This window comes from Monodon monoceros, unplaced genomic scaffold (genome assembly GCF_005190385.1).
Source record: "Monodon monoceros isolate NGI ecotype Baffin Bay Population unplaced genomic scaffold, NGI_Narwhal_1 Super_Scaffold_13, whole genome shotgun sequence".
NCBI classification, from domain to species: Eukaryota; Metazoa; Chordata; class Mammalia; order Artiodactyla; family Monodontidae; genus Monodon; species Monodon monoceros.
In genome coordinates this window covers 533643-601713 of record NW_021703769.1, presented here as the reverse complement: position 1 = coordinate 601713, position 68071 = coordinate 533643, and the positions used below count along the sequence as shown (strand labels likewise).

The following is a 68071-nucleotide window of genomic DNA, read 5'->3' as shown; positions in this document are numbered from 1 at the left end:
TATTCCATTTCCAGTTTTGAGCTACTGAAAACCCCAGCTTCGGCCTCCGAGCTTGCGGGGACCACCGTGCTCTGCTTGGAGCCCTGCTTCAGGGCTGTGGTCAGACTGTCCCCGGGGAGCCAGGAGGGTGGGCCCTTGAGAGCTCACAGCCCTGAGGGTCCAGTGTCCACTGACTGGAGCAGCTGCTGCCGGACTTCGTCCAGTTTCACAGTCATTTCTGGACACAGGCTGGCCTTCCCGCCACTTCTCTGCGGTTGGAAGCAGGAGTTGAGTCCACACATGTCAACTTCTTTTCTGAAACAATTTCGAACTTACAAAAGAGTTGCAAGAAGGGGACCAAGAACGCTGCCTTATGCCCTGCGTCCACATCACTAATTCTTCATACCTGCCCTGTCTGCTGTATTGTTCTCTGTCTCTCTCTGTGTCCGCTTATATTAATGTCTCTGAAACATTTGAGAAAAGGTTGCATAAATCATTGCCTCGACCCCTTAATACTTCAGTGTACGTTTCCAGTTGATACAATCCCTCAGTCTGCAGTCCAGCTTCTAATTGTGTCACTTGTCCCAGTGATATCGTTCGTAGCTGTATTTTTCCCAATCCAGGATCACACGTTGGCTTTGGTGGTCAAGGCTCTTAGTTTCCTTAATCTGAAACAGATCCTCGGCCATTTGTGTCTTTCATGACACAGACGTTTTTAAAGAGTGGAGACAAGCTGTTTTGCAGGATGTCCCTCTGCTGGGGGTTTTTCTCATGTTTCTGCATGAAAAGATTCACATTTTATTTTTCCGGCAGGAATTCCACAGGAGCAATGCATGTCAGACAGGCAGGTGCCTGATGTCAGCTTACCCATCAGTGGTGGCATTATCCTCGACCAACTGGTGGAGGTGGCGTCCACCAGCTTTCCCTGCCGTGAAGTTACTCTTTTTCCCTTTGTAATGATTAAATACTTAATGAGGATGTACTTTGGATTCGATAAGTATCCTTTTCCTCATTAAAATCCCTCTCAACTTAGCACTCATGGAGAATTCTTAACTGAATCAATTTTACTGTGATGATTGTGTTTTTAAGTTATTCATATATTTTTATTTTTGAGTTATACAGAAAATTGACTTTTTGAAAGATGTACAGTTCTGTGAATGTTAGCACAGGTACAGACTCCTGTAGCCACATCAATTGGGACACAGAATCCCCCAAGACCCTAAAAATCTCCCCTGTGCTCACCCTTTATACTCACCTCTTCCTCCTACTCAGAGTCACGGATCTCTTCCCCATCACCATAGCTTTGTCTTCTTGAGAATGTCATGTAAATGGAAGCTACAGTGTGTTATCTTTTGGGTCCGGCTTTTCTTTTTTTAAAGTGTTTTTTTTTTTTTTTTAATTTATTTTTGGCCGCGTTGGGTCTTTGTTGCTGCGCACGGGCTTTCTCTAGTTGCAGCAAGCGGGGGCTACTCTTCGTTGTGGTGCGCAGGCTTCTCATCGCAGTGGCTTCTCTTTGTTGCAGAGCACGGGCTCTAGGCACGCAGGCTTCAGTAGTTGTGGCACACGGGCTCAGTAGTTGTGGCTCACAGGCTCTAGAGCAAAGGCTCAGTAGTTGCGGCGCACGGGCTTGGTTGCTCCGTGGCATGTGGGATCTTCTCGGACCAGGGCTCAAACCCATGTCCCCTGCCCTGGCAGGCAGATGCTTTTTTTTTTTTTTTTTAACATATTTATTGGAGTATAATTGCCTTACAATGGTGTGTTAGTTGCTGCTGTATAACAAAGTGAATCAGCTATACATACACATATATCCCCATATCTCCTCCTTCTTGTGGCAGGCGGATTCTTAACCACTGCGCCACCAGGGAGGTCCCAGGTCCGGCTTCTTTCATTCAGCATAATGCTTTGAGAGTCACCCAGGTGATTACGTGTTTCAATGGTTCGTTCCTTTTTAACAATGAATGGTATTCCATGTGTGGATGGACCGCAATTTGCTTATCCTTCACCCACTAGGTGATGTTTGGGTTGTTTCCAGTCTTGGCAGTTATGAATAAAGCCACCAGACATTTGTGTACAGGTTTTTGTGAACGTAAGTTTGAATTTCTCTTGGACAAATGCCCAGAAGTGGGATTGCTTGATCATTTGTCAGGCGTGTGACTCACTTTTTAAGAAACGGCCACACTGGTCTCCAGAGTACTGGTACCATTTCGCGGCCACACTGGTCTCCGGAGTACTGGTACCATTTCGCGGCCACACTGGTCTCCGGAGTACTGGTACCATTTCGCGGCCACACTGGTCTCCGGAGTACTGGTACCATTTCGCTGCCACAGCAGCTTGTGAGAGTTCCAGTTGCTCCACGCCCTCAACAGCACTTGTTCTTGTCAGTCTCTTGTTGGAAATTTTGTTTTAGCTCTTCTAATGGGCGTGCGATGCTATCCCATCCTGGTTTTAATTCCATTTCTCTTATAACTGATGACGTTGAAGAACTTTCCCTGTGCTGAATGGTGCATTCTCTTTAGTGAAGTTCCATTCAGGTCTCTTATCCTTTGAAAAACAAACAGCTTTATTGAGGTGTCATTTACATGCCATAAAGTCCCTCCGTGTAAAGTACATAGAAAGCACAATGCAGTGGCTTCTAGTGGATTTGGAGTTGTGCAACCACCATCGTAATCTAATTTCTGAACATTTTTATCACCCCAGAAAGAAACCCCGCGCTATTAGGTAGTCGCGCCCCTACCCCAAAGCAAGCCTCTGGCAACCACGAATCTACTTCCTGTCTCTGTGGGCTTGCCTGTTCTGGGCATTTCATATAAATGGAATCCTACAGGATGTGGTCATTTGTGACTGGACACTTTCACTTAGAGTGTTTTCAGGCTCCTCCACATTGTAGCATGTGTCAATAGTACCCCATTCCTTAGTTACACCATATTCGGCCGTCATTCGTCAGTTGATGGGCATCTGGGTCGTTCCCACTTTTTACCTAATAGGAATGATGCTTCCATGAACATTCCTGTCTAAGCTCTCTGTGTGCATATATGTTTTCACTTATCCTGAGTGGATATCTAGGCATAGAATTGCTGGGTCATATGGTGACTGTATTTCCCACAGCACCGTTTTACATCCCCACCAGCAATGCAGGCGCGTTCCAGCATCTCCACGTCCTCACCAGCATTTGTTACGGGTCTGTCTTTTTGATTACAGTTATTCTATGGGTCTGAAGTGGTGTCTCATTGCGGTTTTGACCTGCAGTTCCCGAAAGACTAACGATGTTGAGCATCTTTTCATGTGCTTATCAGCCATATGTATATCTTCTTTGGAAAAATGTCTATTCAGAGCCTTGGCCCAATCTTTCAGTGGGTTGTTTATTTTCTTAGTGTGGAGTTTTGAGAGCTCTTTATGTATTCTGAATACAAGGCCTTCATCAGATATTTGACTTGCAAATATTTTCTCCCTGTCTGCAGCTTGTCTTTTTATTCACTTAACGGTCATTCGTAGCACAAAAGTTTTTCATTTTGATGAAGTCCAATGCACCCAATTTTTTCTTGTGTGGAATGATCCATTGACATTGGCAAACCCCAGATCACAAAGATTTTCTCCCCTATTTTCTTCTAAAAGTGTTATAGTTTTATGTTTCACACTTACATACAATATCCATCTTGAGTTAATTTTCATATAAGGTGTGAGATTTAGGTCAAGATTCATTTTTCTTGCATATGGATGTCCAGTTCTTCCAGCACCGTTTGTCTAGAGATTATACTTTCTCCATTGAATTGCTTTTGCACCTTTTTCAAAGCACCATTGGACCTATGTGTGGAGCTATTTCTGCACTCTGTTCTGTTACACTGATTTTTGTGTCTATCTCCACACCAAGACCACACTGAATCAATTATTGCAGTTTTATAGCAATTGCTAAAATCAGGAAGTGTGTGAAAAGAATAATCTCTTTAACAAATGGTGCTGTGATAATTCTACATCCATTTGCAAAAGAATGAAGTTGGATCCCTACCTCACACCATATACAAAAATTAACACGAAATGGACCAAAGGCCCAATAAATCTATAAAACGGTTAGAAGGAAACATAGCTGTAGATCTTCATGACCTTGGATTTGGCAATAGATTTTTAGATATGACACCAAAAACACAAGCAAAAAAGAAGAAACAGGTAAACTGAACTTCATCAAAATTTCAAACTTTCATGCAACAAAAGATACTATCAAGAAAGTGAAAACACAACCTACAGAATCGGAGAAAACATTTTCAAATCATAATGAGTAAGGGTCTAGTGTTCAGAATATATAAGGGACACTTACAACTCCGTAATAAAAAGACAAATAACCCAATTTTTAAATGACCAAAGGATATGAATAAACATTTATCCAGAGAAGATACACAGATTGTCAATAGGCACATGAAAAAATGCTCAACATCATTAGTCATTACGGACCTAAAAACAGACCATCAAAATATATGAAGCAAAACTGTCTGAACTGAAGGAAGAAATAGAGAATTCTACACTAATGGAGACTTCAATACTCCCCTCTCAATAAAGGACAGAGCAACCAGAGAGAAGATAAGGAAATAGGGGACTGAAATAACGTGCTAAACCAGCTAGATGTAACAGACATATGCAGAACACCCCACCCGACAAGAGAACACACATTCTTCTCAAGTGCACATGGGACAATCTCTACAATAGACCATGTGTTAAGCCCGCAAATTAAATCTCAGTAGATTTTTAAAGATAGATATCATACAAAGTGTCTTCTTCAACCACCATGGGAAATGTTAGAAATCAATAGTTAGAAATCAATAACAGAAGTAAAATTCACAAATTTGTAGAAATTAAACAACACACTCAAACAACCAATGGATCAAAGAAGAAATCACAAAGAAAATTAGAAAATGCTTAGAGATGACTGATAATGAAAATACAACATATCAAAACTTATGAGACATAGAAAATAATAATGCTAAGGGTAAAATTTATAGCTATACACACTTACATTAAAAAACAAGAAAGAGCTCAGACTTCCCTTGTGGCGCAGTGGTTAAGAATCCGCCTGCTAATGCAGGGCACACAGGTTTGAGCCCTGGTCCGGGAAGATCCCACATGCTGCGGAGCAGCTAAGCCCGTGCACCACAACTACTGAGCCTGAGCTCTAGAGCCCACGAGCCACAACTACTGAAGCCCATGTCCCTAGAGCCCGTGCTCCGCAACAAGAGAAGCCCGCGCACCACCACAAAGAGTAGCCCCCACTCAACACAACTAGAGAAAAGCCCGTGCGCAGCAATGAAGACACAACGCAGCCAAAAATTTTTAAATATAAATAAATAATTTTTTAAAGTTTAAAAAAAAATAAACAAGAAAGATCTCACATCCTCAACCTAACTTTACACCCTAAGGAACTAGAAGAAGGACAAACTAAACCCAAAGCTGGAAGAAGGAAGGAAGTAGTAAGATTAGAGAAGAGCTCAATGTGATATAGAATAAAAGCAGTAGAGAAAATCAGTGAAGCCAGAAGGTGGTTCTTTGAAAAAAATCAACAAAATGTCCTTTAGCTACATAGGCAAAGAAAACAAAGAGAGAAGATTCAAATTACTGCAATCAGAGCTAAGTCCTCGTATACATGGTCAAATGATGTTTGACTAGAGTGCCAAGACTACAGGGAAAAAAGAGTCTTTTCAACCAATGGTGCTGGAAAACTGGCTACCCACCTGCGAAAGAATGAAGCTGGACCCTTACCTACACTATATACAAAAATTAACTCAAAATGGATGGAGGACCTAAAGGTAAGACCTAAAGCTATAAAACTCTTAGAAGAAAACAGGAAAAAAACCTCCATGACACTGCGTTTGGCAACTATTTCTTGAATATAACACCAAGAGCACAGGTAACAGAAGAAAAAAAAATAGACAAATTGGACTTCATGAAAAAATTTTTTAATTTGCACCTCAAAAGAAACTATAAACAGTAAAAACGCAGCCCACAGAATGGAGGAAAATAGTTGCAAAGCAGATATCTGATGAGGAATTGTTATCCAGAATATATATATAAAACTCCTAAAATTCGGGCTTCCCTGGTGGCGCAGTGGTTGAGAGTCCACCTGCCGATGCAGGGGACACGGGTTCGTGCCCCGATCCGGAAAGATCCCACAGGCCGCGGAGCAGCTGGGCCCGTGAGCCATGGCCGCTGAGCCTGCACGTCCGGAGCCTGTGCTCTGCAACGGGAGAGGCCACAGCAGTGAGAGGCCCGCGTACCGCAAAAAAAAAAAAAAAAAAATCCTAAAATTCAACAAGAAAACAAACAGCCTAATTCAAAAATGAGAAAAATACTTGAACAGACATTTCTCCAAAGAAGATATACAAATGGCCAAGAAGCACATGAAATGTGGCTCAACATCACTGATCATTAGGGAAATTCAAATCAAAACTACAATGAGATACCACATTGAGAGAATGTAGAGAAATATGAACACTTGTGCACTGTTGTTAAGAATGTAAAATGGTACAGCCACCATGCAAAACACTATGGTAGTTCCCAGAAATATTAAAAATAGAATTACCATATGATCCAGCAACTCTACTTCTGGTATATACCCTAGAGAACTGAAAGCAGGGTCTCAAAGAGATATTTGTACACCCATATTCACAGCAGAATTATTCAAAATAGTTAAAATGCGGAAGTGGATCCAAGTGTCCGTAAGCAGATGAATGGATAAGCAAAATGTGGCCTATTGCATGCAGTGGAATATCATTCCGCCTGGAAAAGGAAAGCAATTCTGAAACAAGCTACACCACGGGTAAAGCTCGAGGACAGTATGTACCAGGTAGCCAGTCACAGAAAGACAAATACTGTGTGATCCCACCTACACGAGACACTTAGTCAAAATCATACAAAGAGAAAGTCAAATGATGTTTCTGGGAGGAGGGGAAATGGGGAGTGCTCGCTTAACGGGGGCAGAGTTCCAATTCTACAAGACGAAAGAGCTTTAGAGACAGTTGGAGCTGATGGCTGAACTGCGTCATGAATGTATTTATTACCACCGAACCACACTCTTCAGAATGGTTAAGATGGGAATTCCCTGGCAGTCCAGTGGTTAGGACTCTGCTTTCACAGCCGAGGCCCAGGTTCGATCCTTGGTCGGGCAACTAAGGTCCTGCAAGCCGGCAGCACGGCCCAAGGAAAACAAAAATGGTTAAACTGTTATGTGTATTTTACTGCAATAAAAAAAAAATTTGGAAAAAAAAGGAAAGTACTGATGCGTGCTACAATATGGATAAATTTTTTTTTTTTTTTTTTGAGGTACGCGGGCCTCTCACTGTTGCGACCCCTCCCGTTGCGGGACACAGGCTCCGGACGCGCAGGCTCAGTGGCCATGGCTCACGGGCCCAGCCGCTCCGCGGCATGTGGGATCTTCCCGGACCGGGACACAAACCCGCGTTCCCCGAATCGGCAGGCGGACTCTCAACCACTGCGCCACCAGGAAAGCCCGATATGGATGAACTTTGAAAACAGTATGCTGAGTGAAAGAAGCCACACACAACAGACCAGACCACATGCTGTGTGATTCCGTTTATTTGAAACGTCCAGAATAGGCAAAATCATAGAGACAGAAAGCAGATTAATGGGGCTGAGGGAGGGGCGTTGCTTAATGGATACAGGGTTTCATTTTGGGCTGGGGATGAAATGTTTTGGAACTAGATAGAGGTGATGGTTACACAGCTTTGTCAATGTATTCAATGGTTGCCACTAAATTGCCCACTTTAAAATGGTTAGTTTTAGTTTATGGGAATTTTACCTCAATAAAAAGATTTGGGTATTGCAATTTCTCTATATTCTTATTTTTCAAAAATGTTTTAGTTATCATAGATCATTTGTGTTTCTGTGTTAATTTTAAGATCTACATCTTTTTAAAAATTTTGCTGAGATTTTTATTGGAATTGCACTAAATCTATATGTCAGTTTGGAGGGAACCGATGTCTTTACTGTGTTGGGTCTTCATTTACTTAGGCCTTCTTTGATTTCTTTCATTAGCTTTAATTTTTGGCCTACAAATCCTATACGTGTTTTATTAGGTTTATAGCTAAGTGTTTCATGTCAGAGTGTCACTATTATAAATGGTATTTAAAAAATTTTCTGCTGTAAAATCCCTAGTATGTAGGACTATGATTTTTGCCCACTGACTTTGTATCTTGCTAATCTCATTCACTCAGTTAGGCTTTTTATAGATTCCTTGATGACAGACCACCACGTTGTCTGTGAAGAGGGACAGTTTTAGTTCTCACTTGTAATCAGTCTGCCTTTTGTTTCTTTTTCTTGCCTCATTGTACGGGCCATGACTTCCAGTAGACGCTGAATATTCACCGCGAGAGTGGACATCTTTGCTCCCTACCCAGTCCTGGTGGGAGGGCCCTGCCTTTCTCCATCAAGCACGGTGTTTGTTGGCCGTACTTGCTGGGAGTTCGCTGGTGTAAGCAATGCTCTTTACAAGATTGAAGACGTCCTTTTCTATTCCTCGTTTGCATGGTTTTGATCATGAATGTGTTTGTCAAAGCTCATTCCCCGTCATTTGACACGAGCGCTCACACTTGTGTGTTGGTGCACTTTTACAGCAGCCTCTTTAAAGCCTTTGTCAGTCATTACAGCACCTACCACCCCAGAGTCAGTGTTTGCTGGCTGTGTGCTGTTTCTCAGGCCAGCTGAGGTTCTCCTGATGCTTTGCCCTGGGTAATTTTATTTACTTTTAATTTTTTTGGCTGCACCGTGAGGCTTGCAGGATCTCAGTACCAGGGATTGAACCCAGGCCCTCAGCAATGAAAGCTTGGAGTCCTAACCCCTGGACCACCAGGGAATTCCCTCGCCGAGTAATTTTAGATCTCCCCCTGAGGTTCGGTATTCTTGATGAATAAACGCTGATTTGTTGTACGCCGCGGGTGGAACTCCAGGGCACCGAAGTGCTTGCTTCTGACGGTTCTTCCCAGGTTTGTATTTGCTTTCTGGGGAGAGAGTCTTTCTGACCTCCTCACTCCTTCACGCTGGAAACCTGTAATGTCTTTTACTACACAATTCACCCTTTCATCAACTATATTTCTTGAACACCCACAACAGGGCTGATTCTTTCTTAGCCACTGGGGACTGAACAGGTGCAAGGTCAGCCCTCCTAGATTTTACTTAACCAGCAAAAAAACCAATTAGGTTATTTCCAGTAGTGAAAAGTGCTATAAATAGTGACTTTCACTAAGCACCTGCTGTGCGCCAGGTCCTGGCACTTCCCGTTTTACCGACAAGGACACTGGGAAACAGCGAAGTGCCCCCACATAGTAGGCATTCATTAAACATTAGTCAGTAGTTTTATTTCTACTGCAGATGGTGACCTCACCTACAGAGGCCCAGCTCCTGCTAGAGAGCCCGGCAGTCACTGCCACCAGAGAAGAGGTCTTCTGACCAGAAGGCAAGGGGCGGCCCGTGCCGTGGTCCTGGTGGGGAGCCCCATTCTCCAGGAGCAGGTGGAGGAGCCCCGAGGGCCCCACCCTGCTCGGACTTTCCAGAGCCCTCACCTCACCCCCAAACGCCTGCGGCCAGAGCAACCACGCGGGCACTGTGACAGCAACGGCCCCTGGGTTAGAGCAGCACCTGGCCCCTCCCGTCCGGTCTTCACGGAACACCTGTCAGGAAGGTGCCGTCACCACCCCAATCCTGGCGGGAGGGGATGGGGCTCGGGAACAGCCGGGACCCGAACCCCAGGCCCAAGCCTTGCCCCCCCAGCCTTGGGAGCCCATGGCCATCAGCTGTCCTGCCCCTTCCACAGTGCAGACGTCCTGCGTGTGGCCATCTCCAGCCCTCCCGACGATTTTTCTGTCACTGCTTCCCGGGTGGCTGGAGGCTCATGTGTTGCGTCCTTTCTGTCACTGCTTCCCGGGTGGCTGGAGGCTCATGTGTTGCGTCCTGACCCCGCGTCCAGCCTGCCCACCCTGAGCCCTGCAGGAGCCTCCAAGCACACGGGCCATCACCCCCTGGGGCCAGCGGAAGGGAAGGGCTGACCTCTCCTGAGCTTGGCCCTTGTCCCAGACCCCGTCACCACCCACCCTAAAGACGGAGCAGCCCCTGCCCAGGCCTCGCGGGTCACCATTGGCCGCTGGGGTTTGGGAACTTGCACGAGCCTGTGTTTCCCCAAGGCTGGAGCCGCACCCGGGGGTGGCCAGCAAGACAAGGGCCCTGAGGTGGACCCAGCGCCTCCGAGGACACCAGACGGGGGTGCAGGCCCTCTGGGGGTCATCCCGTGCCATCTACGCATGGGCTGGGGTAGACCAGATGGAGGCCGAGACCCCTCACCTCTTTCCCCGTTCTAACCAGGACGCGCCCCCATCTGCTCCGGGTCCCCGATGCCAGCTGTGGGGAGTGACTGGCAGAGCCCCACCTTCCTGGCTTAGTAAATGCAGCCTTTACACGTTCGCTTTTAAAAAAACAAACAAAACAAACCCTCTTTTTGGATTATCTGATCTTGAAGTCGCTGGTGAGGTTGAGAGTGAGGCGGACAGGGGCAGGCTGGCCCAGCAGGCTGCTGGAGGGTGGCCTGGGGAGGTGGGAGACGCCGCTACCAGGACTCCTTCAGGGAAGGCCTCCCCGCCCGGCCAGGAGTGGTCAGCACACGGCCCCCACCGCCCCTCCTTCAGGGTCGGCCTGGGCCGCAGAGCCGCCACACCCCCAGGCTCACTTCCCCCGCTGGCTGCCTGGGGCCTGACGCAGGTCACCCTGACAGTCTCTCCTCGCTCCAGGGCTCCCCATGGGACCGCCGCAGCCCCACTGGGCAGCCACCTGAGCTGACACCACCTCTCGCCCAGTCCTGCGTCCTCCCGGCTCCCCCCACAGTTGCAGGTCACCAACACACATCCTGCACCCCAACCTCTGCCTGCTCCCAAGACACTTCTACAGGAGGGAATCCCAGACGGGAAGTGGCCACAGCGGCTCACAGCTGCGTGCCCGGCCGGCCCGGGGTCCCAAACCCCGGCGGCCAAGGGTGACCCCAGGGCACGGCTGGCCTCGCCCTCAGCCCCGGAGGCACAGGCTTCACAGGCTCTGCCCAGCGAGGGGGTCACGTGGCCTGGTCAGGCTAAGGAGGGCCCTGCTGGCCGAAGCCAGAGAACCTGGGTGGAGAGAATGGAACAGAGTTGAGGGCCACCAAGCTCTGAATGTGGAAGAGGGAGCAACAGCCCCCAGGAAGTCTCAGCTCCGAGCTGGGCAGGGGGCAGCCAGAGAACCCCTCCCGGTACTTGTCCCCCCTCCCCGAACCCTCCTCCCCAGCTGCCCAGGCCTGAGCCAGGCCCAGGGAGCCCCAGGGAGGCAGCAGCTTGGGCCCCACGGGGAACGATGGGGGTGTGGCTGTGTCGGGGCCTTCCCAGGGGCCCGGCACTGTTTGTGAGCCGGGTGGAGGAGAGGCTGCGGAGGCCCCGGGGGCGGGATGGCCCAGGCTGTGAGGCCGGCACAGTGACAAAGGTGCCACATGCTCTCCCCCACCCCATCCCCTGGGGAGCCCCTGGGACATCTCATCTTCTGCTCCCCTCCAGGAGGTAGAACCTGACTTCAACCTCCCCATACCCACAGCCCAGTGCACCACGGCTCTCTCCAGCCCCAGGGCCTTTGCACCTCCCTGCACTAGTGCTGAGACAGCACGTCCTCAGCCTCTGGGGACTGAGCCTGGAGAGGGCAGGGGCTACTGCTCACCGCCCCTGGCACACCTGGTCTTGCACTGCCTGCCTCACCAGTGGGTTACCCATGGCTCTGGATGGCTGGAAGCCACAGCAGCAAGGCCAGCACCAGCCTCCCTCCCCGAGCCCCTCCCAGCAGAAGCCCTGGTGGCCCTCCTGCCCCTAAGCTGACCCTGTTCTCCAGAGCAGCCCCCAAGTCTCAGCTCTCTCTGCTCAGACCCTGCCATGGGATGGCTCTACCCCAGGGGTCCCAATCCATCTGGCCTCCCACTTCTCACACTGCTGCTCCCCCCTCCCCTGGGAGTACTCGGCGTGCCTCCTGGGCCCCCGGAATGGCACCAACCCTCATTCCCCCAGCTGTGTCCCCTCCTGAGTGACCACCAGGTTCATGATTTGGACAGGTCACCTCGCCAAACCCTACCCCCCTCCTGACCATATGAGCTGTCCATGGCCCTGGGCAGGCCCCTCATGCTGGCCTCCCCAGCTTTGGGTCCTGGCACCCCAGTCCTGTTGGAGGCATGCATGAGGGGCACCCTACGAGATGCCCACACACTCAGCCGCTGACCACAGGGACACGGGAGTTCACAGAAAGGGCAGAGAGCCCCGTGGCTGAGGGTCCTTCAGAGCAAGACAAGCCTGCGTCTTGCTGGAACATTCCATCCTCCTGGTGTCAACTGCACTGACCAATCTGCCCTGTCAGTGAGCCCTCAGGCCTGGCTGCCTCTCCCACTGCAGGTCCTGCCACTGGCCCCCCACCCCGTCCAAGGCCAGCAGCCCCCCTGCTCTTGCCCGGCAGCTCTGAGCACTGGGCCCTCCCCAGCTCCCCCTCAGCTGAAGCCTGACAACCCCTCTCCTGTCCCCCCTCACTGAGTGGGGGCCCTCCTTCTAGGCCTGCCCCTCTGCTGGAAGGGGCGCCTACCTGACTCACCACCACTCCCCATGCCCGGCCGAGCCATTTGCACACAGTAGGTGCTCAGCCAACCCAAGCACTGGGTGAACAGAACAGCACACGGTCCAGTCAGGGCCCCTGTCTCACTCAGAGACCCCTGTCAGCGCCCCTGCCTGGCTCCTGTGTCCCTACCACAAACCCACGAAGGCGGTGCCCTTGTCCTCAGTTTCCCCAGCACGCAGCCAGAGCTGGCACCCGCCACCTTCGCAAACCACACAACACCCAATCCAATCATGCTTCGAGCTCACGGGGGGCTGCCCCCCACTTGGGGACGGCCCCGATGCTGCCAGCTTCCAACCGGTGGTGTGTCTCAGGGGAGGGCAGGAGGGGTAGACACGTGCAACCGGGCAAGTCGGTGGGCTGGGGTGAGGGCGCTCTGCTGCCCATCCCAGGCAAACACGTGGTCAGGGGCTGGCAGCAGAGCTGAGACCAGAGGGGAGAGGCTGCCCCACACAGTGGGCAGCTCTGTGAGGCCCTGAGCAGAGCTGATGGCCAGAGCCCACATGGACCCAAGTGGCCAATAACCCAGCAACAGGGCCCTGGTACATTTGATCCACGACCAGGCTCAGGGTTTGGTGAGCATGGGAGGAGTAGGGGATGGCAAATGACCCTTAAGAATTAAATTTGATTTTCAGTAAAGTCACCATCCAGAATTAACGCCCTGGAGGAGGGCAGGAAGACGGCCAGGCCGTGCCTGTGGTGACCCTGGGAAGCAAAGGTCTCTGGCTGTGAAGGGAGTTTGGGGTGAGGGCTTGGGGGGCCACGCGTCCCTCCTTCAGGGTCTTGTCTCACGGCTATGAGCAAGCCAGCTGACCCTCGCTGTGAACCACGGTTATCTTGGAAGCCCATGAAAGATGTGGCTGGATGGGTGGCAGGGAGAGACGCTGGAACCGTCCTTTTCCCAGTGACCAGCAGGGGCCCAGTCCATGGGGACACCAGGAAGAGACGGGGAAGGCCGAGAAGGAATGAGAGTCACCTGGGCCAGGTAGCTGCACCTCCTCCAGGGTCCCCTGGCCACACTGCAACCCAAGCCAGGTCGCAGTTAGGAGGTCAGCAGCTTTGACCCCCACACAGCCCAATAAAGGGTTACATCCAGGGGCAGCAAGGCCGCTCCCCTCCTGGGGCCTCAGTTTCTCCATCTCCTGAGTGAGAAGTTGGACTGAGGCTCAGGGAATCCTGGAGGGGTCCTTGAGGGGGTGTGAGGATATAGAGGGCCCAGCCCAGGGGGTTATGGGATCTTCCTGATGGCCCCCCACCGAAGCCACCACAGATCTCCTGAGACCCTCCCAGCCAGCAGGGGCGAGACTGCCCAGCCAGGGCCTAGTGCCAAAGGGCCAGGGAGAGGACAGGGGGACTTCCCCTCCCTACAGAGGGAGGCTGGGGGTCGGGGTGGGGTGGGGGGAAGCCCGATTTCCACATTGGAAAGGAAGTCCTCCTCCCAGTTGAAGAGCCAGGGTGTGGCAGGGCCCAGGCCCTGCACGGAACATTCTGGGGCTGCCCATAACTGGGGGCCTCGCCTCCAGCTACTGGTGACATCCCCAAACAGAGGTCTTTACCCCACCCACTGACATAAGCTTCCCCCTCTGCCTGCCCTCCTTTCCTCTCTCCCTCCTCCCCCACCCATGCCTTGCAAGCAGCTGGATGCAAGCTGGCGCTGAGAACGGGGAGCGGGTTCCAGAGCCCCCAGAGCTGTGAGGGAGACACGGGTGGGCTCCCCAGCTTCCCACCTGCAATGAGGTCCCTGAAGGGCTGGAAAGCTAGAGGCACACAGCTCCTTCTGGGTGGCACCCAGGCCGACAGCTGGGGGAGGGCACCCGCTGGCGGGGGCCCACGTCTGGTTGAGCAGATGTCCCCCCAGTATGGGTGAGAGTGGGGAGTGCCCCATCCTGAGCAGAGAAGGCCAGAGCAGAGGGGCACTGTGAGGGCTGGGCCTGTGGGGCTCAGCCCAGGACTGGGGTCAGCGGCAGAAACAGACCGGAAGTGCAGGGGCCACCGTCCGGCACCCCCCCGGCCTCCACCGAGCTGGAAAGGTGGAGACAGGCTGGACCAGCAGCAGGCCTGGGTCCAAAAGGTTGGCCAGGGCCCGGGAAAGTGGGACGAGAGGTGGGAGGGAGACAGGCCCTGCTCTAGGACTGCGACAGCGGTTATTTAACCACCCCAAGCCCAGGCCAGGCCGGGATGCGCTGCCCGGGAACCCCAGGTCAGACGGACGCTGCAGGGCTCGACTTCCTCCAAGGTCGGCCAGCTAGGGCCAGGCCACGGGGGCGGGGCAGGGCGGGGCGGGGCGGGGCGGGGCCAGGGTGAGCTTGGGGCGGGGCCTAGTAGGCCTCGCAGGGGTCCTGGGCGGGACTGGAGCCTATCAGGGGCGTGGCCTCGCCGGGGCTGGGGCGGGGCCGGGATCGGGGCGGGGCTCGCAGGGCGCGTGGCGGGGCCGCCATATAAGGGGGCGCGTCCGCGCGTGCGCGCCCGGCGCGTCTGGGTCGTGGAGTCGTCGGTTGCGGTCTCCTGTGCCGATGGGCTCAGTGGCCTAGCGCCCCGGTTCCCGCCGTCCGTGATCGAGCGCCGAGGCCCGCGAGGGGTCGCCGCCGAGGTGAGGGCCCGGGCGGCGCGTGGGTGGGGTCTAGCGGCCCGAATAGGAGCGACGGCTGGCGGGGCGGACCGCCCGGCATCCGGGAGGACCGAAGGGCGCGGGTGGGGAGGAGGCGGCGGGCAGGGCCCGGGGCGCGGAGCTGGGAGCGCGCCGGCTGCAGGCAGGGCCGCTTCCCGGAGCCCCAGGCCGGCGGCCCGCGCACAAAGCGCCTTTGTTGTCCCGCGCGGCCTGTTCGGGCTGGTTAGAGCCGCCCGCGCGGAGAGGGCGGTCCCGGAGTTCCGGAGCCCCGCCTCGGCTCGGTAAACAAACCTGGCGTCCGCCCCTCCCGAGAACCCACGCGGCTGACCCTGGGGTCCGGGTGGGGAGTGCCCTTCGCGAGAGGCAGCGGTGACCGAAGGGGCACCCCGACCCCCGCGTGCGCAGGTTTCCACCAGCCCATAAGCAAGAGCATGGCAGCCATCCCCTCCAGCGGCTCGCTCGTGGCCACCCACGACTACTACCGGCGTAAGTAAGCCCCTTGCCCGCCCCCCACCAAGTCTGACCCGGGCTCCCCCACCCAGCTTGTGGTGTCAGCTCCAGTTCCTTGAGAATCCGTATCCGAGTGGGGAGTGAGCGGCTAAGGACCCCTGGCACTGCCTGTGCTGACAGGCAAAGCCAGACCTTGGTCCGGTGGGCTGGGGGCTCAGTGCCCTGTGGAGCTGACCTGGCCTCTTCTCTCCAGGCCGCCTGGGCTCCACTTCCAGTAACAGCTCCTGCGGAAGTGCCGAGTACCCCGGGGAAGGCATCCCCCGCCACCCCGGTGAGCGCAGGTCCACCCCTGGCTGTCCCCAGGGACTGACTGGAGGGGGTGGGCAACAGCACCGTGACCTCACTTTGCTTCTCTCAGGTCTCCCCAGAGCTGACCCGGGACACTGGTGGGCCAGCTTCTTTTTCGGGAAGTCCACTCTCCCGTTCATGGCCACAGTGTTGGAGTCCCCAGAGCAGTGAGTCCACCTTCCTGGGGGCCAGTGGGGGGGGGGGCGTAAGGTGGTAGCAGCCTCTGACCACGTGCTCTCCTCCAGCTCAGAACCAGCCCAGGCCTCCACCGGCATGATCACCTGTGACCTGGCTCGGGAAGCCGTGGGGAAGCAGCAGCCTGGCGGCCAGCCTGGCCAAACCAACTCCAGGCCCCCGTCCTGAGTGGCCACCACCAGCTGCCGGGCGGGCTTCCCCGCCGGGCGCTGGGCTCATTAGAGCCCCCCTCCTTCCCCTCCCTGAGAGTGATCGGCTGCAGCCAACACAAGCACTTGGGTTTTTAATAGCAAAACAGCAAAACACCAAAAAGGAAGTTGAGAGAACTCCACTCTTTACTATCCAAGCCACATGAGAGCCTTCCCGGCGCCCTCTAACCTGTGCCTTGCACCGAGTAGAAAATAAACAAGCAGCCAGCAGCCACGTGGTGTGTGTGTGAGCTCCATGCCACCCCCACCCCCGCGGGAGAAGTCACCAACCCCTCAAACTTCTCACTTCCTGGGCCCTCCTGGGGTCCCTCCCTAGCGGGCCACCTCTGAGATCTGGCTCCGGTTCACGTGGGCAGACAGCTCCGGTGAGTGTGGAGCCTTGTATCTGAGAAGAGGTGGGGTGCCTTGCTATCCTGGGGAGCCGGGGAGAGCAGGCAGTCCCAGGGCAGCCACTGAGGTCGGGGTCCTCTGAGTAAGCCCGCCTCGGCCCCTGCTGCCGCGGCAGGAGACAGGGTCTCTGGCTTGGGTCCGGAGCCCTCAGACGCGGGGCCCGGCGCCCTCGAGGAGGCCGTCCTCAACCTGGTGTGGAGCAGCTCACGCGCCCTGCTGTCTCCCATGTGCCTTCCAGTAAGGGCGGCGTCTCCTGTAGCCTCTTGTAAGGCACACTCTGGGCAGGGCCCCCGGCAGCCAAAACTTTAAGGGTGAGGGGAAGGGGGTGTGGGAGGCTCTACGGGGCCCCACCCGGGGCAGCCCAGCTTTGGGCAGAGTCCTGCTTGGGAGCTCTGTGCGTGGCTGGGGGTGCCCCCATCCTCTGCTGGCCTCCGGGGGGGGCAGGCGTGGGGGGGCTGGTGGCATCCACATGCCTCTGGCCGCCAGAGACTGACCGGGGCCTGGGGGTCAGGAGAGGGCAGTTCAGTGAGGGAGCGGACAGAGGCTTGGTGTGAGGGCGGGGGCCTAGAGGGGTGGTCTCCACTGGTTAGCGGGCTGGGCTCAGCTGGCCACCCCGCCCCAGCTCCGCTCTTAAGTCACGGGAGTCGGGAGTCCATCCCAAGGCATTTGGGTGGCTCGTGGCCCCCAAAGGCTGCACCTTCTGTCCTGCCCGCCCTCAGTGTGTCCAGGCACAGTTAGCCTGACCCACCCAGTCCTTTCGGTCACAGTGTCCAGACGTGGCCCCCCAGACCCCCCGGGGGCAGCTGCCGTTTGCCGAGGCAGCTGGATAGGAACAGCGGCTGGCCCCGGGGAGAGGCGTCAGTGCCCCTGTCTCCACAGAGGACTGGGGGGTCCACACCCCCTTATATCCAGGTCTCAGGCAAGGCCAGAGGGCAAAGGGAGTGCAGCCAAAGCCTAGGTCCCCACCACGCACGGCCAGGGAAGCTCAGCCCTGGTCCTGACAGCTGGTGGGCTTTGGGTCAGGACCAGGGACAGGTCCACTCCCTTAGAAGGAGGGGCCACCTGGCTCCTGGAGCCCCAGGGCAGGCATTGGCTGTGGAGGTCCCAGCACTTTCCAGGAGCTGGTGTCAGGCGAAGGGGCAGTCCCAGCTCCTGGCTGCACTGGGCAACAGGTGGGCCCAGGGCTGCCCGAGCCCCTTCTCGGGAGTGTCCGGTTGATTCTGGGAGCTGTTGGTACCTTCAGTAAATCCTCAGTAAATCTGGGTCAGCCCATTCCCATGATCCGAGGTTGCTCAGGCCCCTCACGAGGGCTGGCCTGGCCTTCAGGCAGTGGCAAGGAGGCGGCCGACTCAGAGCAGGTTCTCGTACCTTCTGAGGCTGGAGAGCTTTTCCCGCAGCCCTTTGAAGCGGAGCCTCTGCTCGGGGTCCCTGTGCCAGCACGAGAGCATCAGCTTGTGTGTGTGGTGGGTGGGCACTCCAGGGGGCAGGGCATGCGGTAGCCCGCCTCTACCCTCAGGAAGGTATGGACATGCCTGTGGCGGGCAGGACAAGAGGGACTGTGGAGGCAGGGAGGCCAGTGCCGCCCCCCCTCCCGCAGGAAGCCTTGGGCTGTGCCCTCGCCCTCTGCATCCCTGGCACTCACTTCTAACGCCCTCCCTCTGGACGGTGACACCTGGAAGGCATCAGGCACCCAGTGAATGGTGCAGGGGCCGTGTCCAGGTGACGGCCCCCTCCCGCCCTGCCCGCAGTTGGCAACACTGGGTGCCCAGTACCTGGACAGGGCATCTGACCCCTGCTGGAAATCTCATGGAGGAGAACCCCGAAGGACCAGGTGTCAGATTTGATGGAGTAATGCCCTCGGGAGAGTGCCTCGGGGGCAGTCCACTTGTAAGGGATGCTGTGGTCATGGAAGAGGTAGACGTTCTGCGATCAGACACGCTGGGGGCGGGCCTGGGGGCCGCCTGCACCCTCCCTCCCCACAGCATGGACAGGCTCGGGGAGCCCAGTGCTTGGTGGGCAAGTGTGCAGTCGGGACCCACACTGCGTCAGGGCTCCCTGGGACCCGTGCTGCCGGAGCTGAGCAGGCAGAACCCGCCCCAACAGGCCCTGCCCCAGAGGACCATAGTCGCAAAACCCAGCAGAGAGCTTCCCAGGACAAGGGGCAGAGTTTCTCTAGAAGTGAGCTGCAAGGAGACACCGGGAGGGGCGGTGGGTTAGCAGCCAAGCTGGCGTGACGCTGAGGCCCGCTCAAGGAGCACACTGGAATGGCTGACACTTAGCTCTGGGGCATCACGATTAAAGGAACCCCTCAATTTCTCAGCGTGTGACTGAGAGTCCCGGAGGTGCTGGTATCGCCTGCCTGCTGGGCCAGGCTGAGCATGGAAGCAGGACACTGGCCAAGGGCGAGTGAGGGTTGGGCCCGCTCCCCGCACGCCCTGCCACCTGCACACCATGCCCTGCTGTGCTGCCCCCAGCCGCTGGGCGCCCAAGCTGGCCCCGTGTAGCTGTCCTCCTGGACTCAGCCAAGTGCCTGCACTGCCCTCCCAGGAGCCTCCTGATCCCGTTAAGACCCAGCTCCGGGGGCTTCCCTGGTGGCACAGTGGTTAAGAATCTGCCTGCCAATGCAGGGGACACGGGTTCAATCACTGGTCCGGGAAGATCCCACATGCCGCGGAGCAACTAAGCCCATGTGCCGCAATTACTGAGCCTGCACTCTAGAGCCCGCGAGCCACAACTACTGAGCCCACGTGCCACAACTACTGAAGCCTGCGCGCCTAGAGCCTGTGCTCTGCAACAAGAGAAGCCACCACAATGAGAAGCCCGCGCACCGCGATGAAGAGTAGCCCCCACTCGCCCCAACTAGAGGAAGCTTGCGTGCAGCAACGAAGACCCAATGCAGCCAAAAATAAAATAATTTTAAAAAAAAGACCCAGCTCGGGCTCCACAGCCCACATCTCACCTGAGGGCGGGAGGCCCACGGGAACCTCCAGCTCCCGGCACCCTCTGCTCTCCGCCCTCCCCTGGCCCTACCTTGATGAGCCTGCCCAGCCCCAGGTCCCCGATTTTGCAGATGTTGTTTTCCCCCACGAGGATGTTCCTGGCGGCCAGATCCCCGTGGATGTAATTATGCAATTCCAGGTAGCACATGCCCTCGGCCACCTGTGCTGCAATGCCCACCAGCTCCAAGATGGGCAGGGTTTTCTCATCGGAGTCTGCAGAGGCCAGGGGAGGCCACCGTGAGTGGGGCCAGCCAGGGCCAAGTCCTCTCTGCAGACTCCTGCGCTCAGGGGTGGGGCTGGGACAAAGGGCAGATGGCCTGGTTTAAAATTGGAACTGTGGACCCACTGCAGCCCTTGTGGAGGGCTATTAGGTATCAGAGCTACCACAGTCCATACATACCCTTTGGAATTTCCTTTGGGAATCCACACTGAAGCAATAGGAACGCAAAGACGTATGTACAAAGATGTTCATCACAGCATTAGTTACACGGTTAAAAACCTCAAAAGGTTTCAACAGGCACCTGAGTGGACGTGGCACATCCACGTGGTGGTGCACAGACCGTCAGGATTTCATTTCTGATGAACAATTAGTGATACAGGAAACTGCTTGCAATGATCAAGTGAAAAGCACTGCAAATGTTGCCGTATTAAAATATACCCCCCAGGGTGAGATAGGGAGGGTGGGAGGGAGACGCAAGAAGGAGGAGATATGGGGATATATGTATGCATATGGCTGATTCACTTTGTTATACAGCAGAAACTAACACAGCACTGTAAAGCAATTATACTCTAATAAAGATGTTAAAAATAAATAAAATATACCCCCAGATACACACATATGCATACTGGGTGTCATTTATCCCACGGTGCACGTTTCTTCCTATTTCAGCGTCTCTGAGATTGGGCTGCATCTGCATACAATGGCACCTCCACGAATTGGCTGCGACCGTCTGGTTTGGGTGTTTAATGAAACACCGGGGCTTGTCACAGATGAGGTCTGTGCAGCAACGGGATACGTGGTGTGTGAGCGCGTGTGTGCGAGTGTGGGTGTGTAAGCAGACAAACACCAGAAGGAGGGACAGCGCCTTCTAGGAAGAGAGAACGGCAGTGAGAACCAGGCCTGTGTGTTCCAGAAGTGGCGGGGGGGGGAGGCAGGCCACGCCAAGCGTTCGATTAAAATGGCCTCAGTTCACCGCAGGTGTAGGAATGATGAGTGGCTTTTCTTGTCTTCGTTCTTATCTGTATTTTGTCAAATTCCTGCAATGAACGGATGGTACATTCATCACAAGATATTTTAAATCCTTTCTTAAAACAGAGAAGGCTGATGAGCAATCCCAGGCTGTCTGGTGAATGGCATGCAGGCGGGGGGGGGGGGGGGGGGGGGCGGGTTTTCTTTTTCTTTCTGTGCCTGTTTCCCGTTCCCTCCAGCGGCACGAGGCATTCTGGTCCCCCCACCCCGCAGCAGCTCCAGCAGGCTCCCCTTGGGCAGGAGCTCTGTGATGCTGTACCCAGGGTCCCCCACAGTGCCAGGATGGGCTTGTCCGCGGCTTCTTCATGGCCTGGATCTCCGACTGGAACGTGTGCCGACGCAGAAGCTCAGCTGTCGGGGCAGGCGGGCGGCCTTGCTGGGTGCAGCCCTCGAAGGAGCTGAGCCCCTGTCCCACCCATCCCCCCCGCCCGCACGCAGCAGCGGCGCAGGAAATGCGGGCGCCCTCCCCGACGCCCCAGCTCCCAAGCCAGGATGCCAGGGCAGACACAGCCTGGCCCCCGCTGTTCACACAAGGGTCCGCTGTGCCCACCAGCTGCTCTCCCCACACCCCAGGGACCACAGACACCCCCATGTGGTTTACGCCTGCCGGAGCCAGCTGTGGAGCCGGGACACCCCCTCCCAAGTGTGTTCCCTCGCACCCCTGGGCCCCTGGTTCCTGAAGTGGGCGATCCCAACCTCTGGTGGGTCCCAAGAAGATTTTAGATGAACCTTTTCAGATTTCTAGTGATCTACTTATTTTAATGGATTTCCTTCCATTTATATGAAGAATTTAAAATTCCCTTTTAAGATAAATGCATTTAGATAACAGCATGAAAGGAGAATGCCACCCGGACACTGCGGTAGGTGCCACAGGTGATCCAAGTTAGGGCGGCGAGTGGTTGGCAGGGCGTCAGGGCCCAGGGCTGCTGGGCTGCCCCACCCCCGTGAGTAAAGCCAGAAGTCCCTGGCCTGGAGCCCGCTCACCTCGGACGATCACCTTGATGGCCACTCGGACCTTGTCCTTCCAGAGCCCTTTGAAGACCTCCCCAAAGTAGCCGGAAGCCCAGCTTCCTGCAGAGCGTGAACTCTTCCCGCGGCCTCTCCCAATCGTCACAGTGGGGCAGGGGCTCCAGCTCATGCTGCAGGGACATGGGGCGGGGGCCCCCATCCTCGGGAAGTCAGCCCCTGGTCTATCCTCAAATGTAGGGCCACGTCCTGCTTGGGAGGGTCCCAGTGTCCGGCATGTGGCCAGGCTCTCCCAGGGACTGCCCCAAGCCTGGCTGACCCCTGCTGTGTCCTGCAAACAAACGCCACCACCACCCCTCCCCCGCACCTGCTCTGGGCCAGCGACACTGGCCTGACTGCCACCCACACAAAACTCCCGTCTGGCAGCTCGCCTGGGCACGTGGCCCGAGCTCCCACCAGTCCAGAGACTCAGGACACAGCAGGAGCACAGCTGACCTCTAGCTGGCCCAAGGGTGAGAGTGACTGGGCAAAGGAGGACACGTCCCCTGCCCACCGTCCCCCCGCGCCCGGCTCTGTACAACCACGGTTCCCACGTAGCCAGAGTCCCTGGGCTGAGTGTTCCCAGGGGTCCCCCAGCCAGTCAGGGAGTCAGGACCCACACCCACCTCCACCCGAGGGTTTGTGTCCCTGTTGGGGGCAGGGGCCTACCTTTCGGCGGGGCAAGGTCAGCCACAGGCCGTGGGACAGGCTCTGGGCCTCGTGGTGGTCCACGAGCTTGGGTAGGCTGGGGAAGGACACAGCCTCGTTGAGGTGCAACTGGCCATCCTGCCGCCAGATCTTGTAGTGGCGAACGGTCTGCTGGTCCCGCACCGGACGGAGGGGACGCTTGTGAACAGGCGCTGAGAGAGGCCCACTGGCAGGGGTGGGGCCAGAGATGGCAGAGGTCCAGGACATGCCTGACCCAGAGCAGGAGGGGAGACTGCTCTGCCGCCCAGCCCCTATCTGTGGGTGGGCCGCAGGGCTGCAGGCGGCTTCCTCTCACCACTTCCCAGGTGCCAGCCTCCCTCTCAACCTTCAGATAGCACCCCCTTTCCAAATAATCCAGCTCTTGCGTTTCAGACCCCTAAATAACGACACAACAGCTACAACTTACAGAGTTAGCGCCCAGGGCGCCCACGCACCCCCTCCCAGGCCTGGACCCAGAGGACATCTGATGGGCGCTTAGCCCGGCAAAGCCTCCTCCCAAGAGTGAGGTTACCGGGAGTGGTGGGCGTGCCCTGGGGGGAGGGGAGCTCAGGGACAGACACCCTATCCTGGAAGGGTCCCCACCACTGACCTGCAAGGGGGTGGAGGCAAGTGGCGTCCCTTGGCTTGAAGAGGCATCCCGGCCGGGGCTCAGGCCATGATGTTCCCAGGGAAGGGAGCGAAGCCTCTGGACGGTCTGAGCTGAAACCTGGGGGCGGGCGCGGGGGCTGAGACTCGTTGGTTCCTTCAGTCGGGTCCTGGGGCGGGGAGCGAGCCCCGCGCGACCTGCCCGCAGCCCCTCAGGTTGAGGGCGCCCGACCCCCACGCCCTGGGCTCTCTGCCCACCCCGCCCCCACCCCCCGGGGGGCGGGACGTCACAAAGGCCCGCGGTCCCCATGGCAACCCGCGGAACGCCACGGCGCAAGGCTGGGCACCCCGGCTCAGCGCACAGTCGGCAGCACTGCTCCACCCGCTGCAGGACGAAAGGCAAGTGGGCGCGGGGAGGCGGGCTGGGGGGATGCAGGACTAGGGTGGTGTGGCGGAGGTGGGCAGGCGGGCGCGGGTGGGGGTCGGTTGGGGAGAAGTGGGCCTGGGGCCAGGGGTGGGGGTTGTAGGGGGTCTTGGAGGCGAGGAGGGTGTAGGTCTGGGGTAGGAGGGCCAGGACAGAGGCTTCTTTGGAGGAGTTCACCAGCAGCCCCTCTGCCTTTTCCACCTGAGAGACGGTGGGCATCTGGAAACACCTCGGACCCGGACCTGTAGCCAGGTCTGGAGCTAGAGTTCCCTCCAGAAGCAGCTTGAATCTGCCCCAGGCTCCGGCCACCGCAGGACTTAGGGCAGGAGTCCTGGGTCCTGGTCTCAGTTGCACCTCAGCCCAGATACCCTGTCTGCAGTGTTCAGGACCGGGGTCTGCCACCTCTGCCCCAGGAAGGTCAAGGCCTGGCATTTGGTGGGGGAGACCAACTTGGGTCCCAACCTCACTCTGCCCCTTAGCAGAGCAGCCTTGGGCGAGTCACTCAGCCTCTCAACTCCCATTTGGATTTCATCCAGCCCTTGAAGCCACTGAGTCTGTCTCACTGCCCTTGGGGGTGGCTGGGACCTGGGACAGCAGCCGGGGATGCTGGTCCCTTCTGCAAGGAGCCCCAGCCTTGTGGTCAGGGCCTGCCAGCCTGGGAGCACAGCTATGCCCAGCTGTGGGGTGCAGTGGCCCCTCCCACAGACACCCAGAGCTGGGAACCCAGGTTGGGGACGGGTGCAGAAGGGCACTCAGGCTCTGGGGTCTACGGTGGGCTAGAAGCCTGGACTGAGAGCAAGCTACGAACTGTTCTACTTCAGGCACCCCATCTGTGAGGCAGGGTAACCATTCAGGGGCTTTTCTCATGGACTCAGTGAGCTCATGGAGGTCCTGAGGCCCCAGGACACAGCAGGGCTCGGTAACCAGGAACTGGCATGTTTACTTCTCAGAGCTGAGGCCGGCAGCCACCCTGCCTCCTGGGCTTGGCCCCGGTCATCTGCTCTGCACCTGTAGTGGGGTGTGGAAGGTGTGCAGGACAGTGGTGTCCCCAGCTGGGGTCTGGTGCTGTTCAGACAGGATCACACCGAATCCTGTCTACAGCTCCAGGGAGCAGTGTGACCCCCTTTCAGACACGGCCGCAAAGCTGGGCAGTGGCTGGGCTTTCCGCACGGGCCGCCCTGGCCCAGAGCCCCTGTCTCAGCCCTGCCCTGTGTCATCACAAACAACCATCAGTAGAGTGTGTCGTGTTGGCCCCGCGGTGTCCGCTTTTATCTAGACCTGCAGCCTGCTCACCTGGCCCTCCAAGCAGCCTCTTTCCAGAGAGACGAGCCCTCCCCACAAAGTCCTCCCCACGCCCCCCAGCAGGCTAGAGGGCCCAGCATGGGGGCCAGTGGGCCTGAAGTAACCCCCACACAAACACTGCCCCGAGTGAGCCCCTGGGTGGGCGGCAGAGGCCGGTCTGACCGTCCCGCTCACACCGGGCCCTCCACCCGCTGCTCCCAGACCGTGAACTTGCAGGTGACAGGCCTGGACCCAGACAGAATGAAGCTGGACAGCCCTCAGTGCCTCCTGGACCAGGAGGAGGTGGGGGAGGCCGGAGATCGGCAGCTGCTAGAGCCCGAGACGTGGCGGACCTACGCGGAGCGCCGCAACGCTCTGCGCAAGTTCCTGACCGTGGACCTGAGCCCCCAGCTGCTTAAGCGCCACCACGCCCGCGTGGAGCTCCTCAGGAAGTGCTCCTACTACATCGAGATCCTCCCCAAGCACCTGGCGCTGGGCGACCAGAACCCGCGGGTGCTGCCCACCACGTTCCAGTTCATCGAGCCCCAGAAGTTCCAGCGCATGAAGAAGGTGGGCGCGACCCAGGCCAAGATCCAGCTCCTGCTGCTAGGGGAGCTGCTGGAGCAGCTGGGCCACGGCCGCTCTGAGCTGGACGCCCTGCTCGAGTCACCGGACCCTCAGCCCTTCCTGGCGGGCTGGGGGCTCGTGGAGCAGCGGCTGGCAGACCTGTCGGCCGTCATGGACAGCTTCCTGGCCACGATGGTGCCAGGGCGTCTGCACATCAAACACCGCCTGGTGTCTGACATCAACGCCACCAAGATCCCCAACCTCCAGGTCACGCTGAGCGCCAAGACGCCCGTCACGTTCGACCGCGAGGAGTCAGTGGCCCACCAGGACTGGGCCAGCCTGCGCTGGTCTGTCACGCTCCAGCCGGCCGCGCCAGAGCAGTTTGAGCTGCGCTACAAGCTGCTGGACCCACAGACACAGCAGGAGCGCGTGCAGTATAGCATCATCCCCGTGGCCGCCTACGCCTTCGACGTCCCAAACCTGCTGCCCAACCGCTCCTATGAGTTCACCATCAAGAGGGTGGAGGGCTACACGCTGGTGTACGAGCCCTGGCTGGACAGCCTCACCCTGCAGACAGGGCCGAGGGCCCTTGAAGGGCCCGCCCCCCGGAGGCTGGGCAAGCTAGGCCCGGCCCTGACCACACCTTCCTAGAAATGGTTTTTTAATACTTACGCACTAATAAAGAGGAGTATAAACACGCATAGGCAATTGAAGAAACAAACCTACTTACTTATTAAAGGAGGTGGCAGCGACATGAGCGTTTTTCCTGACTCAGCCCAGCCCACCCACAAGTCCCTGCCCCCCCAGCTCCTGCTTCCTTTTCTAGGGGGTGCCCCAGGCTGGCCTTTCCAGGACACTGACCCCTGGAGCAAGAAGCCTCAGCCCTGGCACGTAGCTGCCACTGCCAATGAGGAGAGCTGCCCCAAGGCTCTGCCAGGTGGCAGCCCCAGCCCCTCCCCCATCCCCCTCACAACAACCAGCTGTGACACCTGGGCACAGGCTCAGGCCACCTTTCCTGCCTCTTACGCTGGGACTCCTCCAGGGAGGGCAATACCCCCAAGTCCTGCGCGGACCCCAGTGGGGGCAGCCACTACCTGCAGGCACAGATAGGCCCCAGTACTGTCAGCCCAGCTTCATCGAGGCCAGGGGCCCAAGGCCAAAAGGACATTTTGTTATTATTTTTTAATGAAAATAAAAGTACTATCTTCTCCCCAAAAGGAGCTGAAGAACCCCCATTGCGAGGTGGGTTAGGGTCCTAGCAAGGGAGCCTGGTAGGGTAACCCCCCCAGACCCACACAAATGCATACCTCCTGTTGGCGGGGGGGGCCTCCCTGCAGCCCATCGCCCCTCCCCACCCGATCCTGGTGTCCAGCCCCAGACGGGCGACCTAGAGAGTCTGTCCTTGCCCGCCAGTGTGCCCCCAGCTCGGCCAGCAGCCCACTCACTTCCTGAAGGCGACGCAGTCATCGGCGTCTACCTGCTCCAGCAGCTTGGCCCTTCAGGTCCAGGAGGGACAGCACCGTGTACCTTGGCTACGGCCGAGGAGGACTGTCCACGGGAAAAGGCCAGAGCCGCCCTCAGTACACTGCCAACCAGCTTTCCGTACTCACACCGTGATGGTCACTAGGACAGCAGGCCCCTGAGAAGATAAGGTGTGGCCAGGGCCAGGGGTCAGGAACAGGGCCCCTCCCCCACTGAGAAGCGGTTTGGTGAGGCGGGGACCTTAACTGGGTCAGAAAGGCCCAGCACCACGCACCCCAGCTATGGCCAGTGTCCTCTGCAGGGCTGGTATGGTCTCAGCCTGCAGCTCCCCTCCCAGGCCTCTCCAGCCACCTGCGTGCTGCTGTATGCCACCCAGGGGGTCCAGCCACACTGTCATGCTATCTGTGGCATCGCGTGGCTATGAGGGGCTCCCTCCTGGATGTCCTGCAGATGGAGTTGTCCCACGGCTCCCAGGGGTCCCGGGCGGAGTCATTGTGCTTTTGCTCCAAGGAAATGTCCGGAGCAGCAGAGACTGGGGCATGGCAGAGAGAAGTCTGGGGAGGGGAGAAGGGCAGGAGAGGCGAGGGGACCAGAGATGTGGGTTTGTGCTGGGTCACACTGATCCAGAGACCCGCACGCTGGGGTGAGGGCTCGCCAAGGGAGCTGCCCGTGGGTGCTGGGGCCTGGCACGCCATCCGAGGAACTTCGGGGTCGGCGCTTCCCTCCCCTGGCCCCGCCTCGCGACCTCCCCGGGTAAGGCGGTGCCACCGCAGGTACCCGGCTGCGGAGGGCTCCGAAGCGCCCTCCCGGTGTAGCCATGGAGGCCGGGGCACAGGTCCGCGTCCGTCCCACCCCATCGTGCCCGCGGCTTTATGCCTCGCTGGCCTCTCTCTCATCTGGACTCGTTCGCTGCCTGGCACACACGGCCGCAGGCTTCAAATCGCGCCGGAGACTTAAAAGCTTGGCCCTCACTGCGACGAGGCCCCGCCCTCCGCCCTGCCCTCGGCCCCACCTCGCAGCTGTCTGACCGCGGTCCAGCCGGGGCTTCAACACCTCTTCCTCCCGGAAGCCCTCCCTGACTCCAGGTTGATGACAGCCTGGCTCCCTGCCTCGGGGCATCTGCTCCTTCTCTGTTCTGGCGCTTTTCCGGGAGACCCTAGAATTCCGCATGCCTTTGTGGCTGCCCTAGAAGAGAAGTGCCCTTTGGAGCAGGGCCCCCCGGGCTGTCGCCACTGCACAGAGGCCATGGGGAAGTGGAATTGCACTGAGAGCGGTTTCCAAGGTCAGAGCTGCCTCGGGAAGGGCTGGGGTCGGGGGCAGAGGTTTCCACAGAAGGCAGGACAAAAAGGCACCCTGAGGGGCAGGTGAAGGTCCTCAATCCTGCAAAGAAATGCACACCCGGTCAGGTTGTCCCAAAGGCCCTGACCTGGGAGCAGGCCTGAGGGTGTGAGGGGGCTGCAGAAATCTGGGTGGAGCACATGACAGCCACCTGGGGCACCTCCATCAGAGCCCTGCACCCCCGCAGGGGTCTTGTCATCTGGTTCCCCTCTCAGGGCACCAGCCCCTGAAGGACACAGGGCTGTGGGTCTGAGTCAGACGGGGCAGTGGTGGCAGAGAAAAGGCCACCTTTTCCAGGGAGGCCTTCTTGAGTGTGGGCTGAGGACCCTGTTCCAGTAAAAGACACTGGCTTTTGGTGTATTTTTTTTTAAATGGGACTTCCCTGGTGGCGCAGTGGTTAAGAATCCACCTGCCAATGCAGGTGACACGGGTTCGATCCCTGGTCCGGGAAGATCCCACATGCCGCAGAGCAGCTAAGCCCGTGCGCCACAGCTACTGAGCCTGCGTGCCACAACTACTGAAGCCCACGTGCCTAGAGCCCGTGCTCCGCAACAAGAGAAGCCACCGCAATGAGAAGCCCGCGCACCGCAATGAAGAGTAGCCCCTGCTCGCCGCAACTAGAGAAAAGCCTGAGCACCGCAATGAAGACCGAACGCAGCCAAAAATAAACAAATAAATAAACTAAAAAAAAAAAAAAAATGAAGTGAGCCCCACAGACGGCACCCCGTGTGGTTAGGGACGGCCAGAGACCCAGGAGCAGCCCTGACACGACTCCCTTCCTGACCCCAAACCTTCCCAGGGACACCAGGTCTCGTGCTGGTCCAGGACCCCCCTACCCCCAAGATGCTCCCTGTCACCAAATGTCCCAGCACCGCAGATCAGCAGGGAGGGTGGGATCACAGACCCTACCTCCTTTCTCCCAAGTTTGCGCACCAGGTGCGGCCTGGCCTGCTCCCAGCCCTGGAGAAGCCAAGACAAGGAGGTGGTGACTGTGTTTGGCCGCGCCAGCTCCGTGATCCCTGCTCAGTCAGGCGGGTGCAGGCGGCTGGGAGGTGGCCGGCAATGAGCACTGAAAGCACGTGGGATCCTGCTGAGAGGGGCTCCCCCAGGCAGCAGCAGCAGAGGGCTCTCCCTCATTGTCCTGGCAGCCTGAGGGTGGTGGGCGGATGGGGTCTCCAGGAAGACACGATGGCCCCTCGGGACCTGCAGGAGGCAGGCAGCACCAGGCTGTGCTGGGTCTCACAGGTGTCCGCTCCAGAGCGGGCAGCAGCAGTGCGGGAGGAGCTGGTCTCCTGCCAGTGGGGGAGGGTCCGTGGAGACCCCCACCGAGTGCCCCTCCCCCACCTAGCAGCTCTTACCCATGATGCAGAGCGCCTCCTGGGCCCAGGAGCTTTTCAGCCAGCTCCTCGTGCCACGGGTCCAGGCCGCTCTCCAGGCAGGAGCAGACGGTGCTCACCAGGGCGTCACGCCGCTCGCTCCCTGGTGGGGGCTGGGGGGCGTGGTGAGGCCCCTGCTGCCGCCAGCCTCACCCTGTCTCTGGGTGGCAGAGCACACGGTCACGCCGGTGACACCAGCTTCCTCGAGTCTCTTTCTGATCTCCGACACCTGGGCATGGTAGGGCTCGAGGATGGCGATGTCCTCGGGGTCCACTGTCCCTCTCAGGGTCAGCTGTTTGGTGATGCAGACCTGAGGGACCAGGGGGTGCGGGTGAAGCCAGCCCTGGTGCCTGTCACGCCCTGGGCTCCTTTGACGCCTCTGCCTCCCCCGCCAGGGAGCCCTCCCTGTGCGAAGGAGAACAGGGAAGGCCCGGCTGTGACACCACAGCTGCCGCCTGCTCTTGTTGGCCTTGGAATCCTTGCCCCCTTCGTCCGTCAACACCAGCAGGCTGTCCTCAGGGCTCCGCACATCGCCAAAGATGACAGAGCAGCTCTCCTTGTTCAAGTGGCCCGGGATGCTGGGCGGCTGCCTCAGGCCCTGCCACGTCTTTAATTTCTTTTTGTAGAACTCCACAGAAGGGAAAGCACAGACGCCCTCGTGCTGTAAGGCAAGTACGTGAGCCAGGGTCCAGCTGCTCACCATGCGGTACTGCGTGTCCAGTGGGAGGGCGCCCCTGTGCTACCTCTCGAACAGAGACCCGTCCAGGCCCAGGTTTTGCAGCTGCTCATTCTTGACCACAGGCCGCAGCTGCCGTGGTCCCCAAGAAGAACCACCTGGAGAGACAGGCAGGCACGGTCCTGACCCCCACGGCCGTCACCGCCCCACCATGAAGCTGCACCCCGGGCGGGAGGCCACACCCGGTGACATCTGCCCAAGCGCCGAGCTCACTGCTCGCCTCACTCACTTTAGCCTGTGAGAAGCTCACCAGCAGGATGAGGGTCTTGGGCTCAGTGGCCGTGCCCGCCTCATCCACGAGGATCTGCCGGACGTCCAGGTCCTTGAGGCCGGCGGAGGCTGCACGCGACATGGGGCACATGGCCCGAGAAGCAGGCCCCTGGCTGATCTACGTGCTCCAGTCAAAGGCTGAGGCCAGGCGCCACGGTCCACAGCTGCAGGGCCGGCGCCAGGAGCCCACACTGCAGGGTGGCACTGAGCCACAGCTGCAGCATATCCCCGTTGCCCAGCTCCTTCTGGCGCGCCTGACCCGGCTCCCGAGGCCTGGGCTCCGTGGCGCCCTGCTCCTGAACCGGGCAGCTTCCTCAGGCAAGCGCTGCTCCTTCGCTAGCTTACAAGGCAGCATCCACGGGACGTGTGTGGGCATCAAGCAGGGTGCCAGGCAGCAGGGGGCACGGCCCAGCCACCTGCGCCGAGTAAATGCGGCACCGCCGCCACATGAGCCGCAGCCCCGGGCAGCTCCCCAGGCCGTGGGCGTGCTCGGCCAGCTGCGGGCAGTGGTAGTGGGCGGGGCAGGGGTCCGGTCCCACAGGGCCCTGAGCCTGTAGCGGTTGGGTGCAAGCTGCCGCCTCACAGGTGTGACCTTTGCTGTGGACTCGTCATCCACCAGGAACGCGGCCTCCAGGCTGGTGAACTAGACCCTGTACTCCCTGCCCATGACGTGGGCCGCGCGGAAGCCGAGCGCGCTGTCCTCGTCCGCTGCTTGTAATGGCAGCTGTCCTGCAGACGGCGCTGACACAGCACCTGGGCGAAGTGGCACGCGGCTGCCATGCAGGCGTCCACGGAGTCCAGGCAGGCCTCCTCTTAGGACGGCTGTGGTCAGAGTGGATCACGGAGGGCGCAAAGGGCAGACTCTTGAGCCGGTCGCTGTCCTTCTCCACCGTCAGGAACAGGGAGGTGGCCAAGTGGTCCCGGCCCAGCAGGAGGCTCAGCGCTTCCCAGCAGAGGCTGGTGGCAGCACGTGCACCGGCTCCCGGTCAAGGGCGTAGAGTGCGCCGCCCCGCCTACCGGCCTCCACGTCTAGTGCCCCATCCCTGGGCACACAGCTGGCCACGTCGACGATGTGCACGGCCACCTCGTACGTGGGGCCCAGGCCCCGGACGCTAAGGGCGCGTCGTCCAGGTTGCAGGTGCCCTGGGCGTCCACGGTGAAGATCAGGAAACTCCGGCACTCCTCCCAGCAGCTGGGCACCCGGCTTAGCTCCGCGTGGTAATTCTGCAGCGCCTCGGAGACCAAGGCTGGGTCGGATGAGGCTCCCCACTTCAGCCCATGTTCCAGCTCTGGAATTCGGAGACTCTGCTCCCAGGTGGTGGCCTTGGACAGCACCTTCAGGACGCTGCCCAGCAGGTAGTAGAAGCACTGCCGCCACAGGCCTACGCGCTCAGAAGAGCCAGTGGTGCCGGGCCTCCGCCGAGACCTGCTCCTACCCCACGTGCTGCACATGGCCCTGCAGGAGGCGGTAGACGGGCACCCGCAGCGGGTCCTTCAGCCCAGGCACAAAGGTCTTGGTCACAGAGCCATCGCTGGGGGTCACGACGCGGGGTCCCACTCGTCCACGCGGCACACAAAGGCCAGCTGGCGGCAGCCCCTCCAGAACACGCTCACCACGTGGCCCAGCGGCTCTGTGAAACCCTCACTGAGGACCTTCACCCGCACCTCGTCGCCCGCGAAGGCCATCCCGTGGTGCAGGCGGCCCTTGACCTGGATGGGGCCGCGGTGCTCATCGTCCGGTGGGATGGCGGTCCCCCGCTCGAAGGTCTCCTGCTGCAAAGTGCAGCGGTGGTACCGCGTGCGATGCCTGAGAAGCAGTTCTGCAGTGTGGCCCGTGGCAGGTTCACATACTGCTGCATCGGCCAGGGGGACAAGGGCCTGGCGAAGGTGTCCAGCAGCCCGTCCTCCCAGACGGCCACGGTCACACTCCGGGTCCCATCCAGGAGCTCCTGCAGGGTGGAGCTGTCGGCGCAGGGCTCCCCCGCCCCTCCTCTGGGATGGGGTCCCCGGCCCCCGCTGCCACAGAGCTCTCTGCTCGTTGGGCCCAGCGCTGCCTCTGGACCAGGCTCTGCTCCACCTGCCCCAGAGACAGGCCCCCGGGGCGGACCGAGGAAGCTCGTCCAGAGCTGGCTGCAGGCCCCGAGGGAGTGGAGGGCCATGGCGTCACCCACGGCCACCACCTGGGACTGGGCATGGGTGACGCTGTTGAGCATGGGAGCGTCCGTGAAGAACTCCAGGGCAGGTGCCCCCGGGCTCAGCAGAGGCTCCGGTGGGCGTGTACCATGGTCAGCACCACCACCCAGAAGGGTGGGTGCCCTGGGAGGGGGATGGGAGGGGGAGGGCGCCCACTTCCCCAGCACCAAGCACCCACCTGGCAGGATCTCCAAGCTGCACACAGAGACCTGGCCCAGGTTCCTCTTCCTCAGCTCCTGCCTCAGCGTGCTCACCTGGGCACACACGGCCAGGTCAGCAGGCCCGGGTGAGCTCTCAATGTGCGGTGAGGGGCCCCAAAAGGACAGCGGCCCCGACAAAAACGGGATCCTGGCCCCCACGCCCTGGGAGGTGAATCCCTCAGCCCCTTGTACAGAAGAGGAAACTGAGACCGAGGAGGCCCAGCCTGGGGGCACACAGGTCCACCAGGCCATGGGGCGGGGAGGCGGTGCCCTGTCCTCTGCCAAGCTTCCCCACTGGGAGTGGGGGAGGGAGGCTCTCCCGGGCAGCTGGGGCTACCTGGGCGCTGCCTACCTGAGCACCATGGGACACAGCGCAGATGGCCCTCTGCTCCTGGGCGCCCCAGCAGTGGAGCCAGGTGTCACAGACCTCTTGCACCTTCTCAATGACCTACACGACCTCGGCCGTGCTCAGCCAAGTTGTCGTAGACATGTCGTGCTCCGGGCTGCCCGCCACATGGCAGAAGGTGAGAGGTTAGTGTTGGGGGTGGTGCAGGATCTTGCCACTGGCGTGGATGGGGCTGCCCCTGGCCACGTAGAAGTGGCGGGAGACAAAGCTGACGATGACCTCAGTGCAGCGGTAGTTCCCGTGCAAAGTGACGTGGCCCCTCTCGGCAGCCATGTGCGTCTCCTCCCGGCAGTGCTGGGCCAGGCAGCACGGCAGCGTGGGTCCCGCCACGGGGCCCCGGCTGCGCGGGAGAGCCTGGGCGCGACCTGCATGGGGTCCCCGGCCAGGACCAGGCAGATGCCGAGCGTGGCGCAGCGTAGCCGGGTGAGCGTCTCTCACTCCAGCATCTGGGTGGCCTCATCGATGATCCTCAAGAAGGAGTGGGGCGCGGTGGGAGAAGAAGCTGGCGGGCACCCTGAGCTTGCGGGCCTGGGACGCGGTGGCGACCACGATGCGGTGTCGCTCCAGCTCAGCCCACATCGGCACGCGGAAGGCCCGGCAGTCCTTGGTCAGGCAACAGTAGCGCAGCGTGGCCGCGTCTGTCTGGCTCAGTGGGCAGCCCGTGTCCATCACCCAGAGTGGAGTGGCCTTGGGGTGACCGCTGCTGACATGGCTGTGGAAATGCTAGGCGATATAGATGTCTGCTGCCACGCGGGGGGCAGGGAGAAGAAAGGCCATGAGGGCCTCAGCAGCTGTCTGCCAAAGCACCTACTGTGCGTCCAGCCCTGAATTCAAATGGACACCAGAATTCAAGCGAGGCAGTCAGACCCCTCCCTGCACTGGCCCCCACGGGGCTCAAATGTCAGCAGTGGGGACAGACCCAGAGAAAGAGGAAGGTCGGAGCCTGAGGAGAAATGGGCAATAGCAGGGCATCGGGGTGGTGGGGGAGGACGTGAGGGAGGAAGAGAAGGGCACAGTGGGGGCCAGGCAGCTGGGGATAGCCCTAAGCCATGGGGGGGCAGCAGCCAGGGCCTCGCCCCCCAGCCCCTCAGGTGCCCAGGACCCACACACCCGGAGGACATGCCGGAGCCCTGCCCCACTCGGAGCCCTGGGCCCCCAGGCCTGCTGGGACTCAGCCCCGGGCGGAGACGGGGAGACCCTAAGCCTGAGCAGCTGCCAGTGTCGGAGAACTGAGATGGTTTTGGCCAAATGGAACCTCACAGTAAAGTGAAGAATCCGTTTCTTCAAAAAACACCCAAGTCTCGCCCCAGGAAATGCTGGGCGAGCCAAGCCACACCCCTGCCCACCACCCTGCCTGGCCCAGGGCCTCTGTGGAGGCACCCACGGCCCAAATGGAGACCAGGCAATGGGGCTGAAGCGCAGATGTCCCCTGTCCTCAGGCCAGCACTGACAACTGTCGGGGGCGTCCCGAGGATGAGTGACTGGGACCGGCCCCAGGGGCTGTGCTGCCCCCCCGGCCCAGCCCCCATCCTCTGATGTGCTGGAACCAGCCGCCCAGGCCTCCAGTGACCCCAGGAACAAGCAAGAGCCCCGGACCCCAGGTGCCCCTCTTGTCCTGGGGTGAGGCCATCACAGCCGCGTGTGCCCGGCCCGGCGAGCAGGTGGTGGGCGTGCCTGAGTGGCTCTGGCTCACCTGTTAGTGTGCGTACAGATGAGCACCTTGGTGTGGGGCTGGCGGGCGACCTCCAGGGAGGCCATGGCCAGTGTGTAGGTCCCGCCCGTGCCACAGGGGCCGCAGATCAGCGGCGGGGCGGTGGGCTGCGTGCCCCCTGGGCTGGTCCCCGTGACGACCGCCACGGGCAGCTTCTGCCTGCTGCTGCCGGGCGGAGGGCAGGGCACAGGGCAACGGCCTGGTGCCAGCGGGGGAGGGCCAGCGGGTCCATCTGGAACTGTACTTCTAAGATCCGCCTGGTCTCGGGCTGCAGCCCCAGGGAAGCGCAGTAGTGGGCGGGCGGCAGCAGCCACAGCGTCCGCTCTGAGCTGGCCCGGGTCTCCACGGGCGCCTCAAGCACCCTGAGGTCAGGTGCAGGCACGGGGGCCACGAGGGCTGTGCTGACCGCTCAGCCCAGCAGAAAGCCCTTGTCCGTGTCTGGCACCAGGGAGGGGATGGGCACCTGCGCGTACAGCGCTCCCGGTGGTGGGAAGAGGATGCCCAGGGCTGGCGTCTCCAGCGCCGTCTTCAGGGATACCGGCCTGAAGGTTCAGCCTGGTGGGGAGGTCACGGGTCAGCTGACCAGAGCCGCGGCCCGGCCGGCCCCTCCACGCCCCCACCTGCTCGCCTGCCCCTACCACTTGGCCACCGGTTGCTCAGAGCCGCCTCCTCCTCATAGAGACGCTGGTGCAGCCTCTGCCGATAGCTGGCGGCGGAGATGGGCCCAGGTCAAGGCCGCCAGGACAGAGCTCCAGGCCCAGAGCAGGCACCTTGTACGTGGCCATCAGGGCTGCCTGCTTGGCCGTCCTCTCCACGCCAGGCCCCACGTGGCCGTTGCCAGTGTGCCAGCCCCTCTGGAAGGCCAGGCATCCCCCAGAGCCCCCAGGAGTGCACCTGGCCCGGCTGCAGCTCTAGCTGTCTCAGCAGCACTGCCCAGCGGCTGAAGTGGAAGACCACCCACTGCTGGACGGCGCCGAAGCAAGAGCTCTGCACACGCACCCCAGCCCGGAACTGGGCTGGGGAGCCGGGCGTGCAGAAGCACTTCCCCAGCATGAAGACCTGGCCCAGAGAGGGGCTGGGGGCCACCCGTGAGAAGTCTGCTCCCGGCGCCTGCTTGAGCAGGGCCACGCGTAGCAGGGGTGCCTGGGGGAGAAGACGATGGCGAGGTGACCCCTGGACCCTGGCCAGCCATCAGGGCCCAGGGTGGTGCACAGGCCGCTCCCTCCCCTCCTGCTTCCGGGCTGTGACACCAGCAGGGTCCTTGGCCTCTTTGAACCTCTGAACCTCGGGGCTCCCTCTGCAAAATGGGGTCACTGAGCCCCTGTGGACGCTGAGCGAGGTGACGGTGCTGTGTGGGGCCCTCAGGGTGACCAGCCTGGCCCCTCCTTCTCTGCACCAGACACCCCCCAGAATCACCCCGCAGGGCAGCCTAATCACAGCCTCAGGAGAGGCTACTGCAGAGCCCAGACCCCAGCTGACCCACCCCTGGCCGTGCTGACCCCTCACCTCAGAGTGGATAGTGAAGGTCCAGGCGTGCCGAGTTTGCTTCTCCTGGGCCTGATGCGCCAGGGGCTGGTTGCAGTGCATAGATACGCCTTCAGCGGTCTCAGCCAGCTGTGCGGGGGAGCCTGGCCCCAGCCCTGCCCCCAGCCACTCTCTCAGCCTCCACTTACCACCAGGACCTCACTGCGGCTCCGCTGGTATTCGGCCAGCGGCCGGGCCTGGTAAGGCACCAGCCCCTCCCGCCAGGCTGTGCTCCCTCAACGCCACCATCCCGGTGCGCCGGGTCCACTCCTGCAGCTCCTGTTCTGAATGTGCCTTGGTGCACACGTCCCCGAACTCACGGAGGTTGGGCCTGGGGGGCGGGGGAGGGGGGCAAGAATAAATTCCGCAAGACAGCGCCTGGCACAGGCGGCTTCCCTAGACCTCCCTTCCCCACCCCTCAGAGGCTGGGGAGGTGCTGGCCACACAGAGGGGACAGGGAACCCTGGTTCAAGCTGAAGGTGGGTGCATCCCACCGCCCCATCCTCACCTCGGGCAGAGCTCCAGCGTGGAAAGCCCAGTAGGCAGGCTGCAGCGCTTCCAGGGCACTGTCATGTCTAAGGCCAGCATCTGTGTATGCTCTAGGGAGGAGCAGCGGTTCTCGAAGGCCTCCCTGGAGCCGCAGGTGGCCCGGCAGGTGGGGCAGCACAGCTGGACTCCGGGGGGCTGGCCGTGGGGGTCTGTGTGCTCGTCCCCAGTGAGGGCACGCGGCGTGAGCAGCTCCTTGTGATGGAGACTCAGCTCTTCAGCCTCCCACACGGCCATCTCCACGGCGCGGTGGTTGCCCCCGCATCAGGACGCCCCCTGCCCGCACGGCCACCCTCTCCCCACAGACTTGCGGAAGGCCAGCGGCTGGCCGTGCGGGAGACGTGGCCACACCTCCACACCTTGCGGCTTCCGGCGGCCCTGGTGCTCACGAGGGAAGGGAGAGAGGGGCAGGCTCCGTGCCTGGGGCAGCAGCCCCGGGAGCCCACGGGGCTGAGGCGTGGCAGACGGCGCTGGAAGCATGTAGAGCAGAGCTGGAGGAAGCGACCCCCATCTCCGCGTGGATGGCCTCAGCCAGGCGCGCAGCTCACCCCGGGCCCCGCTGCCCCGCACCCGGGTCTTCAGCCTCAGACGGCTGCCGCAGTGCTCACAGTCAAAGGTCCAGACCAGCGCCTCCTCGGGGCTCCTGGCAAAGGGGTGCTGGTTGTGGTGGCGCCGGCAGCCGAGCCCCGGCTGCAGGAGCGGCAGACCTGGCCGCGTGAGCCGCGGGATCGTGGGCAGGCGGTCTGCCTCACACCACACCCTGCTCCTGGCGGCTGGCTTCAGGCGGGCCAGCAGGATATCTTGCAGCAGCTGTGCTCCAGCCTGCTCAGGAGCTAAGTCTTTTCCATCAAGCCACTGGGTGCAGCGGAAGCAGCCCAGACACAGGTCCACCTGGGCACGCAGGCCAGCTAGAGATAGCTCCTCGGCGGCTTTGCGACCCTGGCAATGCCGTCTCTGATGCTGGCCTGGCTCTGTGGGGTGGTATCTGAGGCTCAGCTGGTTCTCTGCGCTGTTCACCTGCAATGAGAAATCTGGGACAAGAGGACCGAGGGGCCGTGCACACCGGGCAGGGGCTCGGACACACTCTGCCTCTCCCACGGGCAAGGGAACTGACGGCGACACAAAGGTGATGTTTTAAAAGGAAATGGAGCGTCAGCCCTGAGTCAGAGAACCCACCGCTCCAAAGTGAAAACTTGAGCCCACCTCCAGCAGGGGACCAGCGGTGCGACCCCAGCCCGGGTTGATGCCCATAAACAGGGGTGGCTGGAGCCAGTTCAGGACCAGAGTCCAGAGATTGCTGACTCTCCCCTGAGCGATTGTGCCCCCGGGTGACTCAAACGTCTGAGTGTGGAAATTACCTCATGCCCCCCACTCCACCGCCCCCTCCCCCAGTACCAGGGCCGCCCCCAGACCACAGCGGTCTCTCCGCCCCTGGGGTCGCCCCGCGATCCCTCCGCTGGTCCACGGTGGGAGAGCCCCTGGGTCTCTGTGCAGAATTCCAGTCAGGCCCCGCGGGGGTCGCCGGAGGGCAGGGAGAGTGTGATCCTGGGCAGTTTGCTAAAAGGGCTGCAGGTTTGCGGGGAGAGAAACCCAGAAAAACAGAGCATGTGGAAAGGTGCTCCCAGCAGAGCTGGTGGGCGGCCCCCACCCAGGAAGGGGCCCTTTCCTCAACGGCACCAGCCAGCCTGGGTGGGAGGGGACCTGCCCTCTAACCCGGGGAGACTCTGAGGTTATATCTACCCCCCTAAAATCCACCAAAGATGTCTGGCCTGTGCCAGGCATCACCCACCATTACTTGCCGTGACCTCATCCAGCCTCACCTCCTAGATTGTAGAGCTGCCTGGACAAGGGGAGGGCCGGCCGTGCAACCAGCAGATACGGGGACGTGTCAGGGACCCCGTGCTCCTCCTGGCTCTCCTGGGAGACGCCGGAGTCAGACGCATCTCCCAGCTCCACCACAGAGACCCCCAGACTGTGCCACCAGTTAACCACTCCCACCGTGCGGTAATAGGCAGTGAGACGAAGTGGTTATGACTGTTTTAAGCCACCACCTTTTGGGGTGCTGTCTTGCACAGCAACAGATGACTGATATACCAACACCCACCCTCCCACAGAAAGCCCATCCACGTCCACCCATGTGGGCGTCCTGTTGGGAGGGGCGGCAATGGAAGATTCCCGTTAAGTCAGGAAGTTGGCTGAGTGCCATGAATTGTCATGTCAGGAGCCTCAACGTATACAAAACATCCAGCTACAGGAAAACATTCCAAACATAACAGCAGAAACAGAAGACCCGTGGATGAGCCTAACAGCAAATATGCAAGAGAGCTGCAAGTTCCCGAGAGCCACAATAGAACGCCTCTGACACCGGGATGGATAAAGTGATGCAACATGACTGCTGCTGTCAATCCTTCCTAAATGGACCTAAGAGTTTAATGCAGTTCCAGTAAAAATGCTCAGACGAATTAGAGGGCAGATACGCTGATTTTATTTTATTTTTTTATTTTTATCTTTTTAGCGTTTATTTATTTATTTGGCTGCTCTGGGTCTTAGTTGCGGCGTGCATGCGGGATCCAGTTCCCTGACCAGGGATCGAACCCGGGCCCCCTGCACTGGGAGCCCGGAGTCTTACCCACAGGACCACCAGGGAAGCCCCTGATAAGCTGATTTTAAAGTTCATTTGGAAAAGCACAACATAAACAAACAAGAATAGGCAGGAAAATTATTACAAGGACGAGAACTAGGAAACTGAAGGAGAGACAACACTCCCGAATTCAGCATTATCCTGATACCGAAGCCAGATGAGGACGCCACAGGAAAAGACAATTACAGACTGATAATACCCCTGACGAACATAGATGCACAAATTCTCAGCAAAGTATTAGCAAACTGAATCCAACAGCACATTTAAAATGCTGGGCTTATGGAAGGGCTATACCACAACATAACAAAGGCCGCATGTGACAAACCCACACTTAATTCGATGGTGAAAAGTGAAAAGCCTTTCCTTTCAAGATCAGGAACAAGAGAGGGATGCCCACACTCGCCGTTTCTTTTATTTATTTATTTATTTATTTATTCATTCATTCATTTATTCATTTACTTTTGGCTGTGTTGGGTCTTCGTTGCTGCGCACAGGCTTTCTCTAGTTGTGGTGAGCAGGGGCTACTCCTCGTTGCGGTGCGCGGGCGTCTCATTGCGGTGGCTTCTCTTGTTGCAGAGCATGGGCTCTAGGCACGTGGGCTTCGGTAGTTGCAGCACACAGGCTCAGCAGTTGTGGCTCGCGGGCTCTAGAGCGCAGGCTCAGTAGTTGTGGCGCACAGGCTTAATTGCTCCGCGGCATGTGGGATCTTCCCGGACCAGGGCTCGAACCCGTGTCCCCTGCGTTGGCAGGCGGATTCTTAACCGCTGCGTCACCAGGGAAGCCCACACTCACCGTTTCTATTCAACAGAGTACTGGGGGCCAAGTCCTCGGCCTCTTCAGCCCCTTACCCTCCTCGCCAAGCAGGCGTCACACACGGCATCCTGGACCCCTCCTCCCTCCCTACACCCATCAGCAAGCTGATCCAGAACCAGATGCCTGCGTCCAAGTCTACAATCCTAAGCAGTCTCCCCGCTGCGTCCTCATCCACGCCCTCCCTGCGAGGGGCGCCGCCGTCCTCTCAAAACTCTGCTCAGGAATAAGTGCAGAGGTCTAGGAAAGGACAGTGTATGCAGCCATCATAGTGGTAAGTGAAGCAGGACGTCCGTGTGGTCTCAAGTTATCTCCCCAAGCTACCTACTAATTACAAAGGGAAAGCCATCAGTGTCCCCAGAGACAGGACGGCCTGACTTCATGAGCCCCAGGCACGATGCACTGCGGGGGACACAGCCTCAAAAATGCAGACCTCGGGCTTCCCTGGTGGCGCAGTGGTTGAGAGTCCGCCTGCCGATGCAGGGGATGTGGGTTCGTGCCCCGGTCCGGGAAGATCCCACATGCCGCGGAGCGGCTGGGCCCGTGAGCCATGGCCGCTGAGCCTGCGCGTCCGGAGCCTGTGCTCCGCAACGGGAGAGGCCACGACAGTGAGAGGCCCGCGTACTGAAAAAAAACAACAACAACAAAAAACAAAAAAAAACTGGGCAAAAGACCTTAACAGACCTCCTTGCCAAAGAAGATATACAGATGGCAAATAAGCACACGAGAAGATGTCCCCATCATATGTCATCAGGGAAGTGCAAATTTAAGCAATGAGACACCACGACACACCTATTGGAATGGCCCAAATCCAGAGCGCTAACACCACCAGACGCTGGTGAGCATGTGGAGCAGCAGGAACTCCCGTTCGCTGCTGGTGGGAACGCACAATGGTGCAGTCACTTAGGTGGTGTCACTTGGGTGACAAAACTAAATATACTCTTACCATGGGATTCAGCAATCATGCTCCACGTTATTTACCCAAAGGAGTTGAAAACTCACGTCCACACAGAAACTGGCACACAGATGTCTACAGCAGCTGTATTCATAGCTGCCCAAACTCAGAAACAACCAGGATGCCCTTCAGCAGGTGGCGGATAAATAAACTGTGGTCCATTCAGACAGTGGAATATTATTCAGCACTAATTGAAATGAGCTATCAAGCCGTGAAAAGATGTGGAGGAACCTGAAATGCATTTAACTAGTGAAAGAAGCCAATCTGAAAAGGCTACAGACTGTATGATTCCAACTCTATGACACTCTGGAAAAGACAAAACTATGGAGACAGCAGAAAGATCAGGGGTTGCCAGGGGCTGGGGGGAGGGAGGGATGAACAGGCAGAGCAGGACGTTTAGGGCAGTTAAGCTACTCTGTATGATACTGTAAAGGTGTATACACGTCATCATACATTTGTCCAAACCCGCAGAACGTACACCAAGTGTGGGCCCTGATGTAATTTCGGACTCTGGGTGATGATGACGTATCCACGTAGGCTCACTGGCTTTAACACATATCCCACTGTTGTGGGTTGTTGAGGAAGCTGCGCCAGCTGGAGGGGGATGGGGGATGGGAAATCTCTATTTTCCACCCAACTTTGCTGGGAACCTAAAATAGATAAATAAATAAATAAGAATAATAAATAAATACATAATAAATTTTAAAGTATTTTATTTAAGGGATGTCAAACCAACGCACCAACCAAGAGGGAGACTGTGAGTCATCTCGCTCAGAAACCGATGGATCAAGCTGAACAAAAAACATACACAAGTAAGGAAATGCCAAACAGCACAGTTAAGAATCTGATCCAACAGACGCAAAACCCACTCAGCCAAGAGAAAATACACGTTTTGTTTTCAAGCACACGTGGCCGTTTACAAGAATCGATGTGGTATGGGCACCTGCTGGCGGACACATGTCATCACATATGGGTGCTGGTGCCCCCTGAGACGGAGGACCTCAGGCAGGGCTGTGTGGGGGCTGGAGGGACACGGGGAGATGGGGACCACGTGGGAGAGGGCGGGGTCCCTCTTGAGGACATCTGGCATCTGGCCCCGCCCCCGGGGCCCGTCTGGTGAGCCCTGCTGCAAACAGATGGCCCCTGCCCCCTCGGGTTCCTGTGCCACTCTGCCCACAAGGAGTGCTCAGCCACACTGGGCAGGAATTCGCTTGAGGTGGGCAGTGCCCTCGTGCCCCAGCCCCTGGGAGGGGACAGGTCCTTCTGTCCGCCCCCTGGCTGTGCTAAGAGGCTACACCCGCACCCGTGACTCTCTTCAGTATGCTTTCAGTGATCAAAGAACCGGTTTTTGAGGGTGATCTGCAAATCACTGGAGGAGAAAAGTTGACCCGAGGTGCCCCCACCAGGAGGCTGCCCCGCCTTCAAGTCCCCACCCTTTCCGGACCCTGCTCTCCACCGGCGCTGCTCTCCCTGCCGGGGTTCCATCTGGCCCAAGGCTGCAGGAACCAGTGCACGCAGGCCGAGGATGAGGGAGACGCCGGGTCCACTATCAGTTTGGGACGCAGAGAAGGAAGCATCAAGGGCCGTGAGGCGAGGTCCTCACTCCCGGGTCCGGGCGCTGGGTGCAACGGCCCCTGCTGGAAAGCCACCCTTCTGAGTTTTGGGGTGCTTCCGTGCACACCCTCTCTTGCAAGAACCAGGGGTTAACAAGCTCTCGGCTGCATTCCCGCCCCGCCCCCGCCCATGCTGGCTCACCGGGGCCCACCGTCCCTGAGGCATCTGTGGGCACCCCAGATCTGATGGCTCAGGACATAGTTCTGGGGGCACCGCCATCCACCCAGCTGCTCAGGCCAGCCTCCTGAGACCTCACCTCCAAGACACAGCCCCTCCATCACTCTGAGCCACGGTGACTGCTCCGCTCCGGCCTCGGGCCTGCCCCCTCCCTCCCACTGCCCACTCTCCACACGTGGTCTCTCCTGCCTGCCCAGGCGCTGACACTGCCCAGGGCCCCTCAGTGCGCTCTGCCCCTGGAGTGGCTATGCCCTGTTCACGGCCCTGGACACCTTCCACTCCCGACATGCCCCCTTGCGTGGTTCTCAGGCCACAGGAGCCAGGCTCAGAGGAGTCAGTGGGGTCCTGGGCAGGCCCCACAGCTGAGAACACAGGAGCAGCCAGTGGGAGTGGGCGGAGGTGGGCGGCCGCCTGCCTGGGCTGCAGAGCCTCCCCAAACACCTCGGCCACAGACACGGGCGAGGAGGACCCTGCGGCGTGGCCAGGGGCTTTCCTCCTGAGGAGTGGGGATGGGGGATGGTGGTCACGTGACCCCTAGAAAGGGCTGCGTGGAGATGCAAGAGACCGAAGACACAGAGGGACCCACAGCCTCTGCAAGGACCAGCCTAGGTGGTCAGCTCAGTCAGCAACTGCAGCTTCTGATCAGGACCAACCAGAGAGAGACAACGTGTCCCCCAAACCGGTCATGAAGGATGCCCCCGCCAGCCCCCTCCCCCCACAGGCCTCCCCAGCGTCGGCACCGCCCCGAGGCGAGCCCCCTGCCCATTCTCTGTCGGGGCTTGTGGGCGATGACCCTGGGGCGGAGAATGGGTGCTGGGGACGATGGGCAGGAAGACCCCAGCCCTGGGCACTGGCAGGAGCCTCCGACCCGGACGTCCAGGGAGCCCCGTTCCCACACCGGTCCTACACCTGCTCCGGACAAGTGGCTCAACCTCTACCACGTGGAGGGGCCATCAGGCCGTGGCCCATCAGTGCGGCGGCCCATCAGTGCGGCAGCCCACGTTTGATTCCAGGACCCAGAGGCCTCACCGCTGCCTGTGAGCAGTTAAGCCCGACCACCCTCACGTGTGAGAACGCAGAGCACAGCCCACTGGCCGTGGTCTGCTGGTCATGGCGACTCCAGGCAAGTCCACTGCACACGGGGGAGATCCAAGGGCAGCCGCTCGACCTCAGGGCAGCAGAAGGGCCGTGGGCCCCCGGACCACCCTCTCCAGAGCAGGCTGGGGAGCGGGCAGGCGCCGCCCCCAGGGGGCACGTCCCCATGTCACCCACCCACTCACAGCCTTTCATCACCAGACACACACACGTTATGAAAAACGTTTTTATTTTAAATCAAAGTACCAAGCAGATACTTGCAAAACAACATACAAAGTAGAACTCAGATGCCTCCCTTCCCCAGGCTGCCTCCGAGCCCCACAGATCCGGTTCTACCTTCCCAGACGCCCGAGCCGGGACAGCCTGCACGCGCCCAGTGGGTGGAAGGGGGAAGTGGCGGGTGGCGACAGCGAGATGGCCCGACCCCACAGCGGGCTGAGGTTTCCTGGAGGACAGTGGGCCCCTCCCCACACCCCGGGTTCAGGGCCCGCCAGGCGCCGGTGTCCGCAGGAGCAGCTGTCGGTGGCTTCCGTCCGTGTGGCTCTGAAACCAACTTTCCTCCCGGTGCCACGTGGCCTGCGGGCGGGGCGGCTTCCGAGAGGTGGCAGGTCTGACCGGAGAGGCTCCAAGCACAAGACGCCCGGCTCCACTCGCAACGCGTTCTGATATGGTCTGAGCCAGACTCGGGACGGGCTGGGCGCCTAGTCCACGGGCTCCCACCACACGTGTATCAGAGACGCGCCTGGAAGAGGAGCGTGTAGCAAACAGGGAAGTGACACCGCGCTGAAACCAGCAGGCCCGAGACAACGGCCAACCAGACCTGACAGAAACAAAACAGCCTCGGTGCTTGATGCGGGGCGAGGGCGCTGAGGTGGGGTCCGGGCCACCTGACAGACGGAAGGACGGATGGATGGATGGACGGAGCCCAGTTCCCTTCAAAGTGCGAGGCGGGCAGTGGCTTCTCTCTGGGTCTCCACAGGTGACAGACAGGAGGCCCAGGGTGCCCGTGGGGACCCACTGCTGCAGTGGCTCAAGGCCTGCAGGAAGGCCCCTCCCTGGTCTTCCTCCTGAGTCCACAACCAGAAGGGCAGAGGGCCGACTGGCCCACGGACATCCTTCCCGCGAGCATCTGGGTGCCCCCACCTCACCCAGCACTGGCCCCGAACGCCTGCCTCCAGGAGGGGGCCCCACTAGCACGCTGAACACTGGGGATCACGAGCCCTGACCTGAGGCGCGTCCTAACTGGGAGTGAACCCTCCAGAGCCCCTGCTTGTTCTTTCCACGCGCCCTCCTCAGGCCAAAGCCACGGGGGACACCCACCATCTCGCTCCCCTGGGGCCTTCCCGACAGTCCCTGTGTACAAAACACTCTGGAACCCAGAACAGATCGGGAAGCCTAGGCACTCAGCGTCGTTTAGGTTGAAAACACTATAAACCTGACTCTTCCTAGAAGCCTACTAAGAAGTTCACTTAAAAATACCCCCAGAGCGTGTGCAACGGCCCCTGAGCCCCTGAGCATCTGCCAGGCAGGAGTGGGGGCGGGGTGCCCCCCCCCGGCCTGTGCTGCTCAGGCCCCTCGGCCCCTCTGGCCAGGCAGGTGCCCCGGGGTCTGCACCCCGACCCCTGGGTGCCCTGCAGCTCCACCTGAGCCACCTGCACACCTGCAGCACCACTGATGCCTGTTCCAGAGATGGGAGAACAGGGTGCTGGCCACACTAAACCTACAGAAAACTGTGGGAAGAAACCAAATCCATAGGATCCATGGGTTTCCACACTTGGGGACAGTTCCCAAGACATGTGTTAGTAACGGCCTAGCCCAGCCGGTGGGCCGAGGCCCCGCTCTCCGCCCTGTTTCTGCTGCCAGCTGCACCTGGGCCCCCTTGGCCTCCCCGACCTGGCTCCTGACCAAGGCCCCACATGTAAACAGTATTAATAAGCAACAGATGGAAAAATATATTTCCCAGAAAACAGGGGAGGAGGCTCAGAACCCGGGGACCCGTCTCAGGCTGCTGCCACGTCCCTCTCCTCTCCGTCTGTTTTGGCGTTTCCTCTCTTTGGTTCAGCAGCCCCGCGTGGCCCGCCAGGCGCCAGCGCTGTGCTCCCAGCCAGCCACGGCCTGAGGAGAGGCGGCCAGCCCTGTGCTCACGAGGGGCCTCGCCCTCCGCCAACGGCTACTTGTGCTCATGGCCCTCCGCCATGGCGGCCACCTCGATGGTGGCCGTGTGCTCCTCGGGTCCCGGGGCGGCCATGGCGCTCTCAACAGCCCCCGTGGGCACCGTCACAATGGTGCTGCCCCCGGGCGACACCTGGGCCACGTTCTGCAGGGTGGGGCCCAGGCCGGGCAGGGTGAGCAGCTGCAGCGGGCTCACCACCTTGACCACAGTGCTGCCGTCCTGCATGGCGGCTGTGCTCAGGACCGTGAGGCTGGACGCGTCCGGGTGGATCTCCACCGTGCTGGGGAAGGTGGTGCCCGAGGAGGCCAGCACCGTGTAGCCCCCAAGCAGCGGTGAAGCGGGGGAGCTTGCCGGAGCAGCCTGGGGCATGGGCTTGCCCAGCATGGGGGAGGGCAGGGTGGATACCACTTTGCCCAGCGGCACGCTGGTGAGCTGGGAGACGGGCACACCGGGGGTCAGGGCGATCTGGGCGGACTGGGCGAGCACCTGCGAGGCGATGGCGGCCGGCCCAGACGTGGCCCTTGCGAGCCGGGGCCGCTTCACGGGGGGGGGGGCAGGGAGACGGGCGTCAGCGTCATGAGCACGTTGCTGAGGTGCTGCGACTTGTGCTTGAGCTCCTTGGCCCGACGGCGGTGCTCGTCACACTGCTGCTCCAGGGCTGCGGCGACAGCGACAGGGCGTGACCGCGGGGCACAGCGGGCACCCACAGCCTGCCCTGGCCGGGGCCTGCGCTGACTTGGGGCCTGACCCTCACGTCCTCACGGTGATGCTCTGTCCTGTCCCCCACGGCCCTTGCAGTGACACTCTGTGTGGGGCCTGCTCTGATGGGGACCCACCGCTCTGAGGAAGCAAAAGAGTCATCCTGAGCAGCTACCTTGCTCCGCCCGACGTGGGGACAGGCCTCCCCTGTTCTCTGTACTGCGTTCCGCCCGACGTGGGGACAGGCCTCCCCTGTTCCCTGTACTGTTTCCAATCATCCTAGCGCTCGCAGGAAAGCTGCCTTGGTGACGTATAAGATAAGGAGGGCACAGCGTAAGCAGCCTGTCTCACGCGTGGCCGCAGGCACCCCCCCCAGGAAGGTGCCACCTCACAGGCGAACCGCGGGGCCAAGGGTGAATTCACCGGAAGCCTGGCTGGGGTCATCTCGGGGTCACCGACCCCGCGCAAGGCCAGCGTACCTGCCAGGTCGCGGGCGTATTGCTCCCGCGAGCGGTCCATCTGGCACTTGTGGCTGGCCAGCACCTTCTTCACGAGGTCCAGCATGCCGAAGTTCTGCACGATGTTGTTGAGGAGGACGGCGTCTACAAGGGCAGGGCGAGCACACGGTGAGAACGCACCGGCCCACAGCAGGGTCTGGGGCACTCCACGCCCCCCGGTGAGATGAGGGACTGGGCCCAGCAGGTTCCTGATTCCCGGGCTCAGCTTCGTCCCAGTGGCAAGGGGGGACCTGGTGGGAACAGGCTAACTGCCCACCCCCGCCAACGCTGCTGGGCTCAGCTCGGAGCCAGAAGGAGCAGGCTGCACCCACGGGCATCCTGAAGCTGCCCACCACCGCCACCACCACGAGCAGAAGAGGCCTCCGGGCCCACAGACCAGGGCAGGGCAAGACCGCTCACCTTGGAGCTGCAGGGGAGGGTCCTGGACCCGCTGCTGCAGACCCTTCATGGTCTCCACCAGCTCCTGGTGGAACTCCTGTATGACCTCGTCCAGCAGGCCTGCATCCTTCAGCCCTCGCCAGAAGGCAAACGTGTCATCTGTGAGAGAAGGAGCGGCCCAGAGATGGGGAGTCCTGCACAGGCAGCCCCACCGCCGGTTCCAACCACACGGAGGAGCAAAGAACTGCCAGGAAGACACGGCTCTGAGGGGCAATAGTGTCCCCCACAACCATACGCGCAAGTCCAGTGGGTGGGCCCTGCACTTCCTGCAAGAGGGCGCCCGGCGGTCCGCAAAGGCGAAACCAGCCGCAGATCGGAGCCCCGCCCCAACGCACCCCCTCGGTGAAAAGCCACGGGAAGGCCCCGCCCCCGCCGTGAGCCGCTCAGGAAGGCCCCGCCCCTGCCGTGAGAAGCCCAGGAAGGCCCCGCCTCCCCACCTTGACAAGCCCCGGGAAGGCCCCGCCCCCGCGATGAGAAGCCCAGGAAGGCCCCGCCCCTGCCGTGAGAAGCCCAGGAAGGCCCCGCCCCCACCGTGAGAAGCCCAGCCCGCACCTCCGACGGCTGTGGTCCAGTCCCCAGGGTCCTCACAAGTCTCGATGGTGATAGTGGCAGGAGCCCCGTTCACTGCAACCAAGATGAGCCCGGTGAGCTTCGCCTGCGACAGGCCAGCGTCCCACCCACCACCCACCCCAGCTCTGACTCGCCGCCCCCACCCACATTTTCACAAAATTGACTGAGGTGCACGAGCACAACAGAGCATACACGTGCCCTGCGTTCTAAATTCACTGTTAAACATGTAAAAAGAAGGAGCTGGAACATGCCTCCTCAAACCTGTCCACGTGTCCTCAACATTCTGCTGTCCTCGTCACGGTCACAAGCTTCTACAGCCTGCTGGCCAGGGGCCACAGGCCAGCCTTTCTGCCTGGCCTGCTCTTGGGGTCTCTGTCTCACTGACACTAAGCGTCCATCTCAGCAGCTACCATGTTTCCATTTTTGTAAATCAGAAGTGGCACTTAGAGATGCAAGCCACCCAAGCTGGTTCACCTCTGACTCCAGTGTCTGCAGAGTCATGGACACAGTTTGGATTTGGCCATTTGGGGCTTAGAAACAAGCCTGGAAGCCTAACCTCTGGGTAAGCTCTCTGACCTGAAGCCAGCCTCTTTCACATCTGACAAAGACGTCGCGCTGGGGGTGTTCGATGCCTGAAATAGCTCCTTCTAGTCTGGGCTGATGCAGAGAGGCAACTCAGGTGTCCTGAGGACTCTGGCTGAAGACACCGCCGTGGAGGTGAGTTTAAGCAAAGCGACACACCATCCAAGCCACCCAGGGACAACAGGCTTCTAAGAGCTAAATCCCAAACCCCATGTGGCCTTTACCGGACACGGCGCTCTGACTGGAGCGTCAGCGCCCAGAGCCTTCCTGGAGATCTGTCACCGCGGCCGCCTTTTACAAGGCAGAACAGAGAGTCTGGACCCAGTGACCCGGAGGAGGCCCTGTTCCCACGGAAGCCACCGGCCCACCAGGAGTGCTGTCTCCCTGTGTCTCCTGGGGGCGGGGGCGGGGGCCTTACCGTGACCCAGCCCCTCCCACACTGTGTAGTGCAGTCCCAGGGCCAGCCCTGACTGCCGGCAGCCTGCGTGTTCCTAGAGCTCCTGGGAGGGACTCCCAAACTGGGCCAGCTGCCAGCCCGTGCAGGTAGGGGCAGGGACTCATTTGGGGTGAACCCCAGGACCTCACTTTGCCCCCGAGCCTCCCTCTCCATCCTCCTAAGTACAGGACAAGGCCCCTCGACCAACCACCGTCTGGTCAGCCATAAGGACAGTCCCTGGCCACACGGCAGCAGGCCCAGACTGACCTGTGGAGCAACAACTTAGGGACAATGCAATTCCCATCACAGGAAAGGTAGCGCCACCAAGTTATCAATGGGCAACATGAACAGGGAACTTGGGACCGGATTTCATGCTAACTTGTTTTAAAAAGAATCTCTGTATTCAAAAATCTGGAAAGAATTCCAGGAAATGTTTAGTCCTTCTACCAGTTAGAGCAACAGATGCCAACGCAGAACATCATAAACACATCAACAAATCTCAAGTTGCAGGGAAGTGCACGAGCCGGAACCAAGTGCCATGGGGAGCGGCCCCAGGGCAAGGACAGATGGCAGACCAGGCGTGTGGGGCGTTCCCTGAACTGGTCAAAGCTGGGGGTGGGCACTGGACGTTTGCTCTGTTATTCTTCATACTTTTCTCTACACGTGAATCATTGTATCTTATAATAAAAACGGCTTAAAAAGAGGAAGTACTTCAGTCTTCCCTGTGGATGGAACAGCAATTCAGCTAGACTTCCTCGGTGAGGAAGGAGGTGGCTGCTGACCCCTGGGGCCTGGAAGGGACAGCTGAGTGGACGGGGAGGCCCCACTTGTGGCCGGCAGCAGAGATAGCCCAGCACGTACCGTCGGCCGTGGCAGGCGTGAGCGGGATGTACTCGGCAGGCGTGGGGCTGCCCAGGGATGCACGGGCCCCCGAGAGGTCGATCTTGGTGCTGCGGCAGGTGTTGGAGCAGACCCTGTCATGCTGGTAGAAGTCCAGCTCCCCGGAGTCCATGATCTTTCTGTGCAGAGGAGGGCGGGGTGTCAGCCACGGAAGGCCTGCCCCGGGGTGGGCCCAGAGTGGTGTGTCTGCGGAGGCAGGCTCCACCGGGGCTCCCGGGCAGGCCTCTCCAACACCCCAGCACAGCTCTCTCAGGTGGCGTGGGGACGCCTGCGTGTGGCTCTGTCCACAGGAAGGGCGACCACAGTGGCTGGTGCTCCGAGGGAGGTGGCTGTCCAGAGATGCCGGTCAGCACTGAGGGGCTGGGCCTCTCCGAGATGCTCTGCTGCCCACCAGCCCCGGGGTGGGGGGGGACGACTCAGGGCCAAAAGAGGTGCTGACGGCGGCACACCCGCCTGGTGCGTGGCCCAAAAATCGAGACCCTCCAGAAGCACCAACAGCACCAGCGCCTCTGGATTCTCGCTGTATCACCTCCCAGCCTCAGTTTTACCAGGAAGGCACCACATGTACCCTGCCTGCTGGGACGCCCCCCAGGCCCTCCTCTCTGGCCTCTCCCAGAGGTCCTGGGCTTCAGTTCGGTGCATCTCAACTGGCCTGCCTCGACCCGCGAAAGGATCGGACGGCTCTGGGGCTGCCGCCCACCTCGGCCTTGGGGCAGCGTGAACGCGCTGGCTCCAGGGAGTGCAGCAGATGGCACCTCCCGGCGGTGCTCTTCCAATGAAACAGTCACAGCCGCACCACCAAGATACTCACGCCCGGCGGCAGGTGGGGCTGAGAGAGGAAAGAGCTGGGTTGATGGGAGGGTGCAAAGCTGCTCCGGGGGAAGGAAGGGGCTCCCCAGGGAGAGTGACAGGGCTCCCATGGGCTGCAGGCACCCAGGGCAGCAGACATGCCTAAGGACAGCAAGAAGCCGCTTCCCCCGGGAATAAACACAGGAGGGAGAGGGGCCCCTTCAGCAGCAAAGCAACCAGATCCCGCCCCTCTGGACACCATGAAAAACCATGGCTGTCTCTGGACAGGCTCGCAGCAGGGGCCAATTCGGAGGGGCGAGCCGTTACCACCAAAGCAGGAAATGTTAGAACACGGAAATCAGGCATTAACGCTCCTGGGGGTATAAATGCAAAAGCCTAGTCTGTCCTCAGCCTTCTTGGAAGCGGCATCACCCTTCCCGTTTCGCAGGTGGAAGGGAGGAGCTCCGAAGGCCACCCGTGACAGGCCACACCCACCAGGGCGGCTGGTGGAACGGGCACCGCAGAGGGCCCCACGGGAGAGCCTGAGCAGGACACTCCAGAACCTGATGTCGGTGTGAAGTAGCGAAGAGCCAGCCTGAAGCTTCCCACCAATTCCTACTTAATTTCAAAGGGAAGACGAAGTGTACAGGGAGAAAGGTGAGTGGACGCCACACCAAGACCCCGCCACCAACAAGGGAAGCCGATGGGGCACAGGCCAGCAGGACTGACTCTAAAAACAGGAAAGTTGGGGCTCTAGGCCAAGACACCCTGAAAGCGTCAACGCCACGACTGTCACAAGGTCACAGGAACAGTGCAGCTTGGAGGAGACCAATGCTGCCAGTGAACAAAGACAGTCCGGACAGGACCCTTGCTGGCAGACTGGTCATCCAGAAAGGACAATGTCTGGACAACTGGACAGACCAACACACAGCAGCTTAAAGAAGCGCAGGCTCTCAACAGGGACCCGAGTCTGGGGTGATGGAGGGAGACACACGGGGGTAGGCGCTGCCTCAGGAGGAAGAAGGCTGCCCTGGCCACTGTCCTGACGTGCAGACAGCTTCACGGCCAGTGCCTTCCTGGTGACACAGTCACAGGTGCCTCAGTCAGGGACTGGTGGCGATCAAACCAAGACAGAAAGGGCTTCCCTGGGGGTGCAGTGGTTGGGAATCCGCCTGCCAATGCAGGGGACACGGGTTTGAGCCCTGGTCCGGGAAGATCCCACATGCCGCAGAGCAACTAAGCCTGTGCGCCACAACTACTGAGCCTGCGGTCTAGAGCCCGCGAGCCACAGCTACTGAAGCCTGTGCGCCACAACTACTGAGCCTGAGCTCTAGAGCCCACGAGGCACAGCTATTGAGCCCACGCGCCACAACTACTGAACCGACGCTGCACAACTACTGAGCCCACGCTCCACAACTACTGAAGCCCGCACCACTCCTAGAGCCCGTGCTCCACAACGAGAGACGCCACCACAGTGAGAAGCACGCACACCGCAACGAAGAGTAAGCCCGCATGCAGCAACAAAGACCCAATGCAGCCAAAAACAATAAATAAATTAAAAAAAAAAAAAAAAAAAAAAAAAGCAAGACAGAAAGCCCTGCAAGTCTGACAGGGTCACGCGCTGGCAGGGGTGTGGGCGGCCCAGCCCCGGGACACTGTCCACAATCCTCACGTAGAAAATGTCCCTCATCTTCAAAACGCAAAACCCAAGGAAAAAGCAGTGGCCACAGTGCTCCCCGACATAGGGTCACCGGCCCACCCCTGCCCAGTCCCTCCAGCCGGTCCCCCGCCCCCGCGCCCCACCGACCTGAGCATGATGCCGTTCATGCGGATGGCTCGCTTCCAGTCCTTCAGGGTGGACTTGCCGGCCAGGTGCACAAACTCCTTGGGGCTGATGACATGCTCATCGTACTGTGGAGGGAAGAGCAGAGCAAAATCAGGACAGGGCCTCCCCACCGCCCTTCTCTCCTGCCTGACACCACCGTCCCCCCAGAGCTGGCCTGGGAAAGGGGGTGGACGGCAGGGCAGATGTGGTGGAGCCGTGGGCCGGCTCTCAACCTGACATTCAGGATTCAGGAAAGAACCACCATGTGAGACGAGCCTGACCCTTGTGCACAGGGGCTGGAGTGGGGAGCTGGCCTCCCCCTGCCCCAGCGGGTAGTCAGACACTGACCCCCAGCGGGGAGGGAGCTAAGTGCTTGGCGCTTCCCCCCAACCACACACCCAACGCCTGGGACCCAAGGACCCCACACCACTCAGAAAGGCACAGAGCTCTCTCCCTCCCTTCAGACAGCAACTGGCAAACCTCCTTACGCATAACTTATTCCACAAATAATGTACACATATATCACACCAAGTAACAGGAGACACAGTGCACAGGGTCAGCTGTGAATGTCCCTTCAGCCGGTCTGGCCCACCCCTAATGGCACCCTTCACGGCCCAGGAGCATATGTCCACTTCAAAGTCAGGGAACTGCCCCCACTCCTCACAGGTCTGCTAGTTTCCCCCAACAGTGGCCTGAGAAGGTAAAGTATCCTATTCAGTCTTATTAAACAAGAAATTACTGGAACCAAAGAACCAACATAAAACTGCATTTACTCAGAAAACAAAGGACTTCCCTGGTGGCACAGAGGTTAAGGATCCGCCTGCCAGTGCAGGGGATGCGGGTTCGAGCCCTGGTCCAGGAAGATTCCACGTGCCATGGAGCAACTAAGTCAGTGCACAACAACTACTGAGCCTGCGCTCTAGAGCCTGCGAGCCACAACTACTGAGCTCACGTGCCACAACTACTGAGCCCACATACCACAACTACTGAAGCCCGTGCCTCTAGAGCCCGTGCTCAGCAACAAGAAAAGCCGCCGCAGTGAGAAGCCCACACACCTCAATGAAGAGTAGCCCCCGCCTTCTGCAACTAGAGAAAGCCCGCGCACAGATTAAAAAAAAAAAAAAAAGAAAGAAAACAAGCAGGCTGGGGATGGATAAGTCACTGATCTCAGCAGAGGCAGAAACGAAAGCTCCAACTGTGGCCTGGACGCACAGCTGGACCCCAGCCAGGGTGCCGGCCGTCCCAGGCGTCCCCTTCCCGGGCGGCTGCCTCTCGGGCGCCCTGCAGTCTGTGTCAGGTAGGGCCCAGGTTACCATGCCGCTGGAGCAAAAGCACCTCCACTCAGCCACACTTGCTCTGTAGCGCTCCACAGATAGTCATATTCTACAAATTGGAGGTTCGTGACAACCCTGTTTCGAGCAAGGCTATCGGCGCCGTTTTTCAAGAGCAGTTGCTCGCTTCAGGTCTGTGTGACACTTTCTGGTAATTCTCGCAATATTTCAAACTTTTTCGTTATTACTATAGTTGTTACGGTGATGTGTGAGCAGTGATCTTTGATGTTACTACTGCCGCTCCGAAAGCTCAGATGATGGCTAGCATTTTTTAGCAATAAAGTACTTTTAAGTTAAGGTATGTACATCGTTTTTAGACATACTGCTATGACACCATTAACAGAGTACAGTCTAGTGTAAACACAATTTTTATATGTGTGAAGAAACCAAACAGTGTGTGTGACTCTTCTTATTGAGACATGGGCTTTACTGAGGCGGTCTGGAACTGAACCTGCAGCGTCTCCGAGGTCTGCCTGTATCTCCAGTGCACTTGGTCACGGCAAACGCCACCAGCCTGGGAAGCCCCTCTTGACAGAAGCAGCTGTCTTAATTGCCTGAGCCCTGCACTCTTTCTCTCTGAGTCAGGAAGCCACTCATCCCCTCAGCCAGCTGGTCGGGAGCCAGGCCTGAGCCTGGGCAGACAGGCAGAGTCAGAGTCGGAGGACCTCGCTGGCCACTGCCTGAGCCCAGGAGGTCCACACTGGGCCCGGCCTCTGCCCCCACCACGTGACACCCTCTCTGGCCATGGCCTCTGGCCCTGCCCGCACCCGGACACCGCAGCACCACCTGCCGGCCTGTCTCTCCCTTGCATCTCGTGCGCCCCCCCATCCCACCTCCCTCTGGGGGACCAGGCTCTCCTCTGCTGGTTGGGCAGGTGTGGCCCACTGTCAGGGTGGGCCAGCTGATCCCACTCATAGCCCTCCAACCGCCCCACCGCAGAGCATGCGGAGCCTCCTAGGACACACACCAGCACTGCAGAGCCCATCACCTTAGACTCACCCACCTCCTCCACTCTCCACGCCTCTAGCCACCTAAAAGCTCCTCTCTGGAACCACTTTCCCTCTGCCTGAAATCATTTCTTAGAATACCTTTAGTTACGACTTGCTGGTGGCAAACACAGTTTTGCCTGAAAATGTTTTTGTTTCCCCTAATTTCTGAAGACGACTTCACTGTGTACAGCTTTCCTCTCCTGGCACAAGGAGACCCGCCCTGCGCCGGTCCCCCGGCTCCCTGGGAGTCTTTAGAGCTCAGCTGCCAGGGGGTCTTGCTCCACCGCTCTCATTATTACACCTCTTTTGCTTCTAACTTTTAATTCTGCTGTGATTTCAACCTTACAAAATAACTGCAGGTACAGTACAGAGCCGCAGCGGCCCCTTCCCCAGGCTCGCTCTCCACACAGGGCCCATCTCTAAACGCTCGTGGGGTAGCCGCCCTGAGTCCTTCACACCTATTTCCTGAGAACAAGGTTCCTACATAACCACACACAGCTCTCAACATCAGGAAACTACCATTAATGTATTATTATCTGATCCACAGGCAATATTCCAATTTCACAAACTGTCCCAATAACGGCCTTTGTGGTGACTTTTCTCTGATGCAGGACATGGCCTGACTTTGCGCTGCACTGACCACTGCGTCTTGCCTCCTTGACTCAGAGCAGCTCCTCGGCCCGATGGTGTCTTCCTGACCTCAACATCTGTGAAGCATGCAGGTCAGTGTTTTTGTAGACAAAAATTGTGCCCCTCAGTTTTTGTCTGTCTGACGTTTTCCCGAGTAGAGTCGGGTTGTGGGGTTTTTTGTCAGGAATGCCACAGAATCCCTGCCCATTCAATCAGGAGGCCGGGATGGAGGCTGGTCCCGATACTGATGCCCAAACGTCATCACATTTAGGGAGTGATCTGCAGGCTTCCCCCTGCCGTTCCTGCTTTGCCTCTGTAAGCAGTACCTCAATGATGGGGGTACCTGGAGACCAACTGTCCCTCATCCAGCTTCCCCTGACTAGTTTCAGCACCCCCTTGTGGCACTCTGGCTCCAGCACCCCTTCTACATTTGTTAGTTGCTGTAAGAGTTTAACCTCTCCCTTGTGTCAATGTAAATAAATAACATGAAATACACTGCAATAAATATGGGCCCATAGATTCTTGTTTTTACTTGAATCATAATCCATAACTATCATTCATTATTTTGATGCTAACGTGTCCCAGGAGCCAGTGGAAGGTCCTCTGCGCTGGCACCTATATAGATTTTGAAATGTGGTTGGTTTCTTCTTATTCATTCAGTTTAGGATCTGTTAAGTCTCTTGAACTGTGGGTTGCTATCTTTCCTTGGTTCTAAAAGTTCTCAGACGCTCTCTCCTCTCAGAATTCAGATAGATGCATTAGACTTTCTTGTGCTTCCATTTTCCCTCATGACATTTTGGGGGATCATTGTCTGGATAACTTCTTCACTTCTATCTTCCATTTCACTAATTATCTCTTCAACTGTGTCTAATGTGCTGTAAAATCCAACCACTTAAGTGTTCAATTTTAATTCTGTTTTTCACTTCTAGTTTGTTTGTTTTTTTTTTTAAAAATAGTTATTTCGTTGCACTGGGTCTTAGTTGCAGGAGGTGGGCTCCTTAGTTGCAGCTCACGGGCTCCTTAGTTGTGGCATGTGAACTCTTAGTTGCAGCATGCATGTAGGATCTAGTTCCCTGACCAGGGATCAAACCCGGGCCCCCTGCATTTGGAGTCGTATCCACTGTGCCACCAGGGGAGTCCCTCTAGCTTCCTGTTGTTGTTGTTTTTAATTAATTTGTGTGTGTGTGTGTGTGTGTGGCTGCATTGGGTCTTCATTGCTGTGCATGGGCTTTCTCTAGTTGCAGCAAGCAGGGGCTACTTTTCGTTGCGGTACACGGGCTTCTCATTGTGGTGGCTTCTCCTGTTGCGGAGCATGGGCTCTAGGCGCACGGGCTTCAGTAGTTGTGACACGCAGGCTCAGCAGTTGTGGCTCACGGGCTCTAGAGCGCAGGCTCAGTAGTTGTAGCACACAGGCTTAGTTGCTCCGCGGCATGTGGGATCTTCCCGGACCAGGGCTCGAACCCATGTCCCCTGCATTGGCAGGCAGATTCTTAACCACTGCGCCACCAGGGAAGCCCTCTTTTATTTCTTGAAGTAAATTAAACATAATTATTTCATATTCTGTGTCTCCAAATTCCAACCTGCAGCATTTGTGGGTCTGATTCTTCTATCTGTGGTTTCTGTGTGCACTCATTCAGGTGCTTTATTTCCTGTGTGCTCAATGTTTTGTTTTGCTTTACTGTGAGCTGCTCCTTTTCTTGGAACTTTGTCTGTCAAAATTACTTGAAACCTGAGATAAAGATGAGTTCTAACAAAAAGGATTTTTCACTTGCTTTTGTCAGATCCCTGGGGGAGCTGCCAGCCAGGAACAACCTACGGCTAAACTCTTAGCTAAAGGTGTTCACACTATACAGGTCACATGTGAATCCTCAAGAGGGTTCTCTCTTCCACCCAGTGCTAAGACATGAGACAGGAGTTTTCCATGCCCTGGGGGATAGAGGGGACGGGGAGTATGTGATTAGCATACTCTCTAACCCCCAACACTGAGGGTAGAGACCTCTGGAAGTAGCAGCATCGCAGGGACAATCTCTGCCCCTAACAACACACCCAAGTTGGGAGCCCTGGGCTTCACCTTCTCATCTCCAGCCCCATGAGGCTGAGAAAACCAGTGTCAGGCAAAGGCTCTCAGACAAAAGCCGGGGTTGGTGCTTGGCCTCCCTCTATAATACACCTTTATTCAGGCCCTGGGCATGACTATTTCCTCCTCTTTTGCCAGCTTAAGGAGGCATCTAGAAGATACATTACGAAAATACCTTAAGTGCCATTTTTGGCTGTTTTCAGCACAAGGTGAGTCTGGGTACCTAAACTACCATGTTGCAGAAAGAGCAGACCTCTCCCCTCCATCTTACTCATGACTGCTAATGAGTCTTTGCAAAGCATCCCTCTTGTTCAGCCTGCCCAGCAGAGTCACTGCTGATCCCAACGTCAGCAGAGCTGCCTTCCCAGCCTCTCTCCACAGCTTTGCTCCAGGAACAGAGAATCTCTGCCCTGAGGCTCTCCGTGTGCCCCAGCGACAATCCTGTCTGTCCCTGAAGGCTCCTTCCTTCTCCTCTGCTCTCCCAAGCACGGGATTTCTGCCTTCTGAACTGCCCCCTACAGGTCACACCCCCTGCCGTAGGGGTCTTCTTTTGTTTGCTTCACAGCTGCGGGACTGGGGGCCCCTCCCTGCAGCCCGGCACGCAGGCCTGTGCTCTGGTTGCATCAGAACCCTCACCTGAACACACTTCACATTGATGCCGGGGCACACAAACTTCCTCCAGATCAGGTTGGCTCTGCTGTCCCCGCAGGTGATGGGGTACATGATCTCGGCCTCCAGGCTCTCCTCCTCTTCAGCCATCTTCACTTCTCACCAGGTGTGTCGACAGGGAAAGGGGCAACATAGAAAATCAGTTACAACTTCTCCAAAGCACTTTCTGCAAAAGCACAACATTAACTACCAACCTAGAAACCAGAAACTAAAATCTCAGGAGGGACTGAGACAGGACCAAGGTGGGCGGGGACATTTCTCATCAGCCCAAAGTAAAGAGCCACTGAAGGAAACAAACTTTACCTGGCACAATTCCAGAGAAAACCTATTCTTAACATTTGGAAGAGCTCTGAGGCCTTCAGTGTTAGTCAACAGGAAAAGACCAAAGGTGATAACTCATCTCCACCGCCGCTCACTGACAGCTACACTAAGTAGAGCCACAAGACCAAGCTCTCCCCTCCAGCCACCGGCCACGGCCACACCTGGAGACTCTGGAGCCAGGGCCTCTGTGGCGCCACCTCTGAAGAAGAGCCTCGGGAACCTCTGACTTGTCGCCTACTGATGGGAGGACCGTCGCGTACTGATGGGAGGACCGCCCCCTCGGAAAGGCCCCCTCCAGAGCTGCCTACGGGCACTGCCACGAGAAGGCAGGCTCCCTACCTAACACGGCCTCCTTGAGCTGCGAGGACGCTGAGAGCGCGGCTGCAGCAGCCGCGGCGGCGTTTTCCGTCTCCACGTTACCCTCCGTCAGGCCACTCCTGGGGACAGAGGGGAGGAGAGAGGAGACATCAAAACCCCCACAACAGCCAGCCTCGCGCTCTGCTGCCATTTCTGCCCGACTTTCCAGTCCAGCCCGAGGTCACGGCACGGCAGGCTCAGGGCCATGCGCTCACCGCGCTGCTGACCCCACAGGCGTTGCTCCTCAGGTTCCCTTGGAAAACCCAGTTCCTAACTGGCCCTACTGTGTTCTTGTCAGAGGAGAAGTTACCGTGCGCTTAGGGGCACGAAGCCATGACCTTGGTGTCGGGAGAAGAGTCGGGGAAGCATTACTCGCTCCTGGCCAGGTGGCGGCTCTGCGTCCCCTGGCGCCCCCTGCCCCCAGGCCGGGTGCCCATCCTCACCCGTGCGGGGCCAGGTTGGTGGTGACCAGCACGGTCTTCACCTCCTCCATGCCGCTGCCATCCGCCGCCGTGTCGGGCGTCGTTACCACCACCACCTCCTCCATGTGGACGCTCACGTCGGGGGTGGCCATGGCTCAGCGGACAGGAGGTGCCAGGGCACCGGGCCTGCAGGGCAACAGGGGGGCACAGGGTCTGCACGGGGACCTCGCTACCTTCTGACAGAAGCAATGCAAGAGAAGGGCTCTTCCAGGCCCTCGGGCTCTGGCAAGGATGGAGTGAGCACTGAGAAAGGAAGCCCTGGAAGAACCTCGGAGCCATGACAGGCCTGAAAGCCCAGTGGTCACCTGTGGGGGACGGGGAAGGAACCAGAATGTGGGCAGACGCCTCTGGAGGTGGGTCCCACGCCCTGAACTCAGGGCTGTGCACAGAAAGCCCGTGGAGGGACTTCCCTGGCGGCCCAGTGGTTAAGACTCTGCACTTCCACTGCAGAAGGCATAGGTTCGATCCCTGGGGGGGAACTAAGAGCCCGCATGCTGCAGCACGACCCAAAAATAAACAAAAGAAAGCCCTCGGAGATGAATGCTGTCTCTGGTCTGGGAGACCCTCCCAGGCATTATTTTGTCTTTGCTGGCTCTGCCCTCCAGCAAGCCCCAGGCCCTCTAGACTCCATGACAGTCACGGCCAGGCAGGCACCGTAAACTCCGGGGACCCAGAGGCACCCCACTGCTCTCCTGCTCTCCATCCTCTGCGCTTGGCTCAGGGCAGACCAGGTACTGATGCATCGCAGCACAGAGGACACTTAAGAGACCTGGCTTTTAGCCAAAGCACAAGGAAGGGGGTTCTGGGGGTCAGAGAGTATGCAGGAGACTGCGGAGAGGAGGGAGGCGGAAAGGGCTTGCCCCCAGCTGTGTGCGAAGGACTGGGTCACTCCTCACTTGTCCGTGTGTGGACCTGACCCTAAATGGCAAACCAAAGATTTCGAGGACCAACCTCCAGGATCGACCCCCACCAGGTCTCAGACTGGCCTTGGGTGGCACCTATGGGACAGATCCAGAGAACACTGCACAGGCTGTAAGGCTGAACTGATTCAGGACCATAACCGCCCACAGAGGGGGCTCAGAACCCGCAACCCAGGTCCATTTCCTGCTACAACAAAATGCTCCATCCTCCACGGGGTTTAAACAAGAGCCAGAACCTCACAACACAATATTCAGAGTATCCAGAATATGATCCAGAATTATCTAACCGGCAAAGTCTGACCGATTCTCAAGGGAAAAATTATACAAGAGAAGCCCAATCCAAGGCGACCACCGGAACCCACAGTGACCTCAGAGCTGCGGGCGCTCCTGCTTCACAAGTGGAGCCAGCCGTCCTTGAAAGGGCTGCCTCAGGAACCGAAGTCACAGCCAAGCGGAAATTTGAAAATTAAAAACTATAATAACAGAAATTTAAAAATCCACCTGGTGGGCTCAATATCAGAATGGAGATGAGCGAGGAAAGAGATACAGCAACGAAAATAAAGATAGATCAGTACAAATGATCTAATCCGAACAACAGAAGATGGAAAAACAAAATGAACAGAGCTTCAGGGAATGCAGAACAATATAAAAAGTTGGCCATCTGTATCACCAGAGTCCCAGAAGGAAAGAAGGAAAAAGCGTGATGCTAAAAAAACTCTGAAAAAATAATAGCTGAACACTTCCCAAATGTAGTGAAAACTATAAACTTATACATTCAAGAAGCTCAACAAACCTCACACAGGATAAACTCAAAGAAATCTATGCCCAGAACATAATCAAACTGCCGAAAACTAAGGACAATGTTAAAACATCCCCAAAGCAGCAGATAAGAAGGTGTGTATTTCCACGTGAGAACAAGAATTTGAAGGCCTGTGGGGCTCTTCCCTCAGAAGCACAGAGCCCGACGCAGGGACATTCTTAACACGTTGAAAGAAAAGCGCCTCGGCCCGGATTCTACAACAGTGAGAAGACCCTTTAGAAGTGAAGGCACAATAAAGACATTTCCAGATGAAGGAAAATGAAGAGAACGGGCCACAGTCAGACCTAATGCAGTACTTCAGACAGAAGGAAATCACAGCAGGGGGAAGCCTGGAACATCAGGAATGAAGGAAGGCAACCAAAACGGGAAATATCTGGATAAACACGTAAATGATCGTTCCCTTCAGTTCTTCAGGCATGTCTGACAGCTGAAAGCAAACATTCAACACTGCTGGTGGGACTCAATGTGCGCAAACATAGACCATCTACAGCTTCAAAACGGATGGTGCCAGGGCCTACATGGCGGTCCCGCTTCTATATCCCTCTGAAGGGGGAGAACACTGTTCTAAGCGGACAGAAAAATCAAGTCCTTCAAAATGCAAATGGGTGAGCAAGCTGGATATTCCATGTAATGACCTCTGGAAGGTCATCCAGAGACAAAAGAAGTGAGGTATGAAGCCACAGAAAGACACGGCGGGGACTTCCCTGGTGGCACAGTGGTTAAGAATCTGCCTGCCAATGCAGGGGACACGGGTTCGAGCCCTGGTATGGGAAGATCCCACATGCCATGGAGCAGCTAAGCCCGTGCGCCACAACTATGGAGCCTGCGCTCTAGAGCCCACAAGCCACAACTACTGAGCCCACATGCCACAACTACTGAAGCCCGCATGCCTAGAGCCCTGCTCCACAACAAGAGAAGCCACCACAGTGAGAAGCCTGTGCACCGCAACAAGAGTAGCCACCGCTCGCCATAACTAGAGAAAGCCCACGCGCAGCAAGAAACACCCAACGCAGCCATAAATAAATAAATTTATTTATTAAAAAAAAAAAGACACAGCAGACCCTTAAATGCACACTGTGAAGTGACAGAAGCCACCCTGAAGAGACCAGTGGTTGCCAGAGGGTTGGGGGGGTGGGCAGGAGGATGAACAGGCGAAGCACAGAGGATGTTTAGGGCAGTGACACTACTCTGTGTGATACTGTCATGGTGGATATTCACCATCACGCATTTGTCAAAACCCACGGGATGTACAAAACCAAGAGGGCGCCCCAAGGTAGACTATGGACTTTGGATGGTTCTGATGTGTCAATGTAGGTTCATCCTTCGTAAAAAAACATACCCTTCTGTTGAGTGATTTCATTAATAGGGGAAGCCGTGCACGTGTGGGGGCAGGGAGTACACAGGAAGTCTCTAGAACTCTTTCTCAATTTTGTTGTAAACCTGAAAGTGCTCTGAAAACTTAAGTCTTAATTAAAAAGTATAAAAATAAAACATACACTGTACAACACCAAAAATGAACCCCAATGTAAACTATAGACTCTGGTTGATGATGGGTCAACTGGGGTTTGTGATTGTAACAAACATACTACTCTGGTGAGGATGTTCGTGCTGAGGGAGGCTGGGAAGGGGGTACCTGGGAACTCTGGGGGCTCCTGCTCAACTGTGCTGTGAACATAAACCTGCCCCAAAATGAAGTATGTATATTATAATACAACGAATAGAGAATATAGTGGAAAATGCAAAGACAAGCTATAGGTGGAAGAAAATGCTTGCAAATCGCATGTCTGACAAAGAACTTGCATGCAGAATATACAAAGAACTCAACAACAACAACACAATTTAAAAGCAGGCAAAAGTGGGGCCTTCCCTGGTGGTCCAGTGGTTAAGAATCCGCCTTCCAATGCAGGGGACGTGGGTTCGAGCCCTGGTCAGGGAACTTAGGATCCCACATGCCGCAGAGCAACTAAGCCTGCACGACGCAACTAAGACCCGACACAGCCAAATAAACAAATAATTTTTTTAAATAAATAAATAAAAGTAGGCAGAAGGTTTGAACAGACACTTCACCAAAAGGGAAGTCCAAATAAGCACACAGAGGGACTTCCCTGGTGGTCCAGTGGTTAAGACTCTGCGCTCCCAGTGCAGGGGGCCTGGGTTTGATCCCTGGTCAGTGAACTAGATCCCGCATGCCGCAACTAAAGGAGCCCACGTGCCGCAACTAAGACCCAGTGCAGCCAAATAAATAAATAGTAAAAGAAAAAACAGTAAACACATAGAAAGATGCTCAGCATCATTAACCCACAGGAAAATGCAAACCCAAACCATAACAATACTACCACACCTATTAGAACGGCTCAAAAAGCACCAACAAAAAGCTGGCGATATGAAGACTGTGAGGATGTGCGGCAGCTGGAACTCTCACACAGCTGCTTGGTGCGGCCACTCTGAAAAGGGTCTGGACGTTTCTCAGAAGGCTACGTGTGCTCTTATTACAGGACCCAGCAACCCCACTCCTAAGTATCTGCCCCACGGAAACGAAGACTTGGATTTCCTTAGACACCCGTACACACAATTCTATGACAGCTTCATTCATAACTGGCAGAAACTGGAAACAACTCAAATGACCTTCAGCAGACGAAAAGAGAAACAAACCTTACAAAAGAATACTCCTCAGCAATATAAATAAATAATAAATAAATAAGCTACTTGATATGTGCGACAACCTGGATGGATCTCCAGAGAATCACGCTGAGTGGGTTACACACGCAGACCCTGGAGGTATCAGCCACCACAATAAAGTGAACGTCACCATAAAGTGAGGCACGTGACGTTTTTTGTTTCTCAGTGCATATAAAAGTTATATTTACACTATATTATAGTCTATTATGTGTACAATAGCATTACGCCTAAAAATGACATACATACCTTAATGAAATAATAATTTATTGCTAAAAAATACTAACCACCATCTGAGCCCTCAGAGTCTTAGTAGTAACACCAAAGATCACGGATCACAGATCACTGTAACAAACATATTAATAATGCAAGAGCTTCAAAAATTCCGAGAATTACCAAAATGTGACACAGAGACCCAAAGTGAACAAATGTTGTCGGAAAAATGGCGCTGATAGACTTGCGCGATGCAAGGTTGTCACGAACCTTCAATTAGTAAAAAATACAGTATCTGCGAAGCACAAAAAGTGAAGCCCAATAAAACAAGGTGGGCCTGTAGGCTGTATGAGTCCACTTACATGACATTTTGGAAAAGACGAAACTCTAGTGATAAGAGAACAAATCATTGGTGCCAGGGGCTGGGGGAGGAGGATAGGCATAAAAGGACGGCACAAGGGAGATTCTGGGGGTGACGGGATTGTTCTGTATTCCGATCATGGGGGCAGCTACACGATGAATCTATACAGGTGTTAAACTCATAGAACTGTACACCAAACAACCATAAAAGTTTACCATTTGCGAATCTTTTAAAAAAATTAAATTGGCCAAAAAAAAATGCTACTGTATCCTGGCATATATGGTCAACTGATTTTTGACAAGGGTGCCAAGACCATTCAATGGGGAATGGGGACAGTCTCATCCATATGTGGAGCTGGGACAACTGGACATCTGCAGGCAAAAGAATGAGGCTGGACCCTTACACCACAGACAAAAATTAACATAAAACGGATCAAAGATCCAAACATAAGAGCAAATACTGTAAAACCCTTAGAAGAAAACACAAGGGAAAATCTTCCTGACACTGGATTTGGCAAAGATTTCTTTTTCTTTTTCTTTTCTTTCTTTTTTTCTTTGTTTTTGGCTGCACCAGCACAGCTTGTGGGATTTTAGTTTGCTGCCCAGGGATGGAACCCAGGCCCTCAGCAGTGAAAGCGCAGAGTCCTAACCACTGGACCATCAGGGGGTTCCCTGGCAATGATTTCTTGAATATGACACCAAAAGCACAGGCAACAAAAGAAAAAACACATAAATTAGACTCCGTTAAAATTAAAAACGATTGTGCATCAAAGGACACTCTCAGGAGACTGAAAAGACAACCTACACACTGGAAGACAGTGCCTGCAAAGCACATGTCTGCCAAGGGATTCACATCCAGGATACAGCTCAACAAGAACACAACTTAAAGCATGGGCAAAGGACTCAGAGTAGACATTTCTCCAAAGGAAATACGCAAATAACCTGTAAGCCACTGGAAAGATGCCCAACATCCCTAATCACTAGGGAAATGCACACAAAAACCACAAGGAGATACCACTTCACACCCACCAGGATGGTTATTATAAACAAACGGAAAGTACATGTGGTCAGGATGCGGGGAAACTGGAAACACTGTGCACCATTAGCAGACAAGCAAAACGGTGAAGCCGCTGTGGAAATCAGTCTGGCAGTTCCTCAAAAAGCTACACGTAGGGGGGCTTCCCTGGCGGTCCAGCAGTTAAGACTCCGCGGTTCCAATGCAGGGGGCACGGGTTCAATCCCTGGTTAGGGAACTAAGATCCCACAAGCCGCACGTTGCCCCAAAAAAAAAGACCACTTTAAAATCGCCCTTAAAGTAACGTTGCTCCGTGGTGCTTGGCTCTCACCGAGGTACCGCTGCTTTCACCGGGTGGACTCCAAGGGGGCCAGAAAGCCACGCTTGAGCTCAAAGCTGCAGAAAGGCAGGGACCCACCCTATGGGTGGCTGTCCTCACCCACATCTCAAAACCGCACAGAGCGCTGAGCAGTGGGAACCCACATCTCAAAACCGCACAGAGCGCTAAGCAGTGGGAACACACAAACCGGAATTCCTGCCTCTCCAATATCAAGTTTTCAAAATTCTTCTTTCCCAATTAACCTTTAGGTAAAGAAGATAGGAGGAAGTATTTCTAAAGTAGCATTCTTAGGCATAAATATGCAAAAACAGGACAAAAATGTGAGTGTGCAGTAAGTACATTGGATTCAGATCTGACTTTCCGTTGTCTTCCAAATAATCACAAAATTTTTTTTTTATAAAAATACCACTAGAAACATAGCAGAGGTCACAAAGCAGTGGCCAACGGACACAACTTTTATTTTTTTAATATTTATTTATTTATCTTGGCTGTGCAGGGTCTTAGTTGCGGCACGCCGGATCTTCATTGCAGCATGCGGGATCTTTAGTTGTGGCATGCAAATTCTTAGTTGCAGCATGCATGCGGGATCTAGTTCCCTGACCAGGGATCGAACCCAGGCCCCCTGCATTGAGAGCGCAGAGTCTTACCCACTGGACCACCAGGGAAGTCCCAGCACAATTTCTTTGATTCTCACTGTGTTTCAAAATTTTTAATTAGTTGCCAGCTTTTTCAAATTTTACAGGGTTCACATTTTAAAAATCAGATTTCCGGCTTCTCTTGAAAAATGTCACAAGAATTCATCCCTAGAGGTGGTCCCCCTAGTCCTGCATTTCCTTGAGAATCTGGGCTTCCTGGCCCTGCCCTCCTGGGGGCAAGGGGGGCGCAGTGCACTAGCTGACCAGTCTCGACCACACCCTGCGTCACACCCAGCCAGGACGCACCCGGCTCTTAAGTGTATGATGTATATGTACAAATCCCCGCCCCACCCCGCCCCCCGTCCAGTATGTCTTCCCAAAGTTTTACACTTCCTACAAAGAAACAATTTTTTAACAGTCTGCTTAATTTATCTTGTTACATTTGTAATTTATTTAATCCATTTGGTTTTACCCTAAACGGACTGACCTACACTGTTGGTGGGAACATAAATTGGTGCAGCCACTATGAAAACGGTAGTACCCAGGTTCCTCAAAAGACTAAAAATAGAACTACCATATGT

At 57.5% G+C, this 68071-nt stretch overlaps 6 protein-coding genes across 6 annotated transcripts; 2 read left to right on the top strand and 4 right to left on the bottom strand.

The window, feature by feature from the left end:
• The first annotated feature begins 15040 nt into the window (after window positions 1-15040).
• On the top strand, window positions 15041-16648 carry PPDPF (pancreatic progenitor cell differentiation and proliferation factor). Its single transcript, XM_029219427.1, has 5 exons — window positions 15041-15223; window positions 15647-15727; window positions 15945-16022; window positions 16110-16206; window positions 16285-16648. Exons 2-5 carry the CDS (start codon window positions 15673-15675, stop codon window positions 16400-16402), a joined length of 348 nt encoding a protein of 115 aa, XP_029075260.1. The 5' UTR covers window positions 15041-15223; window positions 15647-15672; the 3' UTR covers window positions 16403-16648.
• Window positions 16649-18071: 1423 nt separating this feature from the next.
• PTK6 (protein tyrosine kinase 6) lies at window positions 18072-24022 on the bottom strand. Its single transcript, XM_029219787.1, is given in 10 exon segments — window positions 18072-18293; window positions 18296-18365; window positions 18599-18756; window positions 19864-20045; window positions 21288-21372; window positions 21374-21432; window positions 22066-22141; window positions 22143-22220; window positions 22756-22960; window positions 23742-24022. Coding segments are annotated over 10 exon segments (1305 nt in total). The 3' UTR covers window positions 18072-18182.
• Window positions 24023-25151: 1129 nt separating this feature from the next.
• On the top strand, window positions 25152-26318 carry FNDC11 (fibronectin type III domain containing 11). The gene has a single exon (XM_029222300.1). The coding sequence runs from the start codon at window positions 25184-25186 to the stop codon at window positions 26300-26302; it is 1119 nt and encodes a 372-aa protein (XP_029078133.1). The 5' UTR covers window positions 25152-25183; the 3' UTR covers window positions 26303-26318.
• A 423-nt stretch (window positions 26319-26741) lies between these two features.
• On the bottom strand, window positions 26742-37670 carry HELZ2 (helicase with zinc finger 2). The gene is given in 36 exon segments (XM_029219786.1): window positions 26742-26745; window positions 27097-27147; window positions 28146-28318; window positions 29381-29490; window positions 29830-29888; window positions 29890-29950; window positions 30001-30157; window positions 30291-30310; window positions 30313-30508; window positions 30548-30660; window positions 30663-30681; window positions 30813-30920; window positions 30952-31350; window positions 31398-31561; window positions 31564-31680; window positions 31683-31814; window positions 31817-31973; window positions 31976-32246; window positions 32248-32401; window positions 32404-32676; window positions 32679-33114; window positions 33117-33169; window positions 33225-33300; window positions 33599-33984; window positions 33987-34140; window positions 34142-34395; window positions 35094-35098; window positions 35346-35559; window positions 35562-35918; window positions 36005-36094; window positions 36097-36247; window positions 36249-36506; window positions 36870-36977; window positions 37037-37124; window positions 37126-37218; window positions 37396-37670. Coding segments are annotated over 36 exon segments (5736 nt in total).
• Window positions 37671-37697: 27 nt separating this feature from the next.
• Window positions 37698-38684, bottom strand: LOC114893886 (helicase with zinc finger domain 2-like). The gene is made up of 2 exons (XM_029219785.1): window positions 38637-38684; window positions 37698-38450 (listed from the first exon to the last, which is right to left on the bottom strand). The coding sequence occupies exons 1-2, from the start codon at window positions 38682-38684 to the stop codon at window positions 37698-37700; spliced, it is 801 nt and encodes a 266-aa protein (XP_029075618.1).
• Window positions 38685-44953: 6269 nt separating this feature from the next.
• Window positions 44954-60933, bottom strand: GMEB2 (glucocorticoid modulatory element binding protein 2). The gene is given in 10 exon segments (XM_029221460.1): window positions 44954-47450; window positions 47453-47556; window positions 48077-48199; window positions 48515-48652; window positions 49106-49177; window positions 51003-51160; window positions 53638-53741; window positions 59319-59446; window positions 60012-60109; window positions 60473-60933. Coding segments are annotated over 10 exon segments (1611 nt in total). The 5' UTR covers window positions 60604-60933; the 3' UTR covers window positions 44954-46895.
• Between the last annotated feature and the right edge of the window lie 7138 nt (window positions 60934-68071).

Excerpts from the sequence above, each read along its gene's own strand:
- PPDPF (XM_029219427.1), top strand. The coding sequence starts at position 15,673 with ATGGCAGCCATCCCCTCCAGCGGCTCGCTCGTGGCCACCCACGACTAC. Across the intron at positions 16,023-16,109 it reads AGGCATCCCCCGCCACCCCG|GTCTCCCCAGAGCTGACCCG; the intron begins GTGAGCGCAGGT and ends TGCTTCTCTCAG. Across the intron at positions 16,207-16,284 it reads GTGTTGGAGTCCCCAGAGCA|CTCAGAACCAGCCCAGGCCT; the intron begins GTGAGTCCACCT and ends GCTCTCCTCCAG.
- FNDC11 (XM_029222300.1), top strand. The coding sequence starts at position 25,184 with ATGGGGGCCAGTGGGCCTGAAGTAACCCCCACACAAACACTGCCCCGA.
- LOC114893886 (XM_029219785.1), bottom strand. The coding sequence starts at position 38,684 with ATGGGCATCAACCCGGGCTGGGGTCGCACCGCTGGTCCCCTGCTGGAG. Across the intron at positions 38,451-38,636 it reads CCGCTGGTCCCCTGCTGGAG|GTGAACAGCGCAGAGAACCA; the intron begins GTGGGCTCAAGT and ends TTCTCATTGCAG.